This window comes from Thermobia domestica, chromosome 9 (assembly GCF_964235325.1).
Source record: "Thermobia domestica chromosome 9, izTheDome1.hap1.1, whole genome shotgun sequence".
In the NCBI taxonomy this organism is placed as follows: domain Eukaryota; kingdom Metazoa; phylum Arthropoda; class Insecta; order Zygentoma; family Lepismatidae; genus Thermobia; species Thermobia domestica.
The window spans coordinates 80,429,238-80,501,326 of NC_137462.1; the positions used below are offsets into that span (position 1 = coordinate 80,429,238).

A 72,089-nucleotide genomic window follows, 5' to 3' on the forward strand; every position below is an offset into this window, starting at 1 on the left:
TTCTCGAAAGTATATTTGTACTGTTACAACACTTTATTCAATGTTGAAAGATTTAGATAAAAAAGCTTACAGATAGAATAACAGACTTTTTTGGGGGGGGGATACGTTGTTAATTCTAAGATGAAACTATTAGTTTCTTGTGATAAAACAAAGCGAGAATCTGACTTTTAGATTTTTTTTATAAACAAGCTCGTCAATACATTCGCGGGCCGTATAATTTCAGTAAAACAAATATAGATAAGAGACTCTCGTTGCTTTCGTTTAGAAATCCCGAATGTTCTTTTGAAGATTTTGTTAGTTCTGTTGAGGCTTGTAATATTAAATCCATTGACATGGACGCATTTTACGAAGAATTCAAGCTTTTTCAACAAGTAACAACCTCAAATATGTTCAAGAACTGTAAAACTGTCGAACGTGCGAAAACATCAAGCGAAAAAGATTTTGAGAATTTGAAGAAGGTCGGTTCATATGTCCTTTCTCTACAAAGTACTAATGTTTAGTGCGAACATGTATTTTCATTAATTGACATGAGTTGATTTTAACGTACCTTTCAGCATCGAGGCTGTATGTGACGGGACCGACTGATTCATGTGAAATCCGAACCACATGAGCTCGCGCCGGGAATCTAACCCGGGTCGCTCACGCCAAAGGCGCGTACACTAACCGCATGGCCACGGAGGAGCTCTATTTTAATTAATGAATGCTGCTTGGACAAAAAAACGCAAAAGACTTAATGTCTCCACAGTTAAATCCGAATTTCAAGTTTGTTTCAACTTTCAAGGAAAAAGTGAGAATCGAACGTTCGGTGACATATTTAAGGAATTCTTACAGAACAAGCATATATTGAAAATCGTTCGAGGAGCAGAGAAATATCAATGAGGTAAGAATTTTAACATGTTAATGAAGCTATTTGTAAATGTAGCTTTCCCAGCTTGCTTGAGGCAAAGATGCCTAAATGCAATTAATTAATGAATTGCCACGTGGGGAAAAGGTTTATAAATTCATGAAGTCCGGTTTTCTAAGTCAATGTGTCCAGATTTTTAATCATTGTCTTCTGGCCACCCTAGTGTATCCTCAGGAGATGTTCTCCGTATAGCACGAAAGGCAACACTGACAAAATTTCATGGATGAGATTCACGACCGGGACATATCATCGAGTACTATTGGCTGCTGAAATTGGTAGATCTAGGCCAAGATTCACGACTCCGTGCGATCATTATAAATGATAGTTTTTGGAGCTAAATCGTGAAACTTTTCAATGGCTGACAATGTTCTTACCATTATTGTGTGTATGATCACGCATAATACATACAGTAGATGCACCAATGTATGTAAGCGTATATTCGACATACTGTATATGCACAAACTTTGATAATTTCTTTTTTTCTTGTTTGAAAGAGTATTCTATCCTTGTGGTCCCCGTCATAATAATTTAATAATCTCTAGAGCTAGACTGTTCAACTCTTCAACGGCTGAAGTGTTAAGATAGTAATGAACCGACTCCATTGTGCGTGTTCAAATATAACTTCAACATAGATGTACCGGTTTTGATTATTCATTTTTAGTTTCAAAGAGTATACGTACTTTCTCGCAGGTTCCAACAACTTTTATCAGGATCTTTATTACAGTCTTTGGAGTTAGATTACGAAACTCTTCAACAGATGATATGGTTAATATCGCGTTTGTATTCACTAGACTGATTAATATATTTGGTCACGTATATTTTGTAGGCTGATCCATTTTATAAGAGGTTAGTACCCTACCTTTAGTTTAGGTGTCTAACTAAGCTACTGGAGTACGGCAACGAAAAAAAGTGGGAAAAAATAAGTCAACTTTCAAGAAAAATAACTGACTTCAAAGACACACTAAAATCAGAAAATAAAGTCATTTCATTTTATCAAAAGCGCTAAAAAAAAGTTGAAAATAATGATATAAAAAAGGTGCTTAAAAGCAGAAAATAACAACAATAAAGCTCTTAAAAGCAAAAAAAAAAAAAAAATACTGTTATCTATATAAAAAAAATTGAAGTCTGTGCCAAGCCATATAAATTCATGACCAATACAAAATTAGTATGAATGGTAGTTTTACGAGGGATTAATTTGTTTGGCTTGGAACAGACTTCATTAAAAAAATAAATAAATAACAGCAATTAATAGTTTTCGCTTTTAAGCTCTTTATTTATTAGTATTATTTTCTGCTTTTTAGCGCTTTTGTTGAAGCAGACTAAATTGTTTTATTTAAAAATATTATTTTTAGTGGAGTGATCTTCGTTTTTTCTATAGTATATTTATAGTTATCAATCTAATTTGCAAATAATCGTTAATCGACATCATAAGTATCTATATGTTGAACATGAGTTCGAAATTTTAATTAACAAACAAGTTGTGAACATCTCTCGGATGATAATGGCAGGCAGATGTCTGAAATGTCAGTTCTAATAAAACAGGATGGAATAGCAAAATTCTTACTTATTGAATTACAAATATGTCTTAAAATATAAGTTATGAACTTAATCTGCATTCTGTGAATATTTTCAGACGTAAGGTACATTAAAATTTTAAAAAATTAGTATTAATATTTGTATCAGTTACAAACATGATTATTTGATCTCTTCGAATTAAAATAAAATGAAACCTCATGCCGTGGCAATGTTACCATTGCCGTGACCAGGATTCGAACCTGGGTTATTGCGGCCACAACGCAATGTCCTAACCACTAGACGATCACGGCTACGACGAGGCATGTGGAAGAATAATGACTTTTACCTACTTCAAGATATTTATCAATTGAGGCATGCTTCGTTGAGCATCTTCAACGTCAGCGCTGAAGCTGATAATGCTAGACACACGCTTCCCTGTAACTTTCACGATGAACAGTGGTTTACTAGTGACAAATGGAAGAAGCTAATAAGACAATTTGTAGCAAAATCGTATCATCCCAAGGTGTCTGGTGGACCTCAGCAGATCTTTTCGTAAATTTTATTATTTTTATCACTTCGTGTTACTTTAAGACCGCATTGTACAGTTAGAAATATTTTCTTTTCTACGAGTACTTTACGAATACCACTTCTTCTTGTTTCTTTTCTTTTCTTCCTTTCTTTTTCTCAGTTTCCTATCTATTGCTTACAAGGAAATATTATAGAACGATTGTGTCCGTCCGTGTGTTTATTGATAGGTATAAGAGTGAGACGATCAGAAGTAGCGATAATTTTTATCTATAGATTCAGTATCCCAAGGATAGAGTCCATGGTCTTTCTTACCCGTTATTCAAACTAGAAGTAGTTGAAATGTACCATTTCCAATTTCAACTTGATCATCATCAGACAGGGGTAAAATTGGTTCTGAAGAGATAGGGGGACTTATGAAGAGATAGGAGCACGCCATCCCACATCTTTGCCCAGTGTATTTTTTCGGAAGTGGAGGAACGCCATAGATAGGCTATTTTGGGAAATGGGAGAGCGAAGTCCTCCAGCGTTTCCCCGCACTTTTACACCTGATCATAGAGCAAAAAGGGTAAAATGCACCGAGAAATGGTTTCTTGATATGGATTAGCATTGCAAAAATAGGTTCTAACTCCATCCTCATCTCTGTATTTAAACAACACAGTTGGAAAGAAATTTAGCACACATTATTTATAAAGCATACTGAAGTTTCGGATTCTAGGTACTTTTCCCGGAATCTTATTAACCCAATAAAGCAAGAACATTTAATATGAGATTACTGGTAGCGTATACACAAAGTTAAATCAATCATAGTAATATTTAAGGAAAAAGAATCAAATAAACTTATTGGACCAAAAAAAGAAAGAAAGAAAGAAAATAAAAAAGAAAAGAAAGAAATAAACTTTCATGGTTATCTGTATTTATTATTGAACAAAAATAACTAATTTTTTTCTGACCAGAGTATATACACTTATTTATTAAAACTAAAATAAGTTTTTTTTAAAAAATAAAAAATAAATAAATGTATACACTCTGGTCAGAAAAGTTTCAGTTATTTTTATAGTAAATTCCAGAGTCGTGATGGATAATGTTAAGAAAATAGAATAACAATACTCTGTTTTTTATTAAGAATTTTCTTTACTCTCCTATCCTTTTCTTTTTTTTTCTAAATATTTGTAAGTATCAATATCAACAAATAATATAACATTTTTGAAAATGAAATGCTTAATACTTGCAGTCTCCTTATATACTATTAAATAAACCACTGATAGTTTTCATGGAGTATAAACATTTCAGGGTCACAATCGACAATTATGAGATTATTGTGTTCCTGTTAGCAGGTATGTAGACAGGAATTTATTTCGGGAAGGGGTTTAATGCTTATACGAGGTACATATTCAATATAAAAATAAATTGTATTAAAATTTGTAAAAATCACTCCTAAATTTACAATAAATTAACAGAAAAGTCGATATTTCGGAGAGTGTGGACTCGCAAGACCCATCTCTGAGTACGTCACTGTCTAAAGTATTTGATAATTATGATCGTGTCCCAGTTTTCCTAGTGACAAGAAAAAACCTATAACCAAAAGAATACCCAAGAAAGGATTGTCAGGTAATACTCTCCCGATACTTTTAGAATTTCAGAATATAAAATGGAGATATTCTTCTTTTTCTTCATTTTCTGAGTGAAGGGCATTATGGTGGAGCGCTGACCTAATACGAGAGATCTGTGAATCGACCTCAGACCATTTAAATTTGGGGTGGACAACATTGTGACCGCGGAACTGCTTGGGGTTTCCCTGCTCATTCCACCAACTTTTTTCACAATTATTCACTTTTACTAATCAGCCGGCTCTAATAATCCCGAAGCCTACAAATCATAAACTGAGATTTGGATTTGAGTTTAGTGTCTTTTTCAGCGATAAGGCTATACATGACATGGACCTACAGTTTAACGTGAGATCCGAAGCACATGAGCTCTGGCCGGAAATTGAAGCCTGGGTCTCCGAACCACACAGAAACGAGGGAACTCCTACAAGACATATCTGTGGGACGGAAAACTGAAGTATTTCATTTCATTTGATAAAATGTTTGTCCAAAGGCAAAATAACCACAATAATTTTTTTTTCTGAGTTGGGACTCACTATTATCAGAGGTAAAAATGAGGTGTAGCGCGAGAGGACATCGTTTCGCCATTTCCAAAAAAAAAATCTATGGTGTTCCTCCACTTCCTAAAAAAAATACCAATGGACAAAGATAGGCACTGGAAACGCCGTGACGTCATGCACTTTTACCCCTGACTATTAGTATAAATTATTAAAATATTTAATAGTATTCAGCTAGTGTAACACGGTCTGTTGCGTTTTGGCTTTGTGTGTTAAAAAAATTAAAACAAAATACAGGTAATAAGTGTAAAGAAATATGTCAGGATTGTGGATTTTTGTTATTGAAGTTTTATTTATTTTTCTACCTAACGAAAAACTTGAAAACCCAACCATTACATTTTGCTATGTATTTGTAAAACATCTTGTGTCTTCTATTATTATTTAACACAACTTTCACCTTGATTTTTAATGTGCTGGTAAATACAATATATTGCATGTACTTTCTCTTTTATTATAGTTTTAATGGTTTATTTTCACATATCGTTAAAAGCATCCATTTTATATATATATATACCTATAATGATGACTATATGTTCCTTTCTGTAATAAACTTGTATCTTAAGTATCGCACAATACATAAATTAAATTATTTATAAACATTTAAATGTTCTATCTATGCTATCCAACTACCATTTTCTTATGAGGATTTTGAAGAGATTTTTTTTTCTGACTAGGAAAAGAAATGTGAGATTAGCATCATAATTTTCTTGCTGAAGAACACCAAGTGACATTTACAAAAGACAGTAATCAACACTCACTCATGTCTTCTTCTACCTCGATGTACGGATGGAGGTTAACAGACATCATGTGACTCACATGTCTTTCAGAAAAACATTCAGAGTTGCAAGCTCGGAGCATTATTCTCTAATGTTCTTAATCTTAACTACGGACCCTTGTCGAAATATTTTTGTTCTTCCTTAAAGAAAACTATAGAATAGCAGAAAAGAAAGAAGAAGCAGAAAAGAAAGGAATAAAGAAAAATTCATTCTTCACTAGTGGCGAATCTCGAGGGAAGTAACATGTTCCCTTAGTTTGTAGCAATACAAGTTTAATTTTACATTCGGTCGAAAAAGTGTAAGTTTTTTTTTCAGGCGAGCCATCTTGGTTTTCCTCATTAACACGAGAAAAATGCCGGGATGGTACCCAATATACAGGTTCCAGACCGCTTCCTTCCTCCTCCAAATCCTTTATTCCTTTCCTTTCCTCAGATAGTATGATCGCCGAGGGACATCATTGGTCATTCCTCATACGTGACGACACTAAAAAAGCTTTTCAAACTGTTCCATAGCTCGTAACTGGTATGACAAAAAAAAAAAAAAAAAATCTACTGCTAGTCTATACAGTCAAATTTGACCTCTTTAAATATATGTAAATAAGTAAATAACTATTATTAAGTAAAATAAAAGTTGACTCACTTTTGGCACAGACCATAAAGAACCAAAGATTGACTATATGTGGAAATAAAAGCTCCATACTACACTTTCTTGACATCACCTCACATTGAAAATGAAATCTTTCAGTTTAACGTCCCACGATTATGTCCGTTAGGCTAAGGGAGACGATGACTAAGGTAAGTGAATGATGATGGAAGAATTGGTGATGTGGGAGGAAACGGGAGTACCCCGAGAAAACCCACAGATTCGATGTTGTTCAACAAAAACTTACTTGGCCAGGAATTGAACCAGGGACCCCACACACCAGAGACACTCGTTGAGGTGATGTAATCAGCATCCTGCTTTGGCCCCTTTATTGTCACCCTTCGAGGACTCATTCCGTACAAGCCTTCACATAATTTGCTTACCGCAACACAACGCAAAAATAGGAAAAACAATTATAACTGCTATGTTCCAATTATTTAATCCATAAGAAGCGTTGAAAAAGAAACGAGCCGAAGGCCAGGAACAGAAACCTGTACGTTAGAAGTATTGGCTCAGATTTGAGGCACCTGTCCCACTGCGACACAAGGCGGTGAATGGTTGTCTTGTAGAATTTCCTGGGCTGCGTTGCAAACCAGTTCCGAATGTACTGCTGAACATCGTCGTCTGAGGTGGATTGTTTGCCCCTCCGAACCTTTTTAAGGGAACCAAAAATGGCGTAATAGCAGGGAGAGGTCTAAAGTATATGGAGGGTGACCGAGAACCTCTCACTTGAATTTCTGCACGACTGCCCTGACTGTGTTGACCGTATGAGGTCGGGTATTGTAGTGGAGCAAAATGACCCCACGGGTGAGCTTGCCTGGTCGTTCCGGTTTGATCGCTTGGCGAAGGTTGGTCAATGTTTGCGCGTAACGCTGGGCACTCACTGTTATCCCATGCTGTAGAAAATCTATAAGAAGGAGGCCGTCTTGGTCAAAGAAGAACGTCAGCTGGACGATGTCATCGGTAATGCGGGGTGGTGTTCCAGACCGTGCATCACCGGCTAACGACACCCCTCCTTCCCTAAAGTGCTTGTACCGCTCCTTGAACTTTTCAAGGGACATGTAGTGTTCACCATACACTTCTGACATTCTTCGATGAATGCCCGATCCCCCTACTACTTGCGCCGTCAGAAAACGAACAACACCTCTTTGCTCTTCCTTTGACGCCTCCATTTTACTGTTGCACTGCTCACAACGCGATTGACCGTGCTAAAAGATTGGCGTTTGCTCCTACTGTCTTTATAAGTCAAATGGCTTCACACGTGACTCTATATCGGCGGGTTGTGAACTTCCGAGCTCTTGTCGGAACGCCTATTTGTTACACACTCAACAATAATACCATTCTATCACCGGTGTGCACATTACAGCCTTCGAATTGTTTCTTTCTGAACGATCTTATAAAACGTATCTTTTGCGTTATGCTGACACAAGCCATAAGGGAATTGGGGCCCCAGGTTGCTCCAGGTAGTACCGTAAGACGGGGTTACTTTGCACATCAGGGGTTACTTTGCACAAAATATGAAAAGAGTTTCAGTTTTCTGTCGGCAAAACCATGATCAGTAAAGAAGAAGTTTCAACTGCCATTGTAAGATAGAACATCTAACTGTATTTTGGCTATAATATTGGCGGTTAGCATCAGTTCTAATTACCGGGAGGGTTCATTGTTGAAGAGGTATGAAGAGAAGTCACTGTAACCGCCCTTTCACATTATCCGGCGATTTGCCGGATCCGTTTCCGGCGAATTGCCGGACAAGGTAGAAAGACATTGCCAGCAATGAAGCTCTTCACATATGTGCGGCGGTCGCCGGACATTTATCCGGCGAGCAAAAACAGCCGCAGGAAAAGTAGAGAGTGACTGCGAAAATATGGATGCGTGTGTTTTACGTATATACAGTATATATGTGTGTGTGGAATCTGTTTGTGTATGTGGTTATGTTCTAGCTCAGTACACCTGGAGTAATTTTAACCAAGCTTGTTACATACAATATATGGGAAAATATGACATGTGAAAATAATCGAAAACGACCGATACTACCGGAGTGTCGAATCCATAGGTCGTTGATTAAAGAGTCCAAATCAATATAAATTATTTTTTTCTATGTAATAGAAGATTTGGAGAAATAAATGTCCAGGTAGCACTGGACAAATGAGCTTGTAATTCTATAAATTTGTGGTGCCCCAAAATTGAAATATACACTATCAAATACTTCAGCAATATTATATATTCAGAAATAATACCTTTATGTACTTTCGCAAAGCAAGAGAGAATTCATGATGTGATATTTGATAAATATACCGTACCTTATATATTTTATAATTATCCTTAACACTTCTATGGTTGTAATTTCTTGAATAGTCCTTTGAATACAGGGACTAGAGCAGTGCTTTAAAGAGACTTGAGTCAATAGTCGGAACGCTTAAAAAAAGAATAAACCCGAAATACTATAATAATAATAATAATAATAATAATAATAATAATAATAATAATAATAATAATAATAATAATAATAATAATAATAATAATAATTAATAAATAAATAAATAATGCCTACAGATTAGCCTTGGGCTCAGTAGTTGTGTTGACTTGGGATTCTGGCAGTGATGGATCTAGCCCGGGGCCGGAGGGCCTAGGCCCCACCAGTTTTCACAGGGTGACAAAAATAATTTAAGCTATTATTTATATATTTTTGAAACTTTATAGTAAACTCATGATATACTTCTCATAATCTGGGGTCTGGGGTCTGGTAGCCTCCCAGTTTTTACCTTCTAAATCCGCCACTGGATTCTGGGATAGATCTCAACCACCGACTATCCTGAAAGAACTTTATCCTGGTTTTTCCATTCACAACAGGTGAATACGGGGATCGTATTTTAAATATCCAGAACCTGGCCACTATTTTACTCAAGTCTATCGATTGTGGAAACAGTATAGAAAAATCTCCTTCAAGTTACCACTTCTCTAAAAAAGGGTAAACCCATATGGTGTCTCTGACTTTTTTTTTCTGTCTATCTTAACAAGGCGAGTGGAAGACGCTTTTTGCATCTGTCAATTGCAATCACCACAATACGACAAGAGTCACAACGTTTTGTTTCTTCAGTTGCACAGCAACCCTGCTTGGATATTTTTCATCTACGGCAAAACGCCGGATAATATGAAAGGGTACACTTCTCATCCAGCAAACTGCCGGAAACGGATCCGGCAAATCGCCGGATAATGTGAAAGAAGCATAAAGGCCGCCAAAATTTGGAAGATATCACGTACAAGATTTTCCGTCAAAGTTAAGTCAGTTTCATAGAATACTACTGAGTATAATGGGACTTCGATGCAATAGTTGAAATTGAAATGTAAAACGTTTTAAAGTCATACAAAAAATAAATAAATAAATAAATAAATAAAACTGCGAGAAGGTAGTTTCAGCCTCTACTCGGGGTTACTTTGCACCGGTCCAAAATACCGCTTAGATAGGAAATTATTACTACTGGAACCACTTGCATTCTAAATTTAGGTAAACTTCCTATTTAGGAAGATGCTGGAATGATTTTTTTGTCGGGAAATAAATTATGAACAGTGGAGGATCCAGAAAAATAGTTTGAGGGAGGTTTCACTCACAAAGACTTTTTTTTAGAAATCAATAGACATTTTTTTTTTGGGGGGGGGGGCTTGCAGCTTATACGCATAGAAATGGCTAACATTAGATTTTTCAAAAAAGAAATCATGCAATTTGGGTGGGCTTCAGCCTGAAAGTCCCAAACTCCGTAAAAATTTCACTGATTACGGTTGGGATGATATTCTTGGACATAAGGAATAACCAAGGCAAATTAGTTCACGGGGATTTTTTTTCTGTTCCTGAGTTGGCATTTTTGTAGGACATATGCTAAACTATTAGAATGCAGTTACTGTACCGGTACCAGAAAATACATAATTGTCTTTACAAATATCGATAATTCGAACTAAGTACCGATACCTGTACCGTCATTCTAATATCAATATTTTTTGACTGCATGCAATTTTGTGTAGAAAGTAAAATGTATAAATACTGAAGGGAAAACATTGCACACAAACGTTATGTTCATATGTTGCACATATGTTTTGTATGTTGTGCAAAGTAACCGCAGCTATGGGGTTGCATTGCACCAAAGTTTATATTTGAATAACTATGGTCATACTGAATGTCTCCATCCCTTAAGTTGAACAGTAAAAGTGAAATGATAATAATAATAATAATAATAATAATAATAATAAACCCACCATTTTAGGCCTGAAACTTATCTATATTGAAAATTTGATCTAGATTTGTCGGATAGTTCAAGTTACAAACATAATTACTTTTCTTTTTGTTTATATAGAAAGATTAAATGTTCGTTTTTGTCTAACAGTGAATTAAGACGTCGGATACAATTTTAGTCAAATTTGCAGTTTGTTTTACTTTCGAAAAAGAAAAAAAATCAAAACTACTTGAAATTCAAATTTGTACCGACAAATTTGTGCTAATTTCCCTACTTTGTAGTAATAAAATGTTAATTTTTACCAGTGTGACTTCACTCAAAAGCCGCCAAGTTTGTCAACCATTGTGGCTACTGCGTGGAAATAATGGGGAAATATTTCTGAAAAATACATTATTTTTAGCGGTTTTGGTTTGTTAGAATAAATGTATATAGTTAGGTAATATTTATGAATGAATACAGAAAGAAAAAAAAGTTTCGTTCCGTTTCAATTGTAATAGAGTGTTGATTAAGGAAAAATCGTGTTACGAACGACGATGCTTTTCTTTGTAAATGAACAAGAAAGAACTACGACAGGAGAATTAACCCTCGAAGCTACTGCGGCTTTTCATCGTAATTATTAGCCATAATACCTTCTGTCAATAAATTCCCTGCAATAAAACTACTGTTTCTTCCTGGCATGGCGGTTTTGGCCTTCCACGGTGATTAGAGCAAGAGCAACCGGAGGGAGAGGAAAAAGGAAAGAAGTCCTGGCAACGTCGTTTGCATTACAAAAACATTGTGTATACTGATGATCATGTCTTTTCATTCTCAAGATGAGAGTTGCAGTTCCGCATTTTAACATGTGCAGAAAGAAGCCTTACCTTAACGTATATAACCGGTATCTGTACTTTTATTTTAATAAGACGTTCTTAGTCTTTATAACGTATTCTGTCTGCGTCACTCGTCTTACACGTGACTTAATGATAAAATTTTGCTTCTAATCGAAAGGTAATTGGGAACCCAAACTAAATATGGCAGGGCAACGAAAACCCATAACACACACACACATACAAAAAAAAAAACAAAAAAACACCTATACAAATTCAAATCATACCTATAATATCTAATAGATTTCAAAACGTTAAGCTCCGGAACTGAAATGAAACTGAAATCTTTGAGTTAAACGTCCAACGATTATTATTAGCCCTTGAGGCTAAGGAGACGATGGTTAATGCAAGTGAATGATGATGGAATAATTGGTGGAATGAGAATATGGAAAGAAGTGGGAGTAGTCCGAAAAAACCCAAGAGCACGATGTTCACACTAACAACTTGCTTTACTGGGAATCAAATCAGAGACCACACACACACACACACCACAGATTAGAGCTCTACCACAAAGCCACCTTTATAATAATCATTACGGTTATAATATTCATTACGCTTAACAAAAAGAAGAGATTTACGATTTAGATTTTTGGGCTTTCGGCATTTAAGGCCATTTAGCCCGTCACGTATGAGGAATGCCGTTGCTCGGTGAGCACACTATCCGGGGAAAGGGAAGGAAGCGGCCTGGGACTTATAAGTTAGGTACCACTCCGGCATTTGCCTGGTGTGAATAAGGAAAACCCGGAAAAACCTCATTCAGGATGGCTGGCCTGAAAAAAAAAATTTTACACTTTTTCGACCGAGAGGCCCCACCGGGAATCGAACCCTGGACTGTTCGTACCGTAGGTTAACAAAAAGAAATCCAAAGACGAAAAGATTAGACATATACTATACGTATCAATCAACAAATTGATATTGGTAGGTGTAGGGGCGTACGAAAGGGATGGATCCTGGATGTACGGACTTTCCCTACTCGGAAATTTCTACTTTTCCGTAAATTTAGCTTAATTTTATGGGTAATTTTACAAATTTTAAAACAATTGATCATTATATTGAATTTTGACCGTTCCGAAATTAATTGGTGCGTACGTTCCTGGATGGGTTTTTAAAATCTTCATGCATAGTTTACGACAAAATAAAAAAAAAAATGTAAACCTTAAAGTTGCTGCTGTACGATAACCATGTTATCTATTCAAATGTAAACAATACTAAAAAATATACTCTTATCATGTTTTACATTATGACACCAGCAAGACGACAGTACGCACTATTATTAATGAGTCATAGTCAATTTACTATTAAGCTATAAAGTTGAATTTTTGTGTAACTCGTAATATTGTGGATCAATCGATAGGCCTATATATCGTACCGAGTTTAACCAAACTTCATTCTTCAGGTTACATTTTGCTATTCATAACTTTTTCCAGAAAATCGAGTACAAAGAATTTTACATGGCACTAAAATACTAATTAAAAAGTATCTCAATAATAATTGATGGGTTGAGCAGATTGTTGATTTATTTACGTACGTATGCAAACAAAATATGCTATTATTGTTTGTCTTATGTTAATTGTGACACACATCTATCAGTAATACGCAGTCACTAACACTGCCACACATACTATTTATAAATAAATAAAAATCTTTCTCATCAGTGGAGGAATTTCCACCCATAGAATTAGAACCAGGAAGTAATAAAGAAACCTTGATCAACTAAAACCCAATTTCGAGTTTTATTTTACTCATCAAAACTTGACATTTTTAAAATTATTTTTTTTATTAGTTAATAAATGATCTAAATCTCTAAGTATCGTGTTTTTAACTTGCTCAAAAGCACTATGAGTTAATCTGTCACTTTAAAACTTTTACATTTCGTGCGAAAGTCAAAAACAGCTCTTAACCCTTTTGCTGCGGAATTAAATTTTCGGGTGGTTCCTGGAAAAGGGGAAGTTAAGCAGCCAAAAAGTGAAACTTGGTTGGTCTCAACTTCACCCTCATCTCCTGACACATCTGGATCAGAATCTAGCAAAATTGAAGGTATCTGACTGTCACTGATCGTCTTTCTGTTGTCCGGCATTGCTTCCTGTTGTACTTAGCTAGTCTCAAACCCGCAAACACACCACAACAAAATGACACAAAGTTTTTGTATTCATTCGCGCTTAATGGGTCTAGGAAGATACGGTGTAAGAAATTTCGGTGTAACAAAATTCGGTGTAGGCAGATTCGGTGTAGGAATTCGCTGTACAGAGAATTCGGTGTGGGAGAAGTTAGTGTAAGGTGGATTCGGTGTAATACATATTGTAGATTACCGCTTACGATAAAACTTATAAAACTTCATATTGTGAAATCAAAAACACCATAAAATGCACCAAATAAAATATTACGTATTTCAAGAAAATAAAATTTATTGTATTGGGTCCGATATCTCTTACATGACTTTTGTGGGGAGATTACTATAATTTGTTTTCATGACACAATCAATTTGACAATTTTTGTCAGAAATACAGTAAAACAATCACGACTATAAGTTCAGACAATAACTATAGAAACAGAATTTATAGAAACAATTAAGAACACCTTCTATTATAGTACACCAAAAATGTCTTAATTGAATGGGCAGTATAAAGTGCGATGGTTTTATAAGATGATAGTTGTAGAAATAGTATTGAGATAATAACAGGAACAAAAAAAAAAATGAAATGAAATGAAATCTTTGAGTTCTACGTCCCACGCATATGCCGGCTAGGCTAAATGAGACAGTGATGATGAGAAATTAAAGAAATGGTGGGATGAGGAAAGTGGGAGGAAACAGGAGAACCCCGAAGAAACTCACGCATACGGTGTTTGTCCACCACAAAGTTCACTTGGCGAGAGTGGGATCAAACCGGGGACCTCAAATAATAGGAACAATGACTAAAGTAATAAATAAAAATAACAAGTTCACTGAAATATTTACTACGTCCAAAAAACGCCTACAATATACACTATGGATAATATATACATAACAAACGTGAGATTCAGAATTAAGTTGTCAAAATGACAAGGCTACTAATCTCAAATATTGAAACAATGTTCCCATTTTCAAAAGTGATTGCAAGCTACTGCAATCTTGAAGTGGTGCATTTGTATTTCTTCTTACTGGTATGGGAGTGGCCTGCATGTAACAGTTTAATTTGGAAGGTCGCTAATGCCTGCTCCTTTTGCGAAACATCCAACAATCTCCATATAGATGGATGGTTGCCACAAATGTGGACGTCGAAACCCCGATACCAAGCCTCAACAGCAATGTTTTTGGAATACCTCTGATCGTAGACAGAGACCTCCAATAAGAGGTAGACACCTTAGTTGAGATAGACCCTATTTATTTTTACACTTTTGAGTAACATATGATAAATAAAGAAACTATGTCATTTCTGAAGAATTTAGATTTAAATATTTATTTATAAAATAGAAATAAAATTGTTAGAACTGGTTTCGAAAAATCTGCAGTTTTTAACTGTACTCCTCCAGCAACCTACATTTATTTTTGGAAGTAGGAAATTCTAGGAGACACCCTCTGAAACAGCATAAAAACTTAAGTTTCAAATTAAGTGTCGATTGGTAACGATGGTCGCTTCGGACGGACGGACATCGAAAAACTAATTTCTCGTCATGTAGGCCTAAGGGTCATGAAATGTTAAAATCCATCGACATCTCAAATTCAAATTATTTCAGGATAGCATTGTTTTAATTCCTTATAGTAGACAGTAAAAGTACGTTCTACACAATGTTTGAACTTAAAACTAATACGCTCCTTTATTCTCAAAGTTAAGTTTCTAATGGATTCAACGGGTTACTACGACGAATCTTTCTTTATACCTAGGGTTTCCCACACCAAAGTTACTGTACACCGAATTTTCTTATACCAAGTTTTCCTACACCAATTTTTCCTCCGAGATTCCTACACCGAATCTTACTGATTCCGTGGTTAACTGCAGAGTTACAAGAAATCGCCGCCAGGTGGCAGCAAAATGCAACGCGTTATCACCACCACATGTTTTCCCTTATACAAAGAGGTACCGAAATCGACTATCGCAGCGAAAGGAAAAATTCTCCTTTCGACTAAAGTCTACTTTGCAGCGAAAGATTTAATATAACACAATATTATTATTTACCAATATTACTTTTGCTTTCTTCCTATTTTATCAATACATTCCGGGTTGTCGTGTTAAAATACAAGCTGTGATTACTAATTATAGCATTTTTAGGGTAGAAATAAATGTTTTAGCAAATGATCCAGTAAAAAAAGAAAACTTTTACCAAAACAAATTGCTATGTTTATTATCTCGATTACTAGAAGTTATTTTTGTTTAATTTCTCTCAAGAAAACTATGAAATCTAGCTCACATAGGTTTTCTCAATGGCTTAAAGAAATAAATAAGTTCAACTTAAATAAATATCTACATTTGACGATCATGTGATAGTTATACAGATTGTTAAGTGTACTTAAAATTCTTCCAGATCTACGCCTACTTTTATTAGAATCATGCTGGGGATGCTTATAAGATTTTAATGTTACTACGATCGTTCATCTGCAGGTCGAGAGACAAACTATTTTATACAAACTTAGTTACTTTCTAAATGTCTAGTTACTAGAAGGATACTTTTTTTTTTTTTTTTTTTTTTTTTACCTCTACGTTACTATTGGATACATTTTTAAGCAGTAGCACCAAGTTTTTGAAAATCAGTGTTTGTGCTCTAATTCACAGCCCAAGTCTGGTGTATGAAATCTCCCAGGTTTAGCGGGTACTTCTTCGGCCTCAAAAATTGAAATTGACCCTCCTGAAAACGTTGTTTTAGATATTTTAGAATGAAATTGGAGTTTTCAAACGCTGCCACTTAGTGTGACCGTGTCTCAAGTATTCAACTAAGCTTTCCTCACCTTCCAAGAATACAAAATTGAAAATAAGAAACAACATGCCTTGCCGTAGCCGTGATCGTCTAGTGGCTAGGACATTGCGTTGTAGCCGCAATAACCCAGGTTCGAATCCCCATATACTGTGTTTGGTTGTTGAAGTGTGTAGACGTGTCTTCGCTCTGTGCTACAAGCCTTGACGTGTTTACCTTCAGCGCTGCTTTCCTTAGCAATCAAGTTTGCTGTTTTTTTTTCTTTTCTTGTTGTGTTTGTCTTCGTGACTGATTTAGTTGAATACATCATGTCGTTAAAAAGGGTAAATACCTTAAAATATGATTTTGGTGGTGTTTCGGAGCGACCAAGTAGCTTGACGTTGCATCAGTGGCTCAGTGATAATTTCCGATTTTCTGTTGATGATGTATTAAGCATAGAAATGGACGTTTATCGTAAATTTTTGTTTTTGAAACTTCGTACGGAAGATTTATGTGAAAATGTTTTGCGTACTTCTGATGGAACTGTGTATTATACTGATACAAATGGAAAACACACAATCCCAGTTTCGTGGGCTGATGTCCAAATTGTGACTGTTAAGTTGTTATGTACTCCAATGGAACTTGCAGATTCAGACATTCGAAAAGTACTTAGTGACTATGGTGTCATATCTAACATCTCTGATGAAATGTATTCTGTCGAACATGTGTACCCAATACGAACGGGACGTAAGCTAATACGTATGGAAGTTAAAAAACCTATTCCATCTTTTGTGGTTATTCAAGGGCAAAAGTTTTGTGTAACCTACCCTAATCAGATACGGACCTGTCTCAGGTGTAATGGTGCACATATGTATTCCAATTGTCCTCTTCGCGTACCCAGTGATCCTAACAGTTATGCTGGAAAAGTGGCTCCTACAATTAAAAATAGTGATCCTTCAGCTACTCTTATGCCTAAATTTGATAGCATGCCAGTTCCATCTTTCAACAGGAAGAAGGCATCCAATATAGTTTCTTGCCCGCCTGACCCCAGTATGCCTACCTTTGACGAAAATAATTTTCCAGCACTATCAAGTTCCGTGTGTGAGACAAACAATCCGAATCCTCTTTCGTCAGGAGTTCAAATAAATACATCTAATGGTATTCTTACTGAGAAGCCCATTAACTGTGATCCTGATCCTCAGCTACCATTATCTCCAGTACCACAGGTACACATTTCAACGGAAGTTCCTCCATCTCATTCTGCACATGACATGGCGACTATACTTAGTGAGCAAGAAGTTTCTTCTGATAAGTTGTATTCTACAGAAAGTGATGGTAAGGTTTGCAGTTTCCCTGGTTCCCAAGAACGGAATGACTTGCCTGATAACAATGCAACTGATCACACCATGTCTACAGGTTGATTCTCCTATCACAGACTTAAGTGCAATTACCGAAGAAACCCGTACTCGTCGCAAACGTACAAAAAGGAACGAATTGAGTCAAAAGTTGTTCAAAAAGTCTGAAACTGAAACAAATATTTCTAGCATGTCTAAAGGAGGTGCTGCTATGCTGTAATTCTTTCTCTTGTAAGTTGTATTTTTATTGGGTTAAGTTTACACTGAGTTCAGCTATTAGTTTATTTTTTATTAATTAGGTCAAGTTTACTCTATGCTATTTATATGTTCTAAATTTTGTTTAATTACTTCCTATGTTAGTTGCTATGCTATTTTTGCTATTTTATTTCAAGAACTTTATTTTTTATTGGTCTTTGTGTGTATTTGCCAATGTGATGTTGCTTAAAATAGCTACAATTAATATTAACAATTTACAAAGCCCCGTCAAGAAATTTGCTCGAACCGATCGAAATTCCTTCTTTTCCCAGGATGTAGCTCTTACACTAGGACCTAATGTTGATAGATTAATTATGGCAGGGAATTATAATTGCGTTTTACGGCCTGAAGATCAAACCTCAGGCTTTAATTTCAGTCATGCCCTCCAGGAATTAGTGACTGGACTTCATTTACAAGATACATGGATATGTCTGAGGCCACAGGCACGTGATTATACTTACTATTCTATCAAAGTGCATCACGCCTTGACCGTATATATGTCTCCCCACCAATGGTGCCGTGTATTAAACAAATTGAAATTGTGCATACTTCCTTTTCTGATCACTCTGCTTATGTTGTAACTTTTTCTTTAGATAATCTAAATTTTGAACGAGGTAGAGGTTACTGGCAATTAAATATATCGTTATTGGAAGACGAACACTTTTGTGCTTAATTTCAATCGAAATGGCAATACTGGCTTAGGCAGAGGCAATATTTTCCCACTGTTACAGAGTGGTGGCATACTTACTTCAAACCACGATTTGCGAGTTTCTGCCGTTGGTACTCCTCCGAAAAGTCTCGCGATCTTCACAAATTGCTTTACTTTTATAACAGATGCTTACGAGAAGCTCGATGTGCTGCTGTTTCTGATTTGTTCATGTTACCTCAGGTTAAACGTTATCAAGCATTGCTTTTAAATTTGAATCGCCGACGTGTAGGTGGACTCAAGATTAGAAGGTTCCCTTAGTAGATGCTGATGAAGAACCATCATTATATCATGTACTTCGTGAAATGAAACGAGGCCAAAGCAAATGGATCCATCACATTCGTGATGAGGAAGGGCAACTTCATGAAGATCTTGCCTCCATTAAAAGTGCATTTTTGTTGTATTACCAGAACCTTTATGGTCTTTCTGAAGTTAATACAATGCCTGAAGAATCTTTCACGCCATCGTCTTGTGTTCTTGATGATACAGCACGACGATTTCTAGTGCGTCCATTTACTATTGAAGATGTACAACAAGCAGTCATGGCAGCTCCTAAAGGAAAATCTCCAGGACTAGATGGAATACCTGGAGAATGGTATATTAAATTTTTCCCCTCGTTGGTGAGATACTAACTTCTCTAGTTAACGAATATTTCAGCGACAATCCACAGAAACTGTATCGTACTCCTGGTGTTACAGTGTTTATACCCAAACAATCACATCCTACAAATGATACTCACTATCGACCCATAACTCTTCTCAATTGTGATTACAAATTACTTGCTCGTTGTTTGAACAATAGACTCCTTCCATTTATTGAAATTCTTGCTGGACCATTTCAGTATGCCCGAGGAGGTGATAAGAAAATTTACAAACTCTGCGTGATGTTATTGTGAATTACCAGTCTCACAATACTAGTCATGCCTTGCTTGCCTTAGATTTCAACCAGGCATTTGATCGTGTAAATCACAATTATTTGTGGCCTTTGTTGCAACATATGGGAGTAGACGACTTACTTATCCGTTGGATTCGACTTTGTATGATGCCGCACAGTCAAAACTAAAAGTCAACGGGTTTCTGACCACTCCTATTGCCATAAAACGTAGTGTCAGGCAAGGCTGTCCATTAAGTATGAGTCTATTCATAATTTCTATATGTCCTTTACTATACAGCATCAATCAACGTATCCAGGGTCTTCATATCTGCACTGTTTCTGTCAAAGTGTGTAGTTTTGCTGATGACGTAAATGTATTTCTTCGGGACCCACAGGATTTAGAACTAGTTGAAGATTGTGTTCAAAAGTACTGTGATCATTCAGGCGCACTTCTTAATCGGGCAAAAACTAAACTCATGCCCTTAGGGAATGGTTCTACAAATTCATATGACCATTTCCCGACAGTGGTGCCAGTTCTCAAAGTATTGGGCATTTATTTTTCCTGCAACTTGCATGAGAGCATTTCTAAAAATTTTGAAGATGTTTTCTTGAGGGTCAGATCTGTTTTACATCAGCACCAATATCATCAACTTTCGTTGATATCTCGTGTGTATTTTGTGAACACGTATGCCTTTTCTAAGCTGTGGTACATATGTCAAATTTTGCCTATGCCTAAACTTTATATTCACAAATTTACAAGTATCGGTAACTGGTTTTTGTGGGCAGGTATGATTTTTCGAGTGCGCTATCCAGCTACCTGTTTGCCCTATCATGAAGGAGGACTGAACTTGATACATGTTGAAAGTAAAATAAAAGCTTTATTCTACCATAGAGGATTCCAAAATATACAAGGAATTGGAGACCAACTCAGCAGTACATTACTTTCATCTCTAGTTGATACCAATGATAGAACACTACCAGTGTGTTTGCCTTTCATTCCTCCCGACTTTTGGTATTTTACGGACGTTATATGTACTTACTTTTACTTGTCTGCCAGTGGCACCCAACATATTCCTAAAAGTGTCAAACTTCCGTATACGTTGCTATTACAACAACAAAACAGCCACTGTCATCGCATAACTTTCAACTTACCTAAAACGAATTGGACACAGATATGGAAGAACATTTCCTTGAATTTTCTATCAACCTCAGCTCGTTCGTTATGATACAGGGTTGTTAACAACATCATAGACACTAAGGGAAAACGACATCATCTCCAGATTACAGAAGACAATCGATGTGATCTCTGCGGAAAAGTGGATACGTTGGAACATCGTCTCACGCTTTGCAACAGATTAACACCAGTTTGGAAAATCTATTGTGAAATGATTCAATACCTGTGTAAAATCAGCTCTGACTGCATTACTCTTGAAATGCTTATGTTACCTGCTTTTAAACATTTTCCACAACAGAAACATCATTCTGTCGTTTGGCTTAGTGCAAACACCATTGAATGTATTCTGTCTCCTCGTTCTCCTCAAGCACATCACACGTACAAGGACTTTCTGTGTCTACGATATGGTAAATTTCCCTCACCAAGGAAGAAAACACTATTTGCCAATTACCTTCATTATCTCTTCTATGGTCACTCTGTGTAATTGTAATGTAAAGGTTTTCCTTATACACATTTTTGTGTGCAAGTAATTACAATTGTAAATTATGTAACTTTCCCACTGTAACTCGAAAATAATGTAAATAAAAAGTAACAATAATAAAAAGATCCTGGTCACGGCAATGGTAATATTGCCACCAATCGCGATAACACTTTTATAGGAATTACAAAACTTATTCTCTTTCAGAGGATATGCAAAATCTATTTTCAGGTTTATTTATTGTGCTTTTCATCCAGAACTTACTTTAGACGTTTATTCTAAGAGAATCTGTAACCGTGAGTAAGTACTTCGATCAACTTTAAACACATACAAAGTCGATGAATCTCATTGTGACACTGAGAAAGAGGTTTACAAATACCCTTAATAAATTAGTTCTTCCCTCACAAAAGTGCAAGAATCTATTGGGAGACCCATTATTTATATACAGTATATTAATGACAGAGTAACTCAATGTAAATAACAGATTAGCTAATGAAGCTGTACCAATGGAAGCTTAACGGGGCATATTAAGTTTGTAATTTTTTATATTAATAACTGAAAACTCCCTAACGGAATTAATTGCTAGTAAGATCGCATGAAAATTCCACCGGTACAGCTGCATTAACATATTTGTATCTTTTGAACATTGAACTATACTCACCCCTCGGTTTAACGGATTCCGGAAGCAGCGGCCATTTCTCAACGGACCAGCCGATTCAATTCTGAAACTCCAGATTTTAAACTAAAATGTGCAATTTACTGTATTACAGTGTGCAATCAGGTATTTACAGTGTTAGGTTGGATAGTGTGTTTGATTGATAAACATTTTTCTATATGATTCTCCTTTGGTTGGAGATCTGCATTTCGAAACTGTGTGGAATGAATTAAAACAATTATTAATACATAGGCATGAATGATACTTGGTTAGTATGAACATAAACGCTATGAAGAACGCTCCAAACGGATAGCTACTTAATTCAGACCGTATTATATATGCATGTAATTTAATGAGTATCCAATGTTTTCCCAAAGATAACAACTAACCAAAAAGTACGCTCTAGCATATCGTAACTATTCAGATTCCTCGTAATATAAGCCCTAACTTCAACATATGGTTCAGCACTTGCATTTCTGGAATTGGATTACTTTATAGTAACGTACTTACTTTATTCATGTACAGTTGCTTCAAGGTTACCTCTTTTTACCTATAAGTTACTATTGGATATATTTTTAAACATAAGCCCCGAGTTTTGAAAATTAGTGTTAATATTAAAATTCACGGCCCAAAATTCATGACCCGTGTGTGGAATCTCTCAAGGCTTAGCAGGTGCCTCTAACCCGGAAAACTTTGAAATTGACGTTCCTCAAATGTGTTGTTACAGATTTTAGAATGAAATTGTACTTCTTCTTCTTCTTTTCTTTATAATGGACAAGAGTTTCGAATGAGAGTACGGCGGGGCAACTAGAGAGATTCTATATTATAACTCCTTCCTTCTCCCATCTTAGTTGTAGTCACGCCATTCTGAACACTATTATTTGCATTTATAGAGTTTAAACTTCAAGAAAACGAATAAAGTCAGTTCGATAGAACAAACGAATGAAGCGAACATTATTGTATAATGATATTTAGCAGGTTTTATCATATGGAATTACGTATGAAAATTCAAGAAAATGCAGTCTACATTTAAAACAAAGTTCTATCTTACACTTAAAAAATATGAGTAAGTGAGAAGCCATTGTAATACACACAGCTCCACTGTTCAATCAATGAGTAAAACAATACCTTTGTTGATAACACCACTTGTATGTGTTTGGATAAAATGAAAAAAATGGGGTGCTTAAAAACTCAAACATTAGGGGGCACCCGGGTTTGAACCAGGGACCTCTCGATCTGCAGTCGAATGCTCTACCACTGAGCTATACCCCCATGACGATAAATAGTCCGTATGGTTTTCTTCCATGGTATGGAACCGGAAGTAGCAGTAGGTATCCAACACTTCTAAATTGTAGAGAGATAGGGACGGAGATAAAGTCATTTCTTTAAACATTGAATCCGTTTAATCTACTACTCCTAGTTTCAGTAGAGCAATAACGACCGAGATGGTATCGGTTCTTGAAATGCTGAATCCATTCCACAAACCACATATCGCTACCGTATTTATTGCCACTTTTGCATTATGGAAAAAAAGAGAAAGTTTTGAAACCTGAAGCAGCAGAATTTTCTACTTCTGTGCTTTCTATTTTAATAGAGGGTGAGGAAAGGAGATGGTATATATTTTTGGGACACTGAACCTTTATAAAGAAAATGTTTTCTCGCTACGCTGTCACTTACCGCTTTTGATCCGATATATGTCAACAGACTCACATATGGACTTCGTCGTTCTATAAGACTTCCCACGTTTACGCATAGCATAATTTGGAAGTCTATGAAAAGGTTATTGAATTGATTTCAGGCCATTTCATTTAGAGAAGAAATATGACTGCATAAGAGTCATCGAGGTCATAAAATAACACACGAGATTTATGATCTATAAGAACAGACATGGAAAGAGTGAAGGGTTGTCATCCGTAGAATCGAGCTGTCCTCAAACTTTGCTTGGACTCCCTTAGCATCTGGATATTTATGCTTGGATATCTGACAATCGGTGCCACTGAAAACATTCATTACTTTACTCAATAAAAATTTTATGGATAATACATGGCTTACTTTTTTCCATTATTTTTATTGTCATTACGTTAGACATATTTAATGCAATAGGTAAGTTATATAAATCAATCTCAATATAACTTTATGAATTAGAACCCTATTTACAAGGGAAACTTATGTATTGGATCAATAGGTCTAATGCATGCAAAATACCATCAACGCGGAGGAAGGAAAAGGGGTTCAAGCTTTCAAATTTATATCATTTCTGATTTTTTAAAATAATATCTGAATATTATTAATGTATACCTACATATTTTTCATGTCTTGTTTAATAGTGATTAAACCAGGGAATTCACGTCCATTGATTTGATACGTTTCGAAGCATGAACTAACAAGTCAAACGTAAAGAAAATATGTAGAATTTAGAAGACAATCTATTTCAACTTCAGATCTGAAATTCAAACTAGAAGACAAATACTGAATTTCGTCTATAATAAATTTAAATCGTACGAGTAATGCCAACAATCACAATGGAATAGCTAATGAAGAACACTTAAACAAAGAATTGGCCAATCAAGATGTCCGAAAGAATTCCCAGTAATTCCAAAAATGGCTGCCATGACATTATTCCTAATCTGATTAAAGCCTAATGTAACCTCACATCTCACTGCAACAGCTCGAACCTACTGATAACAAGAATTTGCTTATTGTTGAAAGAATATGCCTTTTAAAGTGGTTTATACAGAAAATGTATCCTTCTGTCTTGTGAATTATAAGTTTGAAACCAATGGTGATAACCAGTGGTGTCGCTTGAATCAATAGACATCAACTTTTATGTTTACTATTTAACAACCAGTTTTATGATCAGTTTAGTAAGTTAACTTAGTATATACTGTATGTTTATATTATTTATTCCAATAATATTGTAATAGTGACTAGTTATGTTATATTGCACTTTTGTATTGATATTTTGTACTTTAATTTTCATTGATATTAACATTTTATATTAATTCTTAAAAATAGTGTTAGAAAATTATCTTTTCTTTCGTCAGAAATTTTGGATCTAGAGGTGAAGAGAGTTTTAACAATCGGTTCTGAAGACTTGAGAAACAAAAAACAAATCTATTCTGGCGAACCAGTTGTATGACACCATTGGCAATAACAGCAAATTCGTAACAGATAATCAAGTTTCCAAACCCTGCCACTTAGTGTGAGGTCACAAATATTTAGCTAAGCGTTCCTCACTTTACAAAGAATACAGAAGTGAAAAGACAGAATAACGTGCCTCGTCGTAGCCGTGATCGTCTAGTGGTTAGGACATTGCGTTGTGGCCGCAATAACCCAGGTTCGAATCCTGGTCACGGCAATGGTAATATTGCCACCAATCGGGGTAAGAGTTTTTGTAGAAATTACAAAACTTATTCTATTTCAGAGGACATACAAAATCTATTTTAAGGTTTATTTATTGTGCTTTTCTAAGTATTTTGTAAGACTTATCCAGAACTTACTTTAGACGTTTATTCTAAGAGAATCTGTAACTGTGAGTAAGTAGTTCTATCAACTTTAAACACATACAAAGTCGATGATTCTCATTGTGAAACTGAGAAAGAGGTTTACAAATACTTTTAATAAATTAGTTCTTCCCTCACAAAAGTGCAAGTATCTATTGGGAGACCCATTATTTATATACAGTATATTAATGACAGAGTAACTCAATGTAAATAACAGATTAGCTAATGAAGCTGTACCAATGGAAGCTTAATGGGGCATATTAAGTTTGTATTTTTTTATATTAATAACTGAAAACTCCCTAAGGGAGTTAATTGCTAGTAAGCCCGCATAAAGATTCCAGCGGTACATTTGCATTAACATATTTGTATCTTTTGAACATTGAACTATACTCACCCCTCGGTTTAACAGATTCCGGAAGACGCGGCCATTTCTCAAAGGACCAGCCGATTCAACTCTGAAACTCCAGATTTTAAACTAAAATGTGCAATTTACTGTATTACAGTGTGCAATCAGGTATTTTACAGTGTTAGGTTGGATAGTGTGTTTGATTGATAAACATTGTTCTGAATGATTCTCCTTTGATTGGAGATCTGCATTTCGAAACTGTGTGGAATGAATTCAAACATTTATTAATACATAGGCATGAATGATACTTGGTTAGTATGAACATAAACGCTATGAAGAACGCTCCAAACGGATAGCTACTTAATTCAGACCGTATTATATATGCATGTAATTTAATGAGTATCCAATGTTTTCCCAAAGATAACAACTAACCAAAAAGTACGCTCTAGCATATCGTAACTATTCCGATTCCTCGTAATATAAGCCCTAACTTCAACATATGGTTCAGCACTTGCATTTCTGGAATTGGATTACTTTATAGTAACGTACTTACTTTATTCATGTACAGTTGCTTCAAGGTTATCTCTTTTTACCTATAAGTTACTATTGGTTATATTTTTAAACATAAGCCCCGAGTTTTGAAAATTAGTGTTAATATTAAAATTCACGGCCCAAAATTCATGGCCCGTGTGTGGAATCTCTCAAGGCTTAGCAGGTGCCTCTAACCCGGAAAACTTTGAAATTGACGTTCCTCAAATGTGGTGTTACAGATTTTAGAATGAAATTGTACTTCTTCTTCTTCTTTTCTTTATAATGGACAAGAGTTTCGAATGAGAGTACGGCGGGGCAACTAGAGAGATTCTATATTATAACTCCTTCCTTCTCCCATCTTAGTTGTAGTCACGCCATTCTGAACACTATTATTTGCATTTATAGAGTTTAAACTTCAAGAAAACGAATAAAGTCAGTTCGATAGAACAAACGAATGAAGCGAACATTATTGTATAATGATATTTAGCAGGTTTTATCATATGGAATTACGTATGAAAATTCAAGAAAATGCAGTCTACATTTAAAACAAAGTTCTATCTTACACTTAAAAAATATGAGTAAGTGAGAAGCCATTGTAATACACACAGCTCCCCTGTTCAATCAATGAGTAAAACAATACCATTGTTGATAACACCAGTTGTATGTGTTTGGATAAAATGAAAAAAATGGGGTGCTTAAAAACTCAAACATTAGGGGGCACCCGGGTTTGAACCAGGGACCTCTCGATCTGCAGTCGAATGCTCTACCACTGAGCTATACCCCCATGACGATAAATAGTCCGTATGGTTTTCTTCCATGGTATGGAACCGGAAGTAGCAGTAGGTATCCAACACTTCTAAATTGTAGAGAGATAGGGACGGAGATAAAGTCATTTCTTTAAACATTGAATCCGTTTAATCTACTACTCCTAGTTTCAGTAGAGCAATAACGACCGAGATGGTATCGGTTCTTGAAATGCTGAATCCATTCCACAAACCACATATCGCTACCGTATTTATTGCCACTTTTGCATTATGGAAAAAAAAGAGAAAGTTTTGAAACCTGAAGCAGCAGAATTTTCTACTTCTGTGCTTTCTATTTTAATAGAGGGTGAGGAAAGGAGATGGTATATATTTTTGGGACACTGAACCTTTATAAAGAAAATGTTTTCTCGCTACGCTGTCACTTACCGCTTTTGATCCGATATATGTCAACAGACTCACATATGGACTTCGTCGTTCTATAAGACTTCCCACGTTTACGCATAGCATAATTTGGAAGTCTATGAAAAGGTTATTGAATTGATTTCAGGCCATTTCATTTAGAGAAGAAATATGACTGCATAAGAGTCATCGAGGTCATAAAATAACACACGAGATTTATGATCTATAAGAACAGACATGGAAAGAGTGAAGGGTTGTGATCCGTAGAATCGAGCTGTCCTCAAACTTTGCTTGGACTCCCTTAGCATCTGGATATTTATGCTTGGATATCTGACAATCGGTGCCACTGAAAACATTCATTACTTTACTCAATAAAAATTTTATGGATAATACATGGCTTACTTTTTTCCATTATTTTTATTGTCATTACGTTAGACATATTTAATGCAATAGGTAAGTTATATAAATCAATCTCAATATAACTTTATGAATTAGAACCCTATTTACAAGGGAAACTTATGTATTGGATCAATAGGTCTAATGCATGCAAAATACCATCAACGCGGAGGAAGGAAAAGGGGTTCAAGCTTTCAAATTCATATCATTTCTGATTTTTTAAAATAATATCTGAATATTATTAATGTATACCTACATATTTTTCATGTCTTGTTTAATAGTGATTAAACCAGGGAATTCACGTCCATTGATTTGATACGTTTCGAAGCATGAACTAACAAGTCAAACGTAAAGAAAATATGTAGAATTTAGAAGACAATCTATTTCAACTTCAGATCTGAAATTCAAACTAGAAGACAAATACTGAATTTCGTCTATAATAAATTTAAATCGTACGAGTAATGCCAACAATCACAATGGAATAGCTAATGAAGAACACTTAAACAAAGAATTGGCCAATCAAGATGTCCGAAAGAATTCCCAGTAATTCCAAAAATGGCTGCCATGACATTATTCCTAATCTGATTAAAGCCTAATGTAACCTCACATCTCACTGCAACAGCTCGAACCTACTGATAACAAGAATTTGCTTATTGTTGAAAGAATATGCCTTTTAAAGTGGTTTATACAGAAAATGTATCCTTCTGTCTTGTGAATTATAAGTTTGAAACCAATGGTGATAACCAGTGGTGTCGCTTGAATCAATAGACATCAACTTTTATGTTTACTATTTAACAACCAGTTTTATGATCAGTTTAGTAAGTTAACTTAGTATATACTGTATGTTTATATTATTTATTCCAATAATATTGTAATAGTGACTAGTTATGTTATATTGCACTTTTGTATTGATATTTTGTACTTTAATTTTCATTGATATTAACATTTTATATTAATTCTTAAAAATAGTGTTAGAAAATTATCTTTTCTTTCGTCAGAAATTTTGGATCTAGAGGTGAAGAGAGTTTTAACAATCGGTTCTGAAGACTTGAGAAACAAAAAACAAATCTATTCTGGCGAACCAGTTGTATGACACCATTGGCAATAACAGCAAATTCGTAACAGATAATCAAGTTTCCAAACCCTGCCACTTAGTGTGAGGTCACAAATATTTAGCTAAGCGTTCCTCACTTTACAAAGAATACAGAAGTGAAAAGACAGAATAACGTGCCTCGTCGTAGCCGTGATCGTCTAGTGGTTAGGACATTGCGTTGTGGCCGCAATAACCCAGGTTCGAATCCTGGTCACGGCAATGGTAATATTGCCACCAATCGGGGTAAGAGTTTTTGTAGAAATTACAAAACTTATTCTATTTCAGAGGACATACAAAATCTATTTTAAGGTTTATTTATTGTGCTTTTCTAAGTATTTTGTAAGACTTATCCAGAACTTACTTTAGACGTTTATTCTAAGAGAATCTGTAACTGTGAGTAAGTAGTTCTATCAACTTTAAACACATACAAAGTCGATGATTCTCATTGTGAAACTGAGAAAGAGGTTTACAAATACTTTTAATAAATTAGTTCTTCCCTCACAAAAGTGCAAGTATCTATTGGGAGACCCATTATTTATATACAGTATATTAATGACAGAGTAACTCAATGTAAATAACAGATTAGCTAATGAAGCTGTACCAATGGAAGCTTAATGGGGCATATTAAGTTTGTATTTTTTTATATTAATAACTGAAAACTCCCTAAGGGAGTTAATTGCTAGTAAGCCCGCATAAAGATTCCAGCGGTACATTTGCATTAACATATTTGTATCTTTTGAACATTGAACTATACTCACCCCTCGGTTTAACAGATTCCGGAAGACGCGGCCATTTCTCAAAGGACCAGCCGATTCAACTCTGAAACTCCAGATTTTAAACTAAAATGTGCAATTTACTGTATTACAGTGTGCAATCAGGTATTTTACAGTGTTAGGTTGGATAGTGTGTTTGATTGATAAACATTGTTCTGAATGATTCTCCTTTGATTGGAGATCTGCATTTCGAAACTGTGTGGAATGAATTCAAACATTTATTAATACATAGGCATGAATGATACTTGGTTAGTATGAACATAAACGCTATGAAGAACGCTCCAAACGGATAGCTACTTAATTCAGACCGTATTATATATGCATGTAATTTAATGAGTATCCAATGTTTTCCCAAAGATAACAACTAACCAAAAAGTACGCTCTAGCATATCGTAACTATTCCGATTCCTCGTAATATAAGCCCTAACTTCAACATATGGTTCAGCACTTGCATTTCTGGAATTGGATTACTTTATAGTAACGTACTTACTTTATTCATGTACAGTTGCTTCAAGGTTATCTCTTTTTACCTATAAGTTACTATTGGTTATATTTTTAAACATAAGCCCCGAGTTTTGAAAATTAGTGTTAATATTAAAATTCACGGCCCAAAATTCATGGCCCGTGTGTGGAATCTCTCAAGGCTTAGCAGGTGCCTCTAACCCGGAAAACTTTGAAATTGACGTTCCTCAAATGTGGTGTTACAGATTTTAGAATGAAATTGTACTTCTTCTTCTTCTTTTCTTTATAATGGACAAGAGTTTCGAATGAGAGTACGGCGGGGCAACTAGAGAGATTCTATATTATAACTCCTTCCTTCTCCCATCTTAGTTGTAGTCACGCCATTCTGAACACTATTATTTGCATTTATAGAGTTTAAACTTCAAGAAAACGAATAAAGTCAGTTCGATAGAACAAACGAATGAAGCGAACATTATTGTATAATGATATTTAGCAGGTTTTATCATATGGAATTACGTATGAAAATTCAAGAAAATGCAGTCTACATTTAAAACAAAGTTCTATCTTACACTTAAAAAATATGAGTAAGTGAGAAGCCATTGTAATACACACAGCTCCCCTGTTCAATCAATGAGTAAAACAATACCATTGTTGATAACACCAGTTGTATGTGTTTGGATAAAATGAAAAAAATGGGGTGCTTAAAAACTCAAACATTAGGGGGCACCCGGGTTTGAACCAGGGACCTCTCGATCTGCAGTCGAATGCTCTACCACTGAGCTATACCCCCATGACGATAAATAGTCCGTATGGTTTTCTTCCATGGTATGGAACCGGAAGTAGCAGTAGGTATCCAACACTTCTAAATTGTAGAGAGATAGGGACGGAGATAAAGTCATTTCTTTAAACATTGAATCCGTTTAATCTACTACTCCTAGTTTCAGTAGAGCAATAACGACCGAGATGGTATCGGTTCTTGAAATGCTGAATCCATTCCACAAACCACATATCGCTACCGTATTTATTGCCACTTTTGCATTATGGAAAAAAAAGAGAAAGTTTTGAAACCTGAAGCAGCAGAATTTTCTACTTCTGTGCTTTCTATTTTAATAGAGGGTGAGGAAAGGAGATGGTATATATTTTTGGGACACTGAACCTTTATAAAGAAAATGTTTTCTCGCTACGCTGTCACTTACCGCTTTTGATCCGATATATGTCAACAGACTCACATATGGACTTCGTCGTTCTATAAGACTTCCCACGTTTACGCATAGCATAATTTGGAAGTCTATGAAAAGGTTATTGAATTGATTTCAGGCCATTTCATTTAGAGAAGAAATATGACTGCATAAGAGTCATCGAGGTCATAAAATAACACACGAGATTTATGATCTATAAGAACAGACATGGAAAGAGTGAAGGGTTGTGATCCGTAGAATCGAGCTGTCCTCAAACTTTGCTTGGACTCCCTTAGCATCTGGATATTTATGCTTGGATATCTGACAATCGGTGCCACTGAAAACATTCATTACTTTACTCAATAAAAATTTTATGGATAATACATGGCTTACTTTTTTCCATTATTTTTATTGTCATTACGTTAGACATATTTAATGCAATAGGTAAGTTATATAAATCAATCTCAATATAACTTTATGAATTAGAACCCTATTTACAAGGGAAACTTATGTATTGGATCAATAGGTCTAATGCATGCAAAATACCATCAACGCGGAGGAAGGAAAAGGGGTTCAAGCTTTCAAATTCATATCATTTCTGATTTTTTAAAATAATATCTGAATATTATTAATGTATACCTACATATTTTTCATGTCTTGTTTAATAGTGATTAAACCAGGGAATTCACGTCCATTGATTTGATACGTTTCGAAGCATGAACTAACAAGTCAAACGTAAAGAAAATATGTAGAATTTAGAAGACAATCTATTTCAACTTCAGATCTGAAATTCAAACTAGAAGACAAATACTGAATTTCGTCTATAATAAATTTAAATCGTACGAGTAATGCCAACAATCACAATGGAATAGCTAATGAAGAACACTTAAACAAAGAATTGGCCAATCAAGATGTCCGAAAGAATTCCCAGTAATTCCAAAAATGGCTGCCATGATATTATTCCTAATCTGATTAAAGCCTAATGTAACCTCACATCTCACTGCAACAGCTCGAACCTACTGATAACAAGAATTTGCTTATTGTTGAAAGAATATGCCTTTTAAAGTGGTTTATACAGAAAATGTATCCTTCTGTCTTGTGAATTATAAGTTTGAAACCAATGGTGATAACCAGTGGTGTCGCTTGAATCAATAGACATCAACTTTTATGTTTACTATTTAACAACCAGTTTTATGATCAGTTTAGTAAGTTAACTTAGTATATACTGTATGTTTATATTATTTATTCCAATAATATTGTAATAGTGACTAGTTATGTTATATTGCACTTTTGTATTGATATTTTGTACTTTAATTTTCATTGATATTAACATTTTATATTAATTCTTAAAAATAGTGTTAGAAAATTATCTTTTCTTTCGTCAGAAATTTTGGATCTAGAGGTGAAGAGAGTTTTAACAATCGGTTCTGAAGACTTGAGAAACAAAAAACAAATCTATTCTGGCGAACCAGTTGTATGACACCATTGGCAATAACAGCAAATTCGTAACAGATAATCAAGTTTCCAAACCCTGCCACTTAGTGTGAGGTCACAAATATTTAGCTAAGCGTTCCTCACTTTACAAAGAATACAGAAGTGAAAAGACAGAATAACGTGCCTCGTCGTAGCCGTGATCGTCTAGTGGTTAGGACATTGCGTTGTGGCCGCAATAACCCAGGTTCGAATCCTGGTCACGGCAATGGTAATATTGCCACCAATCGGGGTATGAGTTTTTGTAGAAATTACAAAACTTATTCTATTTCAGAGGACATACAAAATCTATTTTAAGGTTTATTTATTGTGCTTTTCTAAGTATTTTGTAAGACTTATCCAGAACTTACTTTAGACGTTTATTCTAAGAGAATCTGTAACTGTGAGTAAGTAGTTCTATCAACTTTAAACACATACAAAGTCGATGATTCTCATTGTGAAACTGAGAAAGAGGTTTACAAATACTTTTAATAAATTAGTTCTTCCCTCACAAAAGTGCAAGTATCTATTGGGAGACCCATTATTTATATACAGTATATTAATGACAGAGTAACTCAATGTAAATAACAGATTAGCTAATGAAGCTGTACCAATGGAAGCTTAATGGGGCATATTAAGTTTGTATTTTTTTATATTAATAACTGAAAACTCCCTAAGGGAGTTAATTGCTAGTAAGCCCGCATAAAGATTCCAGCGGTACATTTGCATTAACATATTTGTATCTTTTGAACATTGAACTATACTCACCCCTCGGTTTAACAGATTCCGGAAGACGCGGCCATTTCTCAAAGGACCAGCCGATTCAACTCTGAAACTCCAGATTTTAAACTAAAATGTGCAATTTACTGTATTACAGTGTGCAATCAGGTATTTTACAGTGTTAGGTTGGATAGTGTGTTTGATTGATAAACATTGTTCTGAATGATTCTCCTTTGATTGGAGATCTGCATTTCGAAACTGTGTGGAATGAATTAAAACAATTATTAATACATAGGCATGAATGATACTTGGTTAGTATGAACATAAACGCTATGAAGAACGCTCCAAACGGATAGCTACTTAATTCAGACCGTATTATATATGCATGTAATTTAATGAGTATCCAATGTTTTCCCAAAGATAACAACTAACCAAAAAGTACGCTCTAGCATATCGTAACTATTCAGATTCCTCGTAATATAAGCCCTAACTTCAACATATGGTTCAGCACTTGCATTTCTGGAATTGGATTACTTTATAGTAACGTACTTACTTTATTCATGTACAGTTGCTTCAAGGTTATCTCTTTTTACCTATAAGTTACTATTGGATATATTTTTAAACATAAGCCCCGAGTTTTGAAAATTAGTGTTAATATTAAAATTCACGGCCCAAAATTCATGGCCCGTGTGTGGAATCTCTCAAGGCTTAGCAGGTGCCTCTAACCCGGAAAACTTTGAAATTGACGTTCCTCAAATGTGGTGTTACAGATTTTAGAATGAAATTGTACTTCTTCTTCTTCTTTTCTTTATAATGGACAAGAGTTTCGAATGAGAGTACGGCGGGGCAACTAGAGAGATTCTATATTATAACTCCTTCCTTCTCCCATCTTAGTTGTAGTCACGCCATTCTGAACACTATTATTTGCATTTATAGAGTTTAAACTTCAAGAAAACGAATAAAGTCAGTTCGATAGAACAAACGAATGAAGCGAACATTATTGTATAATGATATTTAGCAGGTTTTATCTTATGGAATTACGTATGAAAATTCAAGAAAATGCAGTCTACATTTAAAACAAAGTTCTACCTTACACTTAAAAAATATGAGTAAGTGAGAAGCCATTAAAATACACACAGCTCCCCTGTTCAATCAATGAGTAAAACAATACCTTTGTTGATAACACCACTTGTATGTATTTGGATAAAATGAAAAAATGGGGTGTTTAAAAACTCAAATATTAGGGGGCACCCGGGTTTGAACCAGGGACCTCTCGATCTGCAGTCGAATGCTCTACCACTGAGCTATACCCCCATGACGATAAATAGTCCGTATGGTTTTCTTCCATGGTATGGAACCGGAAGTAGCAGTAGGTATCCAACACTTCTAAATTGTAGAGAGATAGGGACGGAGATAAAGCCATTTCTTTAAACATTGAATCCGTTTAATCTACTACTCCTAGTTTCAGTAGAGCAATAACGACCGAGATGGTATCGGTTCTTGAAATGCTGAATCCGTTCCACAAACCACATATCGCTACCGTATTTATTGCCACTTTTGCATTATGGAAAAAAAAGAGAAAGTTTTGAAACCTGAAGCAGCAGAATTTTCTACTTCTGTGCCTTCTATTTTAATAGAGGGTTAGGAAAGGAGATGGTATATATTTTTGGGACACTGAACCTTTATAAAGAAAATGTTTTCTCGCTACGCTGTCACTTACCGCTTTTGATCCGATATATGTCAACAGACTCACATATGGACTTCGTCGTTCTATAAGACTTCCCACGTTTACGCATAGCATAATTTGGAAGTCTATGAAAAGGTTATTGAATTGATTTCAGGCCATTTCATTTAGAGAAGAAATATGACTGCATAAGAGTCATCGAGGTCATAAAATAACACACGAGATTTATGATCTATAAGAACAGACATGGAAAGAGTGAAGGCTTGTGATCCGTAGAATCGAGCTGCCCTCAAACTTTGCTTGGACTCCCTTAGCATCTGGATATTTATGCTTGGATATCTGACAATCGGTGCCACTGAAAACATTCATTACTTTACTCAATAAAAATTTTATGGATAATACATGGCTTACTTTTTTCCATTCTTTTTATTGTCATTATGTTAGACATATTTAATGCATTAGTTAAGTAAGTTATATAACTCAATCTCAATATAACTTTATGAATTAGAACCCTATTTACAAGGGAAACTTATGTATTGGATCAATAGGTCTAATGCATGCAAAATACCATCAACGCGGAGGAAGGAAAATGGGTTCAAGCTTTCAAATTCATATCATTTCTGATTTTTTAAAATAATATCTGAATATTATTAATGTATACCTACATATTTTTCATGTCTTGTTTAATAGTGATTAAACCAGGGAATTCACGTCCATTGATTTGATACGTTTCGAAGCATGAACTAACAAGTCAAACGTAAAGAAAATATGTAGAATTTAGAAGACAATCTATTTCAACTTCAGATCTGAAATTCAAACTAGAAGACAAATACTGAATTTCGTCTATAATAAATTTAAATCGTACGAGTAATGCCAACAATCACAATGGAATAGCTAATGAAGAACACTTAAACAAAGAATTGGCCAATCAAGATGTCCGAAAGAATTCCCAGTAATTCCAAAAATGGCTGCCATGATATTATTCCTAATCTGATTAAAGCCTAATGTAACCTCACATCTCACTGCAACAGCTCGAACCTACTGATAACAAGAATTTGCTTATTGTTGAAAGAATATGCCTTTTAAAGTGGTTTATACAGAAAATGTATCCTTCTGTCTTGTGAATTATAAGTTTGAAACCAATGGTGATAACCAGTGGTGTCGCTTGAATCAATAGACATCAACTTTTATGTTTACTATTTAACAACCAGTTTTATGATCAGTTTAGTAAGTTAACTTAGTATATACTGTATGTTTATATTATTTATTCCAATAATATTGTAATAGTGACTAGTTATGTTATATTGCACTTTTGTATTGATATTTTGTACTTTAATTTTCATTGATATTAACATTTTATATTAATTCTTAAAAATAGTGTTAGAAAATTATCTTTTCTTTCGTCAGAAATTTTGGATCTAGAGGTGAAGAGAGTTTTAACAATCGGTTCTGAAGACTTGAGAAACAAAAAACAAATCTATTCTGGCGAACCAGTTGTATGACACCATTGGCAATAACAGCAAATTCGTAACAGATAATCAAGTTTCCAAACCCTGCCACTTAGTGTGAGGTCACAAATATTCAGCTAAGCGTTCCTCACTTTACAAAGAATACAGAAGTGAAAAGACAGAATAACGTGCCTCGTCGTAGCCGTGATCGTCTAGTGGTTAGGACATTGCGTTGTGGCCGCAATAACCCAGGTTCGAATCCTGGTCACGGCAATGGTAATATTGCCACCAATCGGGGTATGAGTTTTTGTAGAAATTACAAAACTTATTCTATTTCAGAGGACATACAAAATCTATTTTAAGGTTTATTTATTGTGCTTTTCTAAGTATTTTGTAAGACTTATCCAGAACTTACTTTAGACGTTTATTCTAAGAGAATCTGTAACTGTGAGTAAGTAGTTCTATCAACTTTAAACACATACAAAGTCGATGATTCTCATTGTGAAACTGAGAAAGAGGTTTACAAATACTTTTAATAAATTAGTTCTTCCCTCACAAAAGTGCAAGTATCTATTGGGAGACCCATTATTTATATACAGTATATTAATGACAGAGTAACTCAATGTAAATAACAGATTAGCTAATGAAGCTGTACCAATGGAAGCTTAATGGGGCATATTAAGTTTGTATTTTTTTTATATTAATAACTGAAAACTCCCTAAGGGAGTTAATTGCTAGTAAGCCCGCATAAAGATTCCAGCGGTACATTTGCATTAACATATTTGTATCTTTTGAACATTGAACTATACTCACCCCTCGGTTTAACAGATTCCGGAAGACGCGGCCATTTCTCAAAGGACCAGCCGATTCAACTCTGAAACTCCAGATTTTAAACTAAAATGTGCAATTTACTGTATTACAGTGTGCAATCAGGTATTTTACAGTGTTAGGTTGGATAGTGTGTTTGATTGATAAACATTGTTCTGAATGATTCTCCTTTGATTGGAGATCTGCATTTCGAAACTGTGTGGAATGAATTAAAACAATTATTAATACATAGGCATGAATGATACTTGGTTAGTATGAACATAAACAGTATGAAGAACACTCCAAATGGATAGCTACTTAATTCAGACCAGTGTTTCTTTCAGAAAAAATGTTCCGAGGGGGCACACGTAGTATACGGATGGGCACTTTTCATGCGGTCTCGGTATAACTTAGCAGCTTCTTTTCTAAAGTTATGTAAAAATGTCAATATTGTTATTTCTTGTCCACGAAAATACTGAAGTGTATGATCCCAATCATCACCATAAAGTTAAAATATTTATTCATGGCCTTTATAAGTTTTCTTTTTTCGGTTCAAAAAAACTAATTGGCAAATACGATAGAAATGTATTAATAATATTAAATACAATTGACATTTATAAAAGTTTTACATTATAACTTTGTCCGTATGACAAAAATTCACTTCGTAGTTGGTTTTTAATCATTAAAGAAGACGTATTCTTCTCATCTTTGCTTTGGCGTATGAATTGATTACCTCATTGATAAAATTCGAATTTGGCACTTCTTCACCCTCAATGCTGATCAACATACAGTGCTTCAAGTTTTCTTCTGCCATACGAGATCGCAATTTTGTTAATATCCTGTTCATTGTGCTGAAAGACCTTTCAACACTGGCTGTTGATATAGGTAAACACATGACCGATTCACATATTTTATGTAGATTTTCATAACCAATTTTCACTTCAAGTACTTTTGGAAGAACGGGGTCTATATCCAAACAAGCATTTTCAGTGCTCTTCATCAGTGACCGAAGGAAAAATTGAAATGACTTTATATCTGCCCATAACGGTTCCATATCAACACCGACGAAATAGTTGCACAGTTTCTTTACATCATCTATACACTTGATACTTAAAAACATGCCTATGTTTTCGAAGTAGGATGCACTTTCCATTAGGCCAAGGGCGCGGTCGTTGAATCTATTTGATATCTCTTCGACAACCTGAACACATAACTCTTCAGGTCCTTAAGCGTTTTCTCAGGATCTTCGTCTTCCACAAAAGTCTTTGAAAATTCTTCACGCTTCTCCATGACCTCCAAAATCATAGTCCTCAAATCGCTATTGGTGCTACAACATTCATCCGCTATCTTCGTAAGATGTTCTTTAGTGGCATCGATCATAGACATCAGAGATAAAAATGACAAGGTTGCATTTTGAAGCTGCTTACTCAAGTGAGACAACGCACTTAGTAATGCATCCATAACACAAAGTGTGATAACAAAGCTTTTGTTGGTTATTTCGCCTAAAATTCCTCCCGCAAGTGACGCAAAATCAACCCCTTCTTTGTGAATATGCTCAAGAGCCAACAAAATTCCCGAGAAGCACCTTTTCACTGCATTCACAATTCTATAGTGACTTAGCCACCGTACATCAATGCATTCAGGTACTTTTAATATAGGGTCGTTTATGATTGCCTGAATTTCATGCAGAATGTTTTCCCGCTTAGGTGATCTACTAAACAGATTGTATATATCTTTCAATGTATGGAAAAATCTTTTACTTTGGGATTCTTGTTTCTGCACGTAGCAGCAGCAAGTGAGAGCACATGAGCTCTGCAGTGAATATACGGTATATCTCTGCCAGCTTTTGTTGACAGAATCCTGCAAACACCAGAACTGTTGCCAGAAAAGTTAGACGCACCATCGAAACTAAACGCTATGAGATTTTCGTATTTCAAATTGTGATTTTTCATTTCAGTGTCTATAGCATTAGCAATGGTATCGGCTTTGCAATCAGGTGGTCACCAGCGCCAAAAATGTTTCAACCGGAGCACTGTCCTTTACATATCGCAAACACATGCTAAGGTCCATTTTATTATTTATTGATGTACTTTCATCAGCCATTATCGAAAACTTTTTATCTCTGATTTTTTGAGTCACTTTAGAACGTAGGACTTCACCAACACAACTCAACAATTGGGAAGCAGTGTTCTTACTGCAGTAGTTAGAGCGTTCACTTTGTTCATTTTTCCACGTTTCTAGTTCTGGACTACACTGTACAAGCAAATTATTCACTAGTGCCTCATATTTTGATGTATGTGGCACTTCTTCTTTAACCAAGAAGTACAATCCACGAACAAGCATTCCCAGCGATTGGCGGTTTCGATCTTTTTCGACTTCACTTTGACGAAGAACTTGAGAGTACACAGGGTTATTTTTTACTTGCATTCGCAGCCTCTCCATCTCAAGGCTTGCAATGTGCGCTTTTGAATGATTATGCTTTTCCAGTTTTCCGTCTTTTCCTAATGCATTTTTATATGCTGTGAATAGATGAGTCACAAAAACACCTCCCGTTTTCTGCTGCACATTAGAATAGAAGACGAATACTGAATTTCGTCTATAATAAATTTAAATCGTACGAGTAATGCCAACAATCACAATGGAATAGCTAATGAAGAACACTTAAACAAAGAATTGGACAATCAAGATGTCCGAAAGAATTCCCAATAATTCCAAAAATGGCTGCCATGATATTATTCCTAATCTGATTACCGCCTAATGCAATCTCACATCTCACTGCAACAGCTCAAACCTACTGATAACAAGAATTTGCTTATTGTTGAAAGAATATGCCTTTTAAAGTGGTTTATACAGACAATGTATCCTTCTCTCTTGTGAATTATAAGTTCGAAACTTACGGTGATAACCAGTGGTGTCGTTTGAATCAATAGACAACAGCTTTTATGTTTACTAACCAGTTTTATGATCAGTTTAGTAAGTTAACTTAGTATATACTGTATGTTTATATTATTTATTCCAATAATATTGTAATAGTGACTAGTTATGTTATATTGCACTTTTGTATTGATATTTTGTACTTTAATTTTCATTGATATTAACATTTTATATTAATTCTTAAAAATAGTGTTAGAAAATTATCTTTTCTTTCGTCAGAAATTTTGGATCTAGAGGTGAAGAGAGTTTTAACAATCGGTTCTGAAGACTTGAGAAACAAAAAACAAATCTATTCTGGCGAACCAGTTGTATGACACCATTGGCAATAACAGCAATTTCGTAACAGATAATCAAGTTTCCAAACCCTGCCATTTAGTGTGAGGTCACAAATATTTAGCTAAGCGTTCCTCACTTTACAAAGAATACAAAAGTGAAAATATGGAATAACGTGCCTCGTCGTAGCCGTGATCGTCTAGTGGTTAGGACATTGCGTTGTGGCCGCAATAACCCAGGTTCGAATCCTGGTCACGGCAATGGTAATATTGCCACCAATCGGGGTAAGAGTTTTGTAGAAATTACAAAACTTATTCTATTTCAGAGGACATACAAAATCTATTTTAAGGTTTATTTATTGTGCTTTTCTAAGTATTTTGTAAGACTTATCCAGCACTTACTTTAGACGTTTATTCTAAGAGAATCTGTAACTGTGAGTAAGTAGTTCGATCAACTTTAGAAACATAAAAAGTTGATGACTCTGATTGTGGAACTGAGAAAGAGATTTGCAAGTACCCTTAATAAATTAGTTCTTCCCTCACAAGACTGCAAGAATCTATTAGGAGACATAAATATTTCCCATTATTTATACACAGTATATTAATGACAGAATAGCTCAATGTAAGTGACAGATTAGCTAATGAAGCTGTACCGATGGAAGCTTAATGGGGCATATTATCTTATAATGGATCTATACTCTTTATTATATGAATAAACGAAAACTCACTAGGGAAATTTATTAGTGGTATGCTTTCATGAAGATCCCATCAGTAGGTACAGCTTTATCAACTTTTCTTTTTAACATTGAACTACTAACCCTTCGGTTTAACGGATTTCGGAAGCAGCGGACAAAATCCCGGAGCAGCCGATTCAGTTCTGAAACTTTGGATTTTAAACTAAAATATTCAATTTACTATATTACAGTGTGCAATCAGGTATTTTACAGTGCTAGATTGAATAATGTGTTTGATTAAAAAGTGGTCTACTATATGATTTCCCATTTTGTTGGGGTGTTTTCCTCTGATGCGCGGTGTCACTCGGTCACTCCCAGCTCGTACAATGTGAACTTTGTAGTGAACAAAGACCGCGTGCGTGGGTTTTCTCACGGTTCTTCCGTTTTTCTCTCACTTTTTTCATTCCGCCACTTGATTCATTACCATAATTAGTGCCTCCCTTGACCTCGGTGCATGGAACACTAAATCAGAAATTTCACATAATTTCTTTCTTTCGCTGTGTAATTATGTACATTAACCATATCATTGTTGAAACTTACGGACCATGGTTAACATGAGATGGCTATTGCTGCCTTATCTGTACAGCCTATATAAAATTGAAAATTACTATGTTTGTAACTTAATAACTCTTGAACTACCCGATCGATCTCGATCAAATTTTCAACATAGACGAGGTTCATGCCTGATGCACACAAGACAAGATTTGAGGCTGTCTCATCTCGAAAATGTGCTGGAAAGATGATGTCTCGACTCGAAAAATGTATATTTCTCTATTGGAAGAGCTCTGCCTCGACACGAATTTTGCCAGAAAAATTCTGTCTCGTTTCGTGCGCATCTCTAAGGGTGACGAGGAGATATATAAAAATGTTCGAACATGACCGATATTAGTGTCGATTCTATAGGTTTTGGGGTTGCTGAGATGAACAGTGACACTTCCAATGCCGTTTAAATCCAAATTTATCCCCTATTAGTAATTTTCAGGAGGGTGATGACATACTTTCTTTGGGATCCCCCAAGTTGATTGGTGACAGTTTTGTTACCCTTTATGTCCAAACTGTAACGTGTTCTCCTCGTGCGAAGAACGGGTCTTCTGCTAGTAGTCTTATTAAAGCGAAGGATGAACGTATATTACGATTTAAAAAAAAAAAAAAAAGACTCGTGTTAAATCGAAGGTTTTAATCCGTACTAGCTGTCTTCCCCGTCTTAAACATATGATTATATAGTTAGCACAGTTTATTAGAGAACTTCGATAAGAAGATATCTTATTCAATGTTTATAGACTATCAATATAATAACCTTGCGCAAGTTACTCGTGATAACCTAAAAAGAAAGAGGGAAAAAGAAGTTTAAAAGATTAAGAGAGAGAGAGAGAGTGAGTAGCAAAACAAAAAACTTATTAAGCGAAAAAAAAGGCAAGAGAGGAAAAGTGTCAAGGCAAACACGATAAAAAGGTGTGGAGAAATGGATGTTCCATCTATCATGTAGTTAACTTGTAGACCGTATTGCTTTTGTACTATTCAAGCTATATTCCATAATAACACAGCCATAAACTGAATCGTACTTTGGCATGCAGCTTAAAACGGATTTACGTCTACACATATCCAAGGACAACCACTATCCATATCAAGACCTCATTGTTTATTCATTGAAAGTGAAATAGTACAGAGAGGGAGAGATTAAGAAGAAACACATGTGATTATATTAATGGAACAGCAGATACATACATACATATATTAGCTAGTCACTCATCAGTCTGGCGTTAGAAATTAGTACATCAGAAATACAAGGACAAAGAAGGCCGGCACGTATAGCTTTTTATGTTTGACTAGAATGCATTATTCTGATTACGGCTCTTGGGGGAAGTCACATCGGTATAATAATAATAATAATAATAATAATAATAATAATAATAATAATAATAATAATAATAATAATAATAATAATAATAATAATAATAATAATAATAATAATAGCAGCTTCAAGCTAAGAGAAGAAGTTACCTAATAATGCACTAATTGTTACTGCATACAAGAATTAGGATTTTGGGTAAGTTTTCTTAAATTCTAGCTATAAAATTTTAACTTTTAACTGTGATTTCACTCAAAATCTTCCACTGGATGAATAATATGTTCATTTGTCCTCTTTCTTTCCTCACTCTTTTAATTTACCAAGTCGCTCCGCTTACCTCTGGTGTGTGGGTCCCTGCTTCGGTCTCCGCCCAAGTAAGTTTGTGGTGGAGAACATTGTATCCATGGGTTCTCTCGGGTACTCCCATCTCCTCCCACTTTCTCATTCCACCAATTATTTCATCGTCATTTACTTACCTTAATCATTGTGCCTAAAGGGCATAATCGTAAGACATTAAACTGAAATACTTCATTTACCACAGGCCGAGACCGCGGGCTTAAGCCCGACCCGACAACCCGCGGGTCGAACTCGGGCCTACAAAGCATATATCACTTCGGGCTCGGGCAGGGCTCGGGCCGTGAATTTTTAAATATACAACCATATTTCTCCGGTCTTTTTGGGCCTAACTTTGTAAATAGACTGTACAACGATATTTATTGGACCGTTCTTTCTGGAGAACTTTTAAAGCACAACTGCAAAATTAAACCTCTAATTGCTGTAAATAAAAGTACAATTTTGCCTTAATTATTAAGTTTCTGTAATTCGGGCTTATTTCAGACTCATTTGATTATCACTCGAGCTCGGACCGGGCTCGGACCTAAATGTTAAAACGTATTTCGGATTTGGGCCGTGTTTCACATTATAAGTTCACGGCCCGGGCCAGAGCCGGGCTAAAAATTCCGGCCTGTGCAGACCTCTAACATGTGGCTTTACCAAACACGTTCAATGTATCTAAATCTCCATAAGGCGCTTCTAAATGTAATTTCTTAATATTAACACTCAGATAACAATATTTTCTTGCTTGTACCCGTAAAGAGAACAAAAAATGTTATAGTCCCCTTTTCAAGACAAAATTTATGCACTCCCCGGCCAAGTAAGTTTGTAGTGGACAACATTGTGTTAATGGATTTTCTAGCTGTAGGTCCAGTTTCCTTCCACTTTCTCATTCCACCAATTCTTCCATCATAATTCTCCTGTCTTAATCATCGTCTCCCTTAGCTTAAAAGGGCATAATCGTTGGATGTTAAGATGTTAAACTGAAATATTTTATTTCATTTCGAGTTCTTAAATGTGTTTTTCCGAAGTTCCGATCTAGAATAAATTTTATTCACGCATTCAAACGAAAGCAGATTCACACTTAGTTTTATGGAGATAGGCAAAATTGTTGAATCTGCCCCCTTCCATCGAAATGTTTTCCCCAAAGTCGTTTCTAAATACTAAATTTACATCTGAGATACAATTTCCGCCAAAATTTAGGGGAAAAATCCAGATTGGCAATATTGGTGTGCGTACTTATTCAGCTCATAACGACTTAGTTTGGGAGATTCTATAAGGAACGAATCAAAATGGAAGTCGAAAGTGAACATCACGATGACAATGAATGATTCCCCATCCCCCTTCTACAGCTGTAATATAGTCAATGAGGAAATATTAAGGCCATTTTGTTGGAAATTGAGCTTGATATAAAAATTGGAATTTTTTAAAAAGAAATAGCTGCCTGAAACTCTTAGCAAACTCAGCATGGCTTTCCTGAGCCTGTTTTCATGTTAATTTCTACTTAATTTCTACAACTGACGACTGACCTAGGCCTAAGTTCATTTAAGAAACTTATGCCTTGTAACTTATTAGTAGAGCAACCCAAAAGCATAAAAAGCATAACAGCAATTTACTCATATGGTTGGTACCTTGAACATGGTTGTGGTTGTCTAAGGGTCCAGAAGATACTTATTTTAAAAGCATAATAAAGCATAATTTTGTAAAATAAAGCATAAAGCATAATTTAAAATATATAGCACAATTCTTAAAAATTTCTATTAGAAAATTCAGTTTAACTGGAAGTTTAACATACTGTATTAATTTTTTATAAATCAATATTTATAGTGCAAAATCTTTGAGAACATAACAACCCAACAATAAAAAGCTTATTTTCATTTCTATAATCTTTTCGGTGTAGTCCTTTGAAGTGGAGGAAAGTAAAAAGGAAAAGATGAAAACTTTCGGGCAATAATGAATAAACAATAGTTTTCTTCTAAGTGTAGCTGCGCAGTTATGTATAATGATTCGAAATGTACAAAAAGTGCTTAAGAACTCCACATGTGTGCCGCTTGAACTTGAGCACTTTTGGTGCCATCTTTTACTTTCCCTTTCTGTATATATTCATCTCTAAGGCGCACACAAGTAATAGAAAAAAATGACTGGAGTTCAGCATATCTCTTTACAGTGCATTAAGTAAAAAGTTCGTTAAATACGATAGAAACTGGTTGTATAAAATATTCATAAATAGATCAAGATATTTAGAATATTTCATTATAGTAAATATCAGTTCGAAGTGGAAAAAAAGCAAAGGCGATATGTTTTATTACGATTTTGACTCGACATATCGGCTACCTAAATGTTGAAATACAGTGGGGGTATGTTGCCTAAAAGATTGCATTTCTATTTACATAATGACTAAAACCCATAGGAGAGCTTCTCTGTAGTGCCGGGGCTGGAGAGCATGGAAATACTTTGATTTCCCACCAACAACTTTCTGAAAAAAACAATATATATATATATATATCCCCTTATGATGTATTATAGAAAGTTATACACAAAAATGCTCAAAACCCGAGTGTAATATTAACAATTTCTTGTGAGAAAACTTCCGAAAACCTTATTCGATTGAGGGGTAAACCAAATCCCGGAAATCCGACTACCCCACAGCAGACAACCCCTAAATCCGCCCATGCTCAAAACAAGACATTTATATGCATCAAGTTAAGATGACACACATATAGAAGAAAGAAAATTAATGATACATCAAAATATAAACTGGATGAATTTCTTTGAAGACATCTCATTTTAAAAACAAAAGGTAGGAAAATGATAAAAATTTCTGGGTTATCAAGAAATTATTTCTATATAAAGAATAAAATCTTTTTTTGTGCAAAGCTATTCGTCAATTAATGTGTATAAAAATGGATTTATTAAAGGTATTTAGCATCTACCTCCAGTGACGGTATATCTTGATCACTGAAAAACCAGAGGTCGTATGCCTTCATCACTGAAAAAGCAGAGGCGGTATGGCATACCACCGCATACCGTCTCACTTCGACCACTGGTAATTATTATACATTATACACGGTTAATATAAAATAATGACTGAAGTTAACAATAAAGCATAATTTGGAAAAAAATGAAGCATAATGTGGGTTGCTCTAGTTATTAGCAAATTGCGTTTACAGAAAATCAAAGCCGAGACATGCATACGATAGTGATCCTGAAGACTTGCAAAGTTCCATATGACTTCCCATACTTATTAGAATATATTATAATTTGTGGTGCAATCACAAGGTTGCCTAATTATGAATTTGACAAGTTTGAACATGTCTTAACAGGCAGTGTGCGAATAGTGTAGCTGTATGGAGGAGTGTGATAGTGATCAGTCGGCGCAATTTCACAGATCGAGCAACGCGCAAACATCAAGTTCACGTGAAAATTCAGGAAAATCTGATTCAGAGTGTTTGATAGCCTTAAAAACAGTTTAACACCATCGGATGTTTGACTCTTTCCAAAGTTAAAAATGTGCCTTTCCCGTTTCGCCAACGTAGGAGGGATCAAAGTTAACGCGACGGCCGAACTTCGGAAGATACCAAAAGAGGCTTACCTTTGGTGTTTCCACTAATCGCAGAAGTGGTAGAAACTAGAGATAGCCACAAAGATCCGGTTCCACGAGGAACCGGTTCTCGGAGATCCGGTTTTCATAACCGGTTCCGGACATGGGTCCGAAAACACGGTTTTAGAACAGGATCTTAGGACCCGGTTCCAGATCTGGATCTGAAAACTTGGTTCCAGAACCGGATCTTACGAACCGATTCCAGATCTGGATCTGAAAACCCGTTTCCAGAACCGGATCTTAGGAACCGGTTCCAGACCTGGATCCGAAAGCCCCCAAAGACCCGTAAAGGAGGAACAAAGTTCACTTTCAAAACACTGCAAAGAGGACAATGCGCTTGTGCCCTCCCCGCCCAGACCCGCTTGTGTCCCCGGAAAAAAGAATTTGGTCCACCAGTGGGTGTTTAGCCAAATGAGTTGGCCAGTTTGCCTGTTTAGCCAATGAGTTTGCCAGTTACCTAGTTTATTTAGCCAAATGAGACAATCGGCCGCCGCCTGGGCGCCTGCCTGTCGCTTCCACCATTTCATCTAGCACACTGTTCACAGCCTGCCAGCAGCTCGGGTATAGCGTAGGGTTGGTCACAAAATTTCAGTTCCATCGGAACCGGTTTTCGGAGATCCGGTTTTCAGAACCGGTTCCAGACCTGGATTTAAAAACCCGGTTCAAGAACCGGATCTTGGGAACCGGTTCCAGACTTGGATTCGAAAAATCGTTTCCGGAACCGGATCTTCTAGAACCGGATCCGTTCAGACCTGAAAACCGGTTCCACCAGGAACCGGTTCTGGCCATCCCTAGTGGAAACAACTGTGTGTGTGTGTGTTCTGAAGGTGCCAACTTTGAAGGCGATTAAGTAAAGTGCACTTATATTGTAGTAATAAAGAGCTACAACAGAATTCCGGGAACCTTTTGACTGCCCTTCGTATACTATTTATTGAGTATTTGGTAGTAACTTTAGATTTCTTAAAAAATGAGAAAATAATATTTTATATATGTACGAAGGAACGGGTTGCCAGGTGTGGGGAAAAATATTGTTGAGATAATAATGCTAGAAACTTATTAGCAATGCCCTTTCACATTAAAGGAAAAATCCTCGAAGCTTCCGTTTTAGAAATAATAAAAAGAGTGTTAAGGACATGTTGCTTGTAACCTTCGTACGAATTACATGAAATTGATACTATTGTGTAGCTTCATTAAGTTTAATCGATAGTAAGATGTTAGTTTTATAATAATTTCGTTCGCTAGATCCGATGAAGTCTACAGTTCGTTACCTACTGACCTCCGAATTGAATTTTACTTGCTTTCACTTCTCAATCGCAGCAAGTAACCTGTCTATAATAGCAGAATATCTATGAAGATGATGATGCTGATTATCACTTACTCTCAAATAATAAAAGAAACCCTTAACGTAACAATTACTGTAAACGTAAAAATAATCGAAAACGATCGATATTAGTTGAGAAACAAGTTGAAAAACAAAAAATACAATGCTTCGCATCACATATCTATATATGCTTACCATGCGCTTTCTACTATAATAATTATTGAAGCTTGTTTATTATATGGAGCGCTTAGAGTTGCAACCCATAAAGAGTTGCAACCCATACAGGGCAATCAACCCATAAAGTTTTGAGAAAAATAGACATAAAATTTGTAATGTAAGCTTCTATACGTTGGTCTACTTACCTTGATTTGGGGCTTTCAAATTTCATCCGTCTTTCCACTGAGAAGTATCGATAATTCAACAAGGAAATAATTAGACCATGGTAATTTAATTGAAATTAATCGTAATCTTGTCCTTACCATTTTATATCGTAAAGGTCAGATCCACCGTTATTGTAACAGAGCGGTGCTTGAGCGATTGACCGTAGAAATTCAAACTCCGATTAGTTAGCATTTTACAACATGGTTTGATTACTCTTTAGTCGGTGGAGAAGAGGCTGTGGATCATGTGTCAGAGTTGATGACGATGTGATTCGTTGGGTTAGTGGTTCATGGTAGGTGGTGGGTCGTAGTCGGTCATGGTGGCCGGTGGGTCGGAGTGGGTCATAGTGGGTGGTGGGTCAGAATGGGTCACGATGGGTGGTGTGTCAGTGGGTCGTGTGTCAAGTTTTCATTGACCAACACAATCTCTGGTGAAATCTGTAAAACCAAACCATCCAAACAAAGAGCAATATTAAATACACAAAACGCTCAACATCTTAGCTATTCATGACATACTATTGCATGATCCGAATAACTCTAGTATAGTGTTGCCACGAGACGAGACATTTCTCGTGTCTCGTCTCGTCTCGTCTCGTAAACGAGACGGGACAGAACTCTTCTAGACGAGACACGAGACGAGACACGAGACACGAGGGACGTCTCGTGAAATGTCTCGTCTCGTCTCGTGTCTCGAAAATGAAAACGCTGGCGGGAACGGCCAAGATTAAAATTGCCAGTGGTCATATAGATTGCAAAAAGAAAATCCCCTTTGTGAGAAAACATGTTGAAAAGCCTTCATAGAAAAGTGTCCTCTGTCTATTGAATGAAACAATCGTGATACATGAGCTTCCAGGGATATCATCCTTAATGTCTTGTCCCCAATTCCCCTAGCTTTAAACTGAGTAATTCTCTCTTTTTTTATTTCTGGCTGGAATGATGACAAACAAAATCAAAGACAGGTAAGATGTTTACAAGGTCAAGAAACCGAACTACCACCACCATCTATTCAATTTGAAAACTGGGTAAGGTCTACACTCATTACAGGCTGTAGTTGAAAGTTCTGGCTGAGATGGTGAAGATAACAGAACAGACCACACTTGTCTTTATTCTCTGGTGGCGGTATTCTTTTTGCTATATGAACCGAAAACGGCAATTGAAGTATGTCATCTTGCAACTAAAATTTTGTCTTCTCTCTCTCTCTCTCTCTCTCACACACACACATACACATAAAACATACTTTTACCATTTTACCAATCGCTCGCTTATTATACAGCAGTCATGTTGTAAAATTCACCTCTTCGTTTGCAGGCGAAGGACAAAGAAAGCAAAGATATTATCGACGAACCCTTTAAATTGTTTGCTTTCAGCAAATTTATGATACTAACAATAACACTTTAGGTGAAGAGGTTTTACAGGGGGACCTTCGTTTTGTTACGCGGAAATGTTTGATCTGACCAGAGTGCGAAATTGTCCTCTGCTTCCATGTTGAGAGGACGGGAATACTTCCCTTTCCTAGTGAATAATAATCATTAGGACCTGAATTATCTTCAGAAATTGTTTCTTACAGGCATATAAAACCTCTCGAACTTAAGTTTAAGTTTACAGGCATATAAGTTTAAAGAACATTTGGCATAATATTCATGGAACTCCGTTGAAAATAGAAAATATCATGAGAATTATCAAAATTCGAACATTGGAGAACATAATTAACAGAAAAGAAATAGGATACCCAAACAATATTTTTAAACCTGCTATAAAATGTATATCCTATATTTTTACTAATTCCTTACTCCCATGAAAGTATCCTGGGGAGGATATTCTCTCCAATTTTTTCACACTGAAATCCTTTTATCCCGTACGATTTCGCCCCCTGACACAATACGAAAAAACAAATGCTGTTAAAATCCATACACATCACCCTTCCATGACTCAACCCAGGGCCTTCAAGCCATGGTCTATCGCCGCAGACCGCTCGGCTTGGTATGAAGAGGTACGTTGTATGATTGCGAATAGATCACGACAATATAAGAAACTTTAACCCAAAATGGCTAACCAAAAATCAACTTTTTTTTTAGCCACTAGCTAATCTGGGTGTACTGTCATGAGTTTGTTACACAAACGGGGCAACCACCACATAGTAGCACACACCCCGCGGTTATGCTTACAGATTTGAACCATGGAGGTGAAGACTGGCCCCAAGCATTGTTTCGTCCGATGTGTCGTTCAGCTCCCATTACTATGGCACTTTAAGTAGAGGTTACTATGCAGTAACATATAAAATTTCAATCAAATACTTTCCATTACTCAATAAAATTATTTGGTTCCGAGCTTTTTTAAAAAAAAATAATTGCAACAAATCTAAACAAGCTAAAATGGAAAGTAGTTTTTGGATTGTATTGGGTTAACACTGTGAAACCTAAAGGCTGGAATATATGAAATCAAAGTGTACACACATATTTCTCTCTCTCTCTCTCTCTCTCTCTCTCTCTATATATATATATATATATATATATATATATATATATATATATATATATATATATATATATATATATATATATATATATATATATACTATAAAGCAGTGGGCTGATAGTATACGATAGTGTCGGGGATAGTGACACTTTTACATCGAACTTTCCTTGTCATGTAAACATTATTTGACATTAGTGTCTTCATCTTCGACGTACTTATGAGCAATTTGCTGTATATTCGTGTATTGAAACTGGTGAAACAAATTTCAATGTTTCAGAATGGTAAAAAAAAAAAAAAAAAAAAAAAGCCAGGATCGAGAACCCTCAGACAACTAACAGCAGAGATGTATTATCTTGTAAACTATTTGTCCTTGCCTTGTGAGCTTATTTGAATTTATTTTTAAGACCTTTAGTCAACTTTGGCCGAATGGATGATGATGGGGAAATTAGTGGAATGAAGAAAGTGGTAGGATACTAGGCAACTTCGAGAAAACACACACATTCGAAAAATGAAATGAAATCTTTGAGTTTTACGTCCCACGCCTATGCCGGTTAATCTAAAGGAGACAGTGATGATGAGTAATGAATGAAATGGTGGAATGAAGAAAGTGGGAGGAAACGGGAGAACCCCGAGAAAACCCACGCACACGATGTTTGTCCACCAAAAAGTTGAGTTGGCGAGGCTGGGATCGAACCCGAGACCCCAAGCACCAGAGGTAAACGCTCTACCACTGAGCCCCCGCGGTCCCCACACACATTCAATGTTTGTCCATCACAAAGCTGACATGGCACTAACCGAGATCGAACCGACTACCACATAGACCAGAGGTGAAGGCTTCACGGTGTAGCTACCGTGACATTTCTTGTCTTGTGTGGTCTGGGTAATACTTGTAACTTAGTTGTATCTTGATTAGCATAGTGCAGTTTGCTACATTTTACTTTCGTTCCCATGGTATGCTGCTATATTTTTTACGAGAGAAGACGAGACAAAACGAGACAAACGAGACGAGACGAGACGGGACGGGACAGAACCACTCGAGACGGGACACGCTTTGTACGAGACGAGACGAGACAGCCTGAAGTCTCGTCTCGTCTCGTCTCGTGGCAACACTACTCTATTATATCCACAAATCATCATTTGTCTTATTTTACTGAAATACAACATGGCTTTTCCGACAACCTGTTACTTTAATGTTGTTAATACGGATGTTCATTGATCTCATCACTTATTCACTTACTCCCTTATGATCATCAAAACCTCTCATCACCTTCCCGCAGATATACAAAGGTGAAATGTAGTATCCAAGCTTGGTGTAGCGTTCAAGTAAACAAATAAAAAGCAACAGGATGATATTTCCCTCGCCCAAACCCCCTACAATAGAGTATGTTGATTATTCAACAAAAAGACTTGAAATTCAATCAGAAAATTCATAAAATATAAAAATATGTAGCCAAATCTCGATTTTGCGTTATTATTATTATTATTATCTATATATATAAAAGAGAACGTACAAAATTTTGTCCGCTCATCACGCTAATACGGCTGAACCAATTTCTTTCATTTTTGGGGGGTTATTAGGATTTGGACCCTAGATGGTTTTTATCATATCACTTTAATTTTTAATTACCAGTGTCTTGAGATAATTGACCATCCAGGTGTCCATAACGTACAAATCCTTTGTTATTAGTTCATCATAGGTAAAAATAAATGTATTTATATGCAACCCGCATGACCGTGTCACTCGGCGGGTTAACATAAATGACAGGCGATATACAGCGGAAAATAGCTTGAATCTTCTGTTTAAAATTTTTTAATTGATTTGCTTATTTTTACAGACACTTTTACAATATGCCAGCACCGGGATGACCGCAGCGAAGCGGGGCGGGTTAACATAAATGACAGGCGATATAATGTTAAGATTTACTGCAATCTTCTATGGTTTTTATCATATCACTTGAAAGCGAAAAAGTAAAAATTATCTAAGTAACAAAGTTTATTGCGTTCCGGGGTGACCGCAGCGAAGCGGGGTGAACGCTGCTAGTTGTTAATAAAGGAATAACAGAATTACAATATCAATTACGTAAACAATGCCTTCCAACAAAGAAAGAAAGTACATGCCGCTACGGGATTCGAACCCGGGTTGCTGTAATGGCAGTTCTCTACACTTTGCCATCAATCCCTCATACAAAGGTAAGAAAATAAACTAGTAGTTATGTTAGATAAACATAGCACTCACTATTTCTACACGTGTTGATATAATTCAAAGAACGTAAAATTAATTTCTACCCTCTTTTCTTCTTTGGAAACTAGAAGGTGAAGAAGAATTGTACTGTAAATCGGGACCATCGCTGAAAACCATGACATAGCCTTAACTTGAAGAAAGTTTCGTGATATGTTCCTGATTGAGGAAAGTCTATATAACTTGTTTTAGGGTTAAATAAGGAAATCTCGAGTATGTTATTGTGACACTCACAAGAAACGTCCTATTATACGAGCATTAGTACTTTGCATAGTCTTACATGCAACGATTTTAACTAGCTAATAATTTAGATGAAGAATGAAGTGACGCGGTAGATAAGTGGTTAGCGTATTGAACTTCTGTTCGGCGAACCTGGGTTCGATTCCCGGCCAGGTTGAAACTTTTTCAAATGTTTCAATTTCAATACATACTCATTTTGACAAGAAAGATCTTCTCTCCTCCAGAAAGAAAATGATGTTGGAATGGGGAAAATTGGAGAAGGTCTCTCAATGGAGGCATTCATTTCCAAACTTATTTCCAGCAGTTGTTTTACATTTGATATTTTCAGCTACTTTCAAGTATTTTCTGATAAATGCATGGTCAGTATTTTTATTTTTCTAAACATACAGTATATAAAGAAATAATACATTGCATACACAGCAATATTGAGATTAGTGTATGGTGTTCTTTGGAAAACACGATCTGAACCATAGAGATTCATCTTAGAATTGAGAACTGTTTTGTAGTCACTTACTTTACAATTTTACCTGCATAGACACATGAATCAGGTCTACCAACTGCTGTCAGTGCAGAGAAAAGTTACGTGTAATTTGCGTTGCATCTGTCTAGGCGCTTTCACAACTGCAAATGACCTGGACCCCATGTAAGGAAATTATAACAGTCAGGGATCCAGATACTTATGTAAGTGACTGTACAACATCAATTTTTAGATTTACAAAGAAAATCGTTATTCTCTTTTTTCTAGAAAACTATGTATGAAGATTTACACTGACCCATATAATTTTTTCAGCTCAATTGGATGTATTGATTGTATTATGACAGACGTTTGGAAATTTGTTTTCTCGTTAAATTTTAATAACATTATATAGAATTAGTTTATGCATGTTAGGATGAAGCAAATAAATCCTGGAGAAATATTGTTCAACTCTACTATAATCTGAAATTCTGATACCTCGGGACAAATTGGTTGTTTATAAATTCTCCATGTTTATTTACTTTACAATGTTATCGCATAAAGCTTCATACAAGTTTAACATTTGACCTTTTCAGCAAAATAGTATTTACACACACACATACACACTCGTTTTGTCAAATATACATGCGCGGACACAAACACATACACACACACACAAACTTGAAAACCTCAAAAGAGGCGGAGAAGTGTGGAACGGGAAGAAGGGAGAAAATGTCATGATCATATCCTTTTAGCCCAAGGTCAACAAAGAAATAGAATAATAAATGGTGCTATATCCAGTGTATGACTGAACGTAAATACTGAATAACCTTTCTGTTCCAACATGAATTCGCAATGTTTGTGTAAGGCTTTTTATTTAGTAATGAATTGAGATAATAAACGTCAATGGCGCAATGTCGGGTTCCATACAAGATAAGTTCCCCTCCCCTCTTTTTTCCAAACGCGAAGTTATATATTGCACAGTATTATTAACTAAATTGCATCATTCTTTGGCCAGTGCTGTAGTTTAAACGTTATTTAAGAGGATAAGAGGTGTGTGAGAGAAGTGTAACTATTTTTTATAGTTTTACGTCCCACGTTTACCCTTTAGGCTAAAGGGAACGATGAGAAATCGGTGATGATAATTTAATAAATGCGAAAAAGACAGTATACATATACTACCCAGTCGCATACACAGAATTTCATCCAGAAAGGGGATTAGGTTTCCAAGTTCATTTTTTTTTTCAGAATTTTTGTCTATATACGTATCTTCACATGATAAATGTTTATTGTTTTATATCTTATTGAAAAAGGGGTAATGAAACCAGAAAATTTCCTTTTGCCTACACCACTAATAGTACTCATTCCGTGAGCGGGATTCGAATCTGCGACAGTCATGTTAAATGAATATACTCACTTTGCCCAATTTACGTTGGACGCCTCGATTATCAGTTGGCTATGTAGGTAACCTTATCTATTTATGAAATGAAATTAAATTAAATCTTTCAGTTTTACATCCCATTACAACGATATCGTGTATCATTGCATTGGTGTTTTGGATCACTTCCATTTTTATATTTTGATTTTGGGATAACGGTGCATAAAAATACACAATCTGTCGTGTAGAAGAAGAAGAAGAAAATTATATGTTGTTGTTTATTCTAAATAGTAAGAAATAAGATATAATCTCAAGCGTTAAAGATATATGTTGGTTTTACAGAGGTAATCTGCATATATAGTTGTTATAACAACTGAAAAAAAAATTAATGGAGTCTTGATAATAAAGAGGTAATAGTGACACAAGTTGTCTTGACTGAGTTAATGTGATTTGACCGTGTTGATTTATTTTAAGAATTATACGGACTGTGGGCTAAAATATAACAATAAAAAAATGTTCGTTATACAATAGTTATGCCGAGTAGGCTAGAGGAAATGGTAATGATGAGAAAAGAGTGAAATTGTAGACTGAAAAGTGGGAGGATGCGGAAGAACCGTGAGAAAACCCACTTACTCATTGTTTGTCCACCACAAAATCCACTTGGCACGAGCCGGGATCGAACGTTATCACTGAATTACAGTGACCACCACTAGCTATAAGTTTCTTAACTGTTTGTCTGACCTGTTCCTCTGGGTTAATTTTCCATTTCGCAATTAAAAAAAAAAAAAAATCCACCGACTCGGGTGCTATATTTTTATTACTAAAATTTTGAGAACTAAATCACTATAATGAACCGCATACTCGGTATTTAGTTTACAAATTCTTGCTAGGAAAATAGGCCGTATCTACAACAAAATATGTAACTATTAGTCTAGCTTTGAAGAGTCTTTTGTTGCCTCAGTACTGATATTCCTATTAAGCTTCCAAAGCAATGAATGAGTTTGAACAGATCATCTCTGTGTAGTAAACGAACTTTTTTATCTCTTGATTCTGAAAGATATTTCCTTGGAATAATTAAGAAATAAAGTATGAAAGTATACAGGGTGGTAGGTAACTCCACCGACAAACTTTGGGAGGTGATTCCTTATATGAAATGAAAGAAAAAAGTTCTAATAAACACGGGACGAAAAACGTCTCATTTCAGAGTTATGAACCGCCGAAAATTCAAGTTTCGAAACGCTCTGCCTTAGAAACTACAGGACGGATCCCAAGCGGTTTAATGAATTACAAAGGAACTACTATGCGAACTATCTAAATATCCATGTTTTACCATCCTCCGTTAACGGCGAAACGAACGCGTTATTAGTACTTAAAGGAGTATCCCTATACCTCAATTTCCTTTTTACAGTTTGTTTCGCCGATACGCGTTATTAGTACTTAAAGGAGTATCCCTATACCTCAATTTCCTTTTTACAGTTTGTTTCGCCGATACGCGTTATTAGTACTTAAAGGAGTATCCCTATACCTCAATTTCCTTTTTACAGTTCGTTTCGCCGATAACGGAGGATGGTAAAACATGGATATTTAGATAGTTCGCATACTAGTTCCTGTATAATTCCTTAAACCGCTTGTTATAGGTCCTATAGTTTCTAAAGCAGGGCGTTTTGAAACATGATTTTTCAAATTTTTGGCGGTTCATAACTCCAAAATGAGACGTTTTTCGACCTATGTTTATAAGAACTTTTTTCTTTAATTTCATATAAGGAATCACCTCCCAAAGTTTGTCGGTGGAGTTACCTACCAACCTGTATAGATACTTATCAATTTAAGGGAATCACTTGGAGTTGTAAACACGTTAGATGTCGGGTTGGCAACAGTGAGACGGTGACCGCAACGTCGGAATATTAGTAGTGGCATGTTAGGACAAACTCCATTATTATTATTATTATTATTATTATTATTATTATTATTATTATTATTATTATTATTATTATTATTATTATTATTATTATTATTATTATTATTCTAGTGTGTGAAATATTTCAGTTTTATGTTTCATTGCTATGCCTATTGGGTAGAGTGTGGGGAAAACCGGAGAACCTCGAGAAAACCAAGATATATTTTTTGTTGTTAATTACAAGCTGATATGGTCTACGACCGAACCAGGGACTTCTTGCACCAGAAGTGAGCTCCGTGCCAGTGAGTCATAATGACCCCATGAACTAGTGTACGTTGTATCAATGCCACTCAACTGTAGTCATAAATCTGAAAATCAAGTCCATTTCATTACTTAATTTTCATTTGAATCCAAGAAGGACAATTTGTTTCACCAGAATACGAAGTGAGGGTGTATTATAAGCGAATTAATGTTTCTTTAGCCATCAGGGGGCTCAAAATCGTGAAGTGAGACATAGAGAAGGGGCCCCACTTCACGTTGTCTGCGGAGAGGCCCCCAAGCCTTTAGTTACGTCTCTGGCTGTCGTACAGATTTTGTGTACACATGTCACATACTAATCGCACAAAAAATTTCATTCAGCACTCTAAGAACCGCTACAATCTCGGCCGTTATTGCTCTACTGAAACTGGGAGTAGTAGATATTTAATTTCCTGTTTCAGATTGTTCCATAACACTGAAAACGGTAACAGATAGTGAGAAGTTATTTTTCTCTTTTCTTAAACGGATTCAATGTTTAAAGAAATGGCTTTATCTCTGTCCCTATCCCTCAACAAACTATAAGAGTTGGATACCTACTGCTACTTCCGGTCCCATACCATGGAAGAAATAGTGTACGGACCATTTACCGTCATGGGGTTATAGCTCAGTGGTAGAGCATTCGACTGCAGATCGAGAGGTTCCTGGTTCAAACCCGGGTGCCCCCTAATGCCTAAGTTTTTAAACCGCATTTTTTTAAAAAATTTTATTCAAAGAAATACAAGCCGCGTTATCAATAACAGCATTGTGTTACTCATTGCTTGAACAGGACAGCTGTGTGTATCATAACTTGTTTCTTCCTCATACTGCCCAAAACTGTGGTGCAACTATGTTTTAAAAGAAGACTTTGCACTTTTTTGAAGTTCCAAACAAAATTTCATATGATAAAAATCCGTTAAATCTCATTATGCAACAATATTCACTTCATTTGTTTATTCTATTGAACTGACTTTATTCACTTTCTTCCATTTTAAAATCTTTAAATTCAAACACTAGTGTTCAGAATGGCGTGACCAGAACTAAGATGGGGAAGAGAGAAAATTAGAACTTAGAATTTCTCTGGTTGCGCTCCCATACCAGGGGCATCATTTAGGGGAGCAGGAGGGGCAATTGACCCTCTCCAAGAGTTTGAGGAATACATATACTTTAATAGATTGTCTACTAATATAGGCCTACTAGTACAAAACGTGAAAGTTTTATGTCTTTGGTGCTCTTGCCTCCCTCAAGCGAAGTCTGAAATGACGCTTCTGATCCTGTTCAACAATGCTTGATTTTAAGGAATGAGTTTTTAAACTATCTTCGTAGTGCACAAGGTTCCTGTTTATAGTAATTTAACAAGATAAAATAGTTTTAATAATTCACATCAGTATTAGTCTTTGACAGCGTTTGCAAATAATTATAATCTTGCACAACAATGTAGAGAATATCACTATTCTTAAAAAAACTTTTTTACGTCGTACAAGTATGCTGTTTAGGGCTACCTACTTTAAACGATATTTTCAACGCACCACATTATGGCTTGAAAAACGTTGCCACCTACGGAACATTTTTTATCAGTGTTGTTAACGCACGAAACTAAGGATTTAATGAATACCTTATTTTTCTTACCAATTCGAGACCAAGAGGTTTGCCCTCTGCCACAAATCTAGTGAACAAAGTGCCGAAAGTGAGATTTTCTGAACATTTCACTCTTTGCCAATTCCAGACAAAATGTTAGAGCACTTAGTTCTGCTAGTGTCTTCCCATGGTGTATCTGGTTTTGAACTATTGTTTTGTATTATGTTTGTTGTCTCTTTCAACCATCCGGAGCTTTATTGTAGTACATGTTAGTATTTTTACTTTGTTTACGGGTCTCCTCTGAAAAGTTATGAGCATGGTAACTTAACTAATTTCATGTAGTGACTTCCAAATAAGTAGCCTATATTTCCACTGTTCAACAGAGGTTTGCTATATGCAGTTGTCGTAACATCTACAACTAATATCTGATTAAAATATCTCTGGACTTCTTGTACACCTGCAAAGAAAAGAACAAAATATTAGTTTTTCATTCATAACAAATTAAGAAGTTTGGTGCAGGCAGATGTTGGTTTAAAGCCCCACAACCTTGTCAAGGTCTCTACCTCTGTGAGGGCCTACTTTTGACTGGAGAGGGACGTAAGATCATATGCACCGTACGATCTTACGCCGGAGAACCAGATTCTAGCAAATTCCTTGATATTTCACTTACGAGGAAGGTCCATAAACCGTGAGAGTTGAATTTTGATGAAAATTTGTGACAAGATTCAGTTCGAGTTGCTAAGTAACGTAGTAATAGTCACTCGATGCGCAAATGCTTCGTTGAGCTGCTACACCGACGCCATCTTGAGAAATCCTGTAGGCAATGTCCAAAAATACCCTTTTAGCACAAAAATGAAAAAGCTTTTGATATATCTGACTTCAGTATTGTAAACCAAGGTAAATCATCTATATGTGAGACTACTTCCAGTGCATGACCGCCATCTTGAAAGGCGTCATATTGAATCGTCGTCAAATATGATAAATGGCAAGGGGGTCATGTGGGGTATCAAATAGCACTGGAATTTACTCCTGAATCCATTTCCGTAACCAAAGTTTAGATATCTGTTTTCACTTCAGAGTTAAGAGCTCTCTCGCTCACAGGAACATACAATAACTGAGCAAGTAAAATTTGTGACATGAAATGCGGTCGTGCAAACACTTGCATGATTTTAACTAATGCAATAGTAGTTATTTGATCTACAATAGCCACTATACCAATCAGATCTTGAGACTAGTGAGAGATATCGTTAATTAAATTGATATGCCTGTAGTGAAAAATTGAATAGCAGCACTGTAACAAATTATACCTATTTCAAAATCGCTATATATATATATATATATATATATATATATATATATATATATATATATATATATATATATATATATATATATATGAGTGTGTGTGTTGCGATTATGCATGTCATTTAAATGCTGTAATATAAGTTAGGTGGAACGGCACATATGGTTTTAAAGAATCTGTCTTGAAGTTATTAGAAAATCAATAGAAAAAATATTAGAAAAATAATATAAACTATTGCACATAAGCAAATATTAACCTACTAACCTTTTGCTCTTCAATTGTGATGATGGAGATCCAAAACGTAGTGATTAGCACACAGCATCATGGAGCAGTGCAAACACTTAACAAATGCACTTTCGTCACAATCTTCATGACCACAGACACTATTTTCTACTTGCAACATAGTCTCCAGAACATTTGTAAATGAACCAACTATTGCTCCTGTTAAGTACTCACATTTCTGCCAAGCATATGCAAGCATGTCCTTTAGGACTGGCGCACAAAATTGGTGGTACACAACAGATTGCATTTTCTTTATGAAAATTCTGCCATATAACTTGTACACCGAACAAGTGAACACCTGCTACAATCAGTTATTTATCACAGTTTTGATATGAAAACTAGTCTTGCCCTTATTATAAGCAAGTGTTTTATCGTTAAAGGTAGAAAGATGCAGATATTTAATTATTTTATATTGAAGGGAAAAGGAAGAAAGAGGCTTGTTTTATGGATTGCAACTTGGAATTGAATCTTGTAATAATCTTTACTGCCACATATTCTTAGCAGTTGTGCATGCATTCTCTTATCACTAATAGCAGAACAGACACAAGAAAAATGAATTCTAAGTTTCCAGGTGTATCTTCTAAGAATTGGCTGTGAACTGATAATTTAAATCTCCTTCATTGTTCAATGTGGCAGCAATAAATCGATTGTATTTAGAGAAACTGTCAATAAATACAATAAAGTATTTTAACTTCGTAATATGCACGGTAAATTATAGGTCGTCAAATATGAGTATTGGAAAGGAGCGCAATATTCTGCAACAATGATGGTCTTTGCGTAAGGTTTTTTAGATTGGAGAATAAAACTTAACACACTATAATGGACCACGTAAAATTGCCTAAAAGAGATTTTTGGTTTGATACAATTCAACGTCCCACACGCCTGCTACGCTAAAGGAGACGTGGACCTACTGATTATAGTGGAATCCGAACCATTTTGGTCGTTCAACTAATATGTACCAAATTTCACAGAAGTAAATCCCCACGCTGAGCGGGTTTGCATATCCAGGCTCCTAACTATGAAAATATTTACGATCACTCCAACCCCAATCATTTCACAGATTCAACCTGTTGTATAAAAGTTATTAGGACATAAAATTGAATGTAATTTATACGAAAAACCCTTTTATGCATTGCAAGACCTGTAACGTCCAAATATTCACCACAAACTTATAGTTGTATCGACATAAACAAACAAACAAAATAAAAAAAAGTGTGGAGCAGGAAACCACTTTACAACACAAAAGTCAAAAGAGATCACTGAAGACATACGAACTGGTCGAGCGGTTTGGGTGACTAGTCTGTCAATCAGAAGTTTATGTGTTCAAACCCTGTAGAAAATATTCGTTTTGTTTTTTTTCTTAAAAGTGTGTTCCTATTTTCATCAGAGGACTGAGAACATTTCTTTGAATAAATCTTTGGAAATTACTTTTCTCTCAAATTCGATTAGAAGCGAACATTATATGAATTGCTAATCTAAAATCCACAGCTGAGAACAAAATATTAAGTATGTTCAATATGTCATTATTATCATTTGATTTGTAATTAAAAAGTAATTATAAGCATTGACGATTTCAGAAGATTCTCCCCGGTAATGGTCAAGATATGAATGAGAAAAAACTGATAAAACATTATTAGTCTACTTTGAGCATGATCGAAAATAACTTATGGCCACGAAGGGGAAATTTATGTCGACAGGGTCTCAAATTCTCCGACGGGTCATGACCTGAAATTATCATTGTTTGAAAGGTTTCCTTAACAAATAGAATATTATATTTATTTCTCCTTCTACGTTTTGAAATGGAAAAATCATAATTTTAAATAGAATTATAATACGATAAGCATAAAGATTTATACAACTAATGAAGTAAATATCCTTGTGTAAGTTATCGATTTCTATTCGGATTAAAACTCGAATATTCGTTTCCATCACATTGCATCACAGTAAATCCTCTCTATATATAGTTCCTACTGGAAAGCATGTTTAACTCCAATTACTTAATCAATATTTTTAATAATATATTTTTATTGTAATACTCTTACTATTCAATGTTGTATGCACTTAATTTCCCAAAGCAAAACCTCACAAATGTATAATTGACTAGTAAATATTATCAAATAAATTATCATTTAGTTTACGTAAACATTGCATCGCCTGATTTGAAACTTCGTATTTTAAATAATAATAATAATAATAATAATAATAATAATAATAATAATAATAATAATAATAATAATAATAATAATAATAATAATAATAGTAATAGTAATAGTAATAGTAATAGTAATAGTAATAGTAATAATAATAATAATAATAATAATAATAATAATAATAATAATAATAATAATAATAATAATAATAGTAGTAGTAGTAGTAGTAGTAGTAATAAAATCATAGCCATATCTTTATCAGAATTTCAGGCTTAGTCAATAAATGAATTCAACATAGTCTCTATTCGAAGCTCTATTTAATCGAATCAGATAGAAATACGAAGAGGAACTTCGAGAACAGATAAAAGAAAAATGTTACTTTGGTGGGTTTGGATGTAACTTTTAAGAGTTAGTTTTTTTTTTTTTTTTTTTTGCAAATTACAGACAAATGCCTTGGACACTTTTTTCTTTTCTTTAAGTTAACTGATTCACCGAACGTATCTGACATATGAGTAACTTGTCTCTATATTCTACTCGGTTATACACGTTTTACAATCTTTTCCATTAACCTTGAACGACAAGAACACGAACACAAAAACATCCACATAGGTATGACAGTTAAAATTCCTAACCTCCCCACGGGGAACCGAACCCGGGACCACATACACCTGAGGCACACGTGCTAGCCACTAGACCAGCGGGAAGAGCAAATAAAATGTATTTTGTAGTGTCTGAAGTTTATAGCTATTTCACCCTGTTGTAGTATGTCTATTGATTTTTTAATGTTTACCGTATTCGTTACTTTGAGGAATGATATATATTATTGATATAGGTTTTATTACATATTCGGCCATAAATATTATATAAATTATCAGAATTATTCATGATCTTCCATGGAAATTCACTGGTGCATGCGCAGTAGACAGACAGTGTAATTGGAAGATGAGTTCAACAGAGATTATAGGGCTATATTCCGCCGATTATATTTTATTTAATAACTATTTAGAAGAGATAACGAAAACGAGTCTACATAATGAAGATGGAATTTCCGTAGAAGATAGAATGGTGAGGTGTATACGGTTTGGGGTTGATATGGTTGTTGTTGTAGAATCTAAAAAGAAAATTAATAAGATGTAGAAAACTTGAGAAAGGCTTGTGAAGAATATGGGATGGAAATAAATGTTAGAAAGACAAAATCCATGGTGATTGAAACGAAGCGATCGGTGTGAAATATAGAAGTAGGAGCGGGAAAAAACAACAAGTGATTAGTTTTCGATATCTGAGTACTATTACTAGTGATGATTTGACATGCGAACGTAAAATAAAAGCAAGGATAGAAATGGCGAAAAGAGCCTTTAGGATGGAGGAAATAGTATTTTGAGGGGTATGGTGGCAGGGAAGAGAGGGAGAGGACGAATTAGACTATATAGAAACAGAATTAGGCTATTGGCGATATCAAAACAGAAAAATCGTATGTGAAGATGAGAGGTTAACAGAAGATCGTGGAGCATGGCAGCTTCTCAGCTGCGGTAAGTGACCCGCTGGTAATGGCGGAATACTTCTGATATAATGATACTGATGATGCACAGTAGGAACAGAAATATCCACTTTACTGTCATTGCTAATACGAATCACAATGCAAATTTCTACAGGTTGTCAAAATACCTCGCTCTAAAAGCTGTAGAAAACTATCTGTTACTATGCGAGGGAAAATCATAGGTCGAGCAACAATTAGACAAATTGCCATTCAGATAGCTAGGGGTATGAGCTGTGACGAGAAAACAGTGAAGAAATTGATTTAGCGGTATGAAGAAGGTAGTGAATATTTCACATCTTGGCCAAGAAGTAGGAGACCAATAATAATAATAATAATAATAATAATAATAATAATAATAATAATAATAATAATAATAATAATAATAATAATAATAATAATAATAATAATAATAATCATCATCCCAGGAATTTATATTTATTTCCAGCAAAACTTTTGCATACCCTCCTAGTGCAATATGATGTTTTTGTAAAACGGCAATTATAAAATTGTCAAGCTGAATTTGAAAGTCATAATAAGTAGTGCTTTATTTACTTATTGCACAATTCTTTTATGCCAGTAGCTTTCGCCACCTTACTCGCTCTTCATGCTTACTCAGGAGGAAGCTGCAGGTCCCTAGGTTGGGAACTACTGCTTTCCACCAAGGAATTCAGACAGCCTGTTAGAAATTTGCGTTCTGACCAACATCAGAAAATTGTGTTCTTCTGTTTCTACTGCGCATGCACCAGTGAATTTCCATGAAAGATCATGAATAATTCTGATAATTTATATAATATTTATGGCCGAATATGTAATAAAACCTATATCAATAATATATATCATTCCTCAAAGTAACGAATACGGTAAACATTAAAAAATCAATAGACATACTACAACAGGGTGAAATAGCTATAAACTTCAGACACTACAAAATACATTTTATTTGTTCTTCCCGCTGGTCTAGTGGCTAGCACGTGTGTCTCAGGTGTATGTGGTTCCGGGTTCGATTCCCCGTGGGGGAAGTTAGGAATTTTAACTGTCATACCTACGTGGATGTTTTTGTGTTCGTGTTCTTGTCGTTCAAGGTTAATGGAAAAGATTGTAAAACGTGTATAACCGAGTAGAAAATAGAGACAAGTTACTCATATGTCAGATACGTTCGGTGAATCAGTTAACTTAAAGAAAAGAAAATAGTGTCCAAGGCATTTGTCTGTAATTGTAAAAAAAAAAAAAAAAAAAAAAAAAAAACCTCTTAAAAGTTACTTTCAAACCCACCAAAGTAACATTTTTCTTTTACCTGTTCTCGAAGTTCCTCTTCGTATTTCTATCTGATTCGATTAAATAGAGCTTCGAATAGAGACTATGTTGAATTCATTTATTGACTAAGCCTGAAATTCTGATAAAGATATGGCTATGATTTTATTACTACTACTACTACTACTACTACTACTACTATTATTATTATTACAGTAAACCCTCGTTAACACGAATTCCAAGGGACTGAAAAATCAGGAGTTCGTGTTAAAAGAATTCGTGTTAACCGGGGACACAAATTTTATTATTCGAATACATTTTCTCCATACATACGCACTACAGTATACAGACTATACATACCACTATAGTATATTATGTATGTCATAGAAAACACTAGAGATCGAGACGAGACCAAAACTATTCTCCGTCTTGATACCATCCATAGAATTGTATCGAGATGAGACTGAGAGTTTCGGTCTCGTCTCGATTTCGAAAAGCACTCCTCGGTCTCAAATTCGAGTTAACATCGAGATCGAGACTAGTTTCGGTCTCGGTATCATCCTCTGAAAAGTGAAAACACTACAGTAAGTTTATTATCCTATCTTCGAAGATTTAAAAAAAAAAAAAAAAAAAAAAAGTTTCCACGCAGAAAATCCAGGTCAAGTTATAAAATTGATAACTCCGCTAGCAGGATGAGTACCGCTAGTAACGGAAAGGTATTTATGATTGCTGTCACCAGTTTGGAGTTACAGGGGAGAGAAGATTTTTTGTCTCGAGTTGTCGTCAGCTTGTCTGCCAAGCACCTGCATGTTCAGCGCTTGACGCAGGACAGAATCAACACCTCATAAGACAGGAAAGATACCTGTTTCTGGTTTTTCTCTTATTTACAAGGCAATTTTCGTCTGTATAAATACCGTATGACAAAAACTGATCTGGAGTGAAATCTGAAATAAGAAAAATGATCTGAAAAAAAAAAAGAATTGAAAGTTCGTGTTAAATCAAAACCTTTACTGACTCAAGGGACTAAAAATTAGTTCGTAATTCGTGCTAACCGAAATTCGTGTTAACCGATAAAACTTCCTATAAGATAACGTACAGCGATGCCGGGACCGAAATTTTGTTCGTCCTAACCGAGTGTTCGGCTTAAGCGAGTTCGTGTTAACGAGGTTATACTGTATTATTATTATTATTATTATTATTATTATTATTATTATTATTATTATTATTATTATTATTTAAAATACGAAGTTTCAAATCAGGCGATGCAATATTTACGTAAACTAAATGATAATTTATTTGATAATATTTACTAGTCAATTATACATTTGTGAGGTTTTGCTTTGGGAAATTAAGTGCATACAACATTGAATAGTAAGAGTATTACAATAAAAATATATTATTAAAAATATTGATTAAGTAATTGGAGTTAAACATGCTTTCCAGTAGGAACTATATATAGAGAGGATTTACTGTGATGCAATGTGATGGAAACGAATATTCGAGTTTTAATCCGAATAGAAATCGATAACTTACACAAGGATATTTACTTCATTAGTTGTATAAATCTTTATGCTTATCGTATTATAATTCTATTTAAAATTATGATTTTTCCATTTCAAAACGTAGAAGGAGAAATAAATATAATATTCTATTTGTTAAGGATACCTTTCAAACAGTGAAGATTTCAGGGCATGACCTGTCGGAGAATTTGAGATCCTGTCGACATAAATTTCCCCTTCGTGGCCATAAGTTATCTTCGATCATGCTCAAATGGACTAATAATGTTTTATCAGTTTTTTCTCATTCATATCTTGACCATTACCGGGGGAGAATCTTCTGAAATTGTCAATGCTTATAATTAGTTTTTCACTACAAATCAAAGGATAATAATGACATATTGAACATACTTAATATTTTGTTCTCAGCTGTGGATGTTAGATTTGCAATTCATATAATGTTCGCTTCTAATCGAATTTGAGAGAAAAGTAGTTTCCAAAGATTTATTCAAAGAAATGTTCTCAGTCCTCTGATGAAAATAGGAACACACTTTTAAGAAAAAAAAAACAAAACGAATATTTTCTACAGGGTTTGAACACATAAACTTCTGATTGACAGACTAGTCACCCAAACCGCTCGACCAGTTCGTATGCCTACAATAACCTCTTTTGACTTTTGTGTAAAGTGGTTTCCTGCTCCACACTTTTTTTTATTTTGTTTGTTTGTTTATGTCGATACAACTATAAGTTTGTGGTGAATATTTGGACGTTACAGGTCTTGCAATGCATAAAAGGGTTTTTCGTATAAATTACATTCAATTTTATGTCCTAATAACTTATATACAACAGGTTGAATCTGTGAAATGATTGGGGTTGGAGTGATCGTAAATATTTTCATAGTTAGGAGCCTGGATATGCAAACCCGCTTAGCGTGGGGATTTACTTATGTGAAATTTGGTACCAGTTTATATAATTTTTCTAATATATATCCGAACAATCCCTTTGGTATTCTCTGCTTGTCAGTACTATTAGGCATGTGTTTCATCGACCAACAGTCTATTCCATCGCACTTTGAAATAGGTATAACTTGTAGCATGCTGATATTCCATTTTTCACTACAGAAATTTCAATTTAATTAACGATTTCTCTTACTAGTCACAAGATCTGATTGGTATAGTTGCTATTGTACTGCATTAACTACTGCATTAGTTAAAATCATGCAAGTGCTCGCACGACCGTGTTTCATGACACAAGTTTAACTCGCACAGTTTTTGTATGTTCCTGTGGGTAAGAGGGCTCTTAACTCTGAAGTGAAAACAGATATCTAAATTTTGGTTACGGAAATGAATTCAGGAGTAAATTCCAGTGCTATTTGATACCCCACATGACCCCCTTGCCATTTATCATATTTGACGACGATTCAATATGACGCCTTTCAAGATGGCGGTCATGCACTGGAAGTAGTCTCACATATAGATGATTTACCTTGGTTTACAATACTGAAGTCAGATATATCAAAAACTTTTTCATTTTTGTGCTAAAAGGGTATTCTTGGACATTGCCTACAGGATTTCAAGATGGCGTCGGTGTAGCAGCTCAACGAAGCATTTGCGCATCGAGTGACTATTACTACGTTACTTAGCAACTCGAACTGAATCTTGTCACAAATTTTCATCAAAATTCAACTCTCACGGTTTATGGACCTTCCTCGTTAGCAAACCCTTTGGAATTCCTTTAGTGCCAAAGATTTTGCTGCGGTACTTTATCAAGTAACTTCCTAGTGGATGATGATGAGATGAAGGGTAAGGAAATTCTAACAAATTATTTGGTATTTCACATCGCAAACCCCTTGGTATTCTTTCAATCCCAAAGGTTTTGCTGCGATACTTTACCAAGGAATTTATTATTTTCAGGGTGAAAAAGGGACACAGAATGATGAAGTAGAAGGATCGTAATGTGTGCGTATAGAGAATTGTGGAAGATGAGACAATAAGGAAATATTAAAGAAAGTGTTAAGTGTAGTTTTTTTTTTTTTTTTTTTCAGTTACGGAATCTTCCTTACGGGAGATTTATAAAGGAAGTCCCAGCCTTAGGGCCTTGTGGACTACGTCACTATATTTGTTTTAATTATAAATTGTTTGAAATAAGTAATTGTACTAAAATGGCACGAGCCAAGATGGCCGAATTTGCCTGTTTTAAATAAAATTGTTCATCACACTATTAATGTAATAATACAGAAGGATAAGCGGCACATTAACATATTGAAAATGAAATATAGTTTATGAAAATTGAACAAATAATAAAATTGGCCAAAGTAATGAATTGTAAATAGTAAAAATTGAATAAAAAATTAGAGCAAAGCTCCCAATACTCGGTGTTTACAGCGCCATCTCTTATCCAACCTTCAAGTGTTAAGTGTAAGACCGAAGAAAATGGAAATAAAAGAATGAAGTGCTGCTATGGTTATAAAAGAATATTGTTACAACAAAACATGTAGTATTTAAATATTAAATTGTCTTTATCCAAAATTGCTTATCCACTTTTTTTTCTTCATTATTACCGTTAAACATTCTGTGGTGCAATTATCTTGGGAAGTTATAATTGTTTATCTTGCTGTTAACAACTGTCAAGTAGTGATGAGCGCAAGAGTCTTGGTCTTGCAGTTTTTGCAAGCCTTGCATGCAAGACCAAGATCAAGACAAGGAATCCTGATGCAAGTCCAAGACCAAGACCAAGGGGTACAAGACCAAGACCAAGACCATACCTGCAAGACCAAGACCAAGACCAAGACTCTGGCGCAAGAGTCTTACACGAGTACCAACTCAGTGGTAGGACGTTCACCTCTGGTGCATGGAGTCCCTAGTTCGATCCCAGCTTGCGCCATGTGAGCTTTGATGGTAAACCATGTGCGGAGCAGTGTTGCCAATTTAGCGACTTTGTCGCTAGAACTAACGACTTTTGGAAGTGTCTAACGAGAAAAACTTTTAATTAGCGCCTAGCGACAAATCTAGCGACATTTAGGAATTCAAATATTTTGTTCTATATTTATATTAAAGTTTCCAAAATTTTGCAGTTTGTGATACTAATAATTACTTTTACACACTCGGTTGCACTACTGCTATGAGCGACTTACTTCTTTGGATTCATCGCTGCTATGAGGATTATGTCCTTCTTCACTGCAGTTCGGAAATCCGGGAATTTCCCGTATCTAACTAGTTGCGTAATAGCTGGTAGCCTCTTGCATTGCACAGTGCGTACAGTGACAGTGAAGTTGGAGAACGTTGTGCTTTTCTGGTTTAGTGTAGTACGTGTAATTTAACTGCGGTTGTTCTTAATATAAATTATACAGAAATTTCGTGGGGTGAGTTCGGTGAATTGTTCCAATACGAAAGCAACATGAATTTCCCAACCTCTTCTAAAAATATAATCGTACTCTATAAGAAGGAATGGGAAGAAGTGATTCAAAATTTTATGAATTTGCAAACTTTTAATGGTATATTTATTAATTTTGTATTCTTGAAAGCGTATAGTTCAGTGGTTTTGTCAAGATGGTCATTTTTTAAAGAAAAAATACTCAAGTCTTCCATTGCACATGAAAAATATTTAAATTATTTTAATTCCTTTGTAAAATTATATAGCGACTTTTTTTAGCGACTTGGCAGAAGGCGTTTAGCGACTTCTAGTGACTTTAGAGTACTAAACTAGCGACATTTCTCACTGGCGAGTTGGCAACAGTGGTGCGAAGATTTTTTCGGGGGTTTTCCTGCTTCCTCCTACTTTCTTCATTCATTTCTCATCATCACCGTCTCCCTTAGCCTTGTGCATAATCGTAGGGCGTTAAACTAGATATTTCATTTCATTTCAACACATATTAGTGGTGTTCTTCTACCAAAACTAAAGAGAAATGTAGTATTGAACATTGGTAATTCTATTCACCATAGGTGCCGACTACATGGGTTTGGCCTTGGCCCCGAGGCTTAAGCATACGTTGGAAATTTTTAATGTGTACTCATAAAATTAATATCGAAATGCCATTGACAAAAATTTAATGCATGTGACCGCAAGCTTTATTTCATGATCTGATGCTTATACCTTGAATAATTGTTTATCAATATAACTGTTAGCGTCCTTAGGTATACGGCACATCGAGGATTGAGCAATACAACATTATACACCAATAAATAATCCATATTCGCAAGTGAGAGTGATTTTGCGCAGTTATTTCAAATAACTTGGAGTTTGGTGCCGTTATTTTGTATTTCTAATGTAGGTCAAAAGTATTTATATAAATTGAGTTTACACAAAAGAAATAGACAGTTGAGTCGTTTTCAGTTTTCACTCAAATTATTCTAAAATATTAAGAGGTTTGATTATAATCATTGCTATTTTATTTTTCTCTCTCTTTCTGCCCAATATTACTAAACACATCATCATCATCATAGTTATTCTGCTATTATTGGCAGGTCACTTACCGCAACTGAGAAGCTTCGATGTACGGTGGTCCTCAGCTAGTCTCTTCGTCTTAACGTAGCAATTT

The 72,089-nt window shown here is 35.3% G+C and overlaps 11 non-coding genes across 11 annotated transcripts; 6 read left to right on the plus strand and 5 right to left on the minus strand.

The window, feature by feature from the left end:
- Nucleotides 1-2,658: 2,658 nt before the first annotated feature.
- TRNAH-GUG (transfer RNA histidin (anticodon GUG)) lies at nucleotides 2,659-2,730 on the minus strand. Its single transcript has one exon. It is a non-coding gene; the product is annotated as a tRNA-His (tRNA).
- Nucleotides 2,731-23,180: 20,450 nt separating this feature from the next.
- TRNAC-GCA (transfer RNA cysteine (anticodon GCA)) lies at nucleotides 23,181-23,252 on the minus strand. Its single transcript has one exon. It is a non-coding gene; the product is annotated as a tRNA-Cys (tRNA).
- A 2,014-nt stretch (nucleotides 23,253-25,266) lies between these two features.
- TRNAH-GUG (transfer RNA histidin (anticodon GUG)) lies at nucleotides 25,267-25,338 on the plus strand. The gene has a single exon. It is a non-coding gene; the product is annotated as a tRNA-His (tRNA).
- Nucleotides 25,339-27,072: 1,734 nt separating this feature from the next.
- On the minus strand, nucleotides 27,073-27,144 carry TRNAC-GCA (transfer RNA cysteine (anticodon GCA)). The gene has a single exon. It is a non-coding gene; the product is annotated as a tRNA-Cys (tRNA).
- A 2,015-nt stretch (nucleotides 27,145-29,159) lies between these two features.
- On the plus strand, nucleotides 29,160-29,231 carry TRNAH-GUG (transfer RNA histidin (anticodon GUG)). Its single transcript has one exon. It is a non-coding gene; the product is annotated as a tRNA-His (tRNA).
- Nucleotides 29,232-30,965: 1,734 nt separating this feature from the next.
- TRNAC-GCA (transfer RNA cysteine (anticodon GCA)) lies at nucleotides 30,966-31,037 on the minus strand. The gene has a single exon. It is a non-coding gene; the product is annotated as a tRNA-Cys (tRNA).
- Nucleotides 31,038-33,052: 2,015 nt separating this feature from the next.
- Nucleotides 33,053-33,124, plus strand: TRNAH-GUG (transfer RNA histidin (anticodon GUG)). Its single transcript has one exon. It is a non-coding gene; the product is annotated as a tRNA-His (tRNA).
- A 1,733-nt stretch (nucleotides 33,125-34,857) lies between these two features.
- On the minus strand, nucleotides 34,858-34,929 carry TRNAC-GCA (transfer RNA cysteine (anticodon GCA)). Its single transcript has one exon. It is a non-coding gene; the product is annotated as a tRNA-Cys (tRNA).
- Nucleotides 34,930-36,948: 2,019 nt separating this feature from the next.
- Nucleotides 36,949-37,020, plus strand: TRNAH-GUG (transfer RNA histidin (anticodon GUG)). The gene has a single exon. It is a non-coding gene; the product is annotated as a tRNA-His (tRNA).
- A 3,929-nt stretch (nucleotides 37,021-40,949) lies between these two features.
- Nucleotides 40,950-41,021, plus strand: TRNAH-GUG (transfer RNA histidin (anticodon GUG)). Its single transcript has one exon. It is a non-coding gene; the product is annotated as a tRNA-His (tRNA).
- Nucleotides 41,022-58,572: 17,551 nt separating this feature from the next.
- TRNAC-GCA (transfer RNA cysteine (anticodon GCA)) lies at nucleotides 58,573-58,644 on the plus strand. Its single transcript has one exon. It is a non-coding gene; the product is annotated as a tRNA-Cys (tRNA).
- The last annotated feature ends 13,445 nt before the right edge of the window (nucleotides 58,645-72,089 follow it).